Source organism: Sorghum bicolor, chromosome 9 (genome assembly GCF_000003195.3).
Source record: "Sorghum bicolor cultivar BTx623 chromosome 9, Sorghum_bicolor_NCBIv3, whole genome shotgun sequence".
Classification (NCBI taxonomy): domain Eukaryota; kingdom Viridiplantae; phylum Streptophyta; class Magnoliopsida; order Poales; family Poaceae; genus Sorghum; species Sorghum bicolor.
Window position 1 is genome coordinate 45,285,267 of NC_012878.2, and position 70,542 is coordinate 45,355,808.

The window sequence follows — 70,542 nt, forward strand, 5'->3', positions numbered from 1 at the left end:
GCTTGATAATTCCCTTGTTAGATGCTTCGGCCTGCCCATTGGCTTGAGCATAGTAAGGAGAAGAATTCAACACTTTAATTCCCATACCGATTGCAAATTCATCGAACTCCCCTGACGTGAACATGGTGCCTTGATCGGTGGTAATCGTTTGAGGAATCCCAAATCGGTAAATAATATGCTCCTTCACAAAATCAATCATATTAGCCGATGTGACTTTCTTCAAGGGAATAGCCTCGACCCATTTGGTAAAATAGTCAGTAGCAACTAGAATGAATTTATGCCCTTTGCTAGACGGTGGATGAATCTGGCCGATCAGATCGATGGCCCACCCCCGGAACGGCCAAGGTTTTATTATGGGATTCATAGCCGATGCCGGTGCTCTCTGGATATTACCGAACTTTTGACAACCTTGACATCCCTTGAAATATTTAAAACAATCTTCAAGTATGGTTGGCCAAAAATATCCATTCCTTCGAATCATCCACTTCATCTTAAAAGCTGACTGATGCGCTCCACACACTCCTTCATGGATTTCTCCCATCAAACTTCTGGCTTCATCATCACCCAGACATCGGAGAAGAATCCCGTCGATAGTTCGATAATACAATTCATTTTCAAGGATCACATACTTGGTTGCTTGAAATCGAACCCGTCTTTCAACCTTTTTGGACGGATCTTTTAGATAATCAATAATTTCTTCCCTCCAATCACCGGCAGTGACTGCCGATGTTGCATTAATCATTGGCTGGTGCAAGAAACTCCGTCGGCAACATGAATACCATGTTGACGCCTGCCGATGGTCCTTCCCTCTTAGTGTCTGCCGGCTGCCGACTTTCAGAATTCTCTCCTTTATTTAACTCCTCTTGCCTTTCACGTTGCAATCTCCTTTTCTGTGTCTTAGTTAATCCTTGAGGGCACCATGGAGGAAGTGGCCTTTGCCTTGCCGTCGGACGTTGGTCCTCTCTTAACTCCATACGATGCGTATTGGCATCCCTGCAAAATATGAATTCATCGGGAACCCGCGCATCAGCCATTCTTTCAAGCTCCTCTTGGTTTCTGGGAAAATACTGGACACGGTCACCAAGCCGATCGCGAACGCCAAGCCTGCCCCCCAGCCGATCATGAACTGATGCCCTTCCTCTGATCGGCCCATTAAATCGTCGTTCCTCATCATGATAACGCCGATCATTCCTATCGTACCGATCATAACCATTGCATTCAGGGCAGTTTCTGACAGTAGGGAGCTTGATATTTTCTTCCCAACAATGGATGAAGAATGGGCAATTCCAATGATCCCTATGCCGATTCCACTCCTGTCGGCGTCTTTCTTCTTCCCGTTGATAATCTTCCTGCTGGCGCCGATACCGATCTTCCCGTTGTTGCCACCTCTCTCGAGGCCTTCTATGAGTTATGACAATACCAGATCGAGGAATTCTTCCTGAGCTAGTTCCTTCCTGGACCAAGCCCTTACTTCTTGCATCAGCGGTAGTAACTTGATGCCGAGGATCTACCGATGCACCCTTCTCAGCTGTCTCCGACGTCAAAACCTTAGCCTTCCCCTTAGCATCCAACATATTCGTCGGGAAAGGATGTTGGTCTATCTTCATCGGCTTCTGGGTTTTGGAACTGTCAAACTTGATTCTCCCTGACTCTATGGCCGATTGCAGCTGTTGTCTGAATACTTTGCACTCATTGGTATCATGCGAAGTTGCATTATGCCACTTGCAATACCTCATCCTCTTCAACTCCTCTGTCGACGGAATCACGTGGTTAGGTGACAATTTGATTTGACCTTCCTGAAGTAAAAAGTCAAATATCCTGTCGGCCTTGGCGGTATCAAATGCAAACTTCTCTGGTTCCTTCTGCCCAAAAGGACAAGACATCGGCTTCTTGTTTTTTACCCACTCTGCTAAGCCGATTACTGGTTCTTCATCGGAATCTGAGCTTGTTGCCTCGTCAACAAATGAGACTTTCTTATTCCATGCCCTCTTAGGCTCGAAAGGCTTGATGTCTTGATCAGATATCCTCTGCACCAAGTGACTTAAACTTTCGAACTCCTGAGAGGCATACTTATCCCTGATGTGTGGCAACAGACCTTGGAAAGCCAAATCGGCTAGTTGCCGATCATCCAGAACCAGGCTATAGCATTTATTTTTGACTTCTCGTATCCTCTGCACAAATCCCTCAACCGACTCGTCATTACGTTGCCTCAGCTTGACCAAGTCGGTGATTTTCTTCTCATGAACCCCCGAGAAGAAGTATTTGTGGAATTGCTTCTCCAGATCGGCCCAAGTAATTACTGAATTGGGAGGCAATGATATGAACCAAGTAAAGGCCGATCCAGATAATGATGAGGAAAATAGGCGAACTCTCAATTCGTCCCTGTTACCAGCTTCTCCGCATTGGATAATGAACCTGTTGACATGCTCCATGGTTGATGTATCGTCCTGTCCGGAAAATTTTGTGAAATCTGGTACTTTGTACCGATGTGGAAGCGGGATCAAATCATACGCGGGAGGATACGGTGTCCGATAAGAATAAGTGTTGACTTTGGGTTTTATCCCAAATTGTTCCCTCATTACTTCGGCAATCTTATCGGCCCAATACGCATCGGCATCTTGCCGATGAGGCGGCTGCGGATCTGGCATTTGGTGGCGAACTTCCACGTGTCTGTTCGGGACGTGACCTGTATGGAACATCGTATTGGTCGCCTGTCCTCCAATCTGCGGACTACCAAACTGTTGTCCACCGATTGGCTGTCCTCCGAGTTGCTGTCCAAAATTTATTGGCTGGTTGGGAATTCCCTGACCTTGGAACCCGGGATACACCTGTCCTTGCTGGAACCCCGTAGTCTGATAACCTTGCTGGGGCGACTGTGGAAAGGCTTGCTGTCCAAGCCATCCATTACTAGCGTTCATCGGCATAGGTGCTGCCGATGATTGGTAATTGGGTACCGTCGTTGAATTGACATACCCTGACTGGGCCATAGGCCTCTGTTGCATCAGCATTGACTCTGCCGATGCGTTAGGCATCTGGAACATTGGATCTTGAGGATTTCCAGCGTGAGGCCTTGCAGTAGTAGTTGTGGTATACCGAGGACTCTGGTTCACCGGCACATTGGAGGGTGCCGATGTCATAGGAGTTTTGCCCCTCATATCAGCTATCTGTGACGTTCCCGGCGTCAACTCTGGAGGCATACCATAACCCCACCAGCTAGGAGGAAGAGTTAACCCCGACATAGCCGACGCCAACATATCTGTTGTCAGTTTATGCTGCCCAACAGAAATTTGTGGGTTAGTTGCCATCGGCATAGATGGTACACCAGTAGCCCCCGACGTATTTGGAGGAACGGCAGTCTGTGCACTCGCACTCGTCAAAGCAGCCGATGGAGCCGTGACCTCTGGTGCCGTGGGTTGATGATGGGAGGGGCCCACATAATCCGGCGGGATTTGTCCTTCCTTGAAGGTTCTTGCCACGGCGTTGAAAACCGTATTAGATAGTACACCAGCTTGATTAATCAACGCTCGATTGATGGCATTATCAACCATGTCTTGAAGCTTGCCAGGGTTGGCGTCAAAGGTGACCTGCCGTGGTGCCGGTAGTGCATCTTTCTGGACCACTTCGCCGCTCCTGTTTATGCTGAAAGACTTCAGGCATTGCTGCTTGAACTCTTCCATCGCTTGGGCAATAGCTTGCTTCTGCTCATCCTTGAGGTTAGCTTCCGTCACGGGGATGACATTGTCTTGATCGAGGTCAGAGATCGACATGTTGATCTTGATCTTGAATCTGTCCCACTGGGCGTGCCAAAAGATGTGTTGATGCAAAACTGATCTGCAAACACAAAGGGCTAATACCCAATTCAAACGTTAAGACGTGCCAGCCGATTTGACCTTACTATCGGCAAAGGTGATAACTCGAATACTTTAGTCCTGACAACAGCGATGCGCCCGGATGTCACGGCTAAGAGGTACTCACGCGGAACTCGAGAATACGCCGAGCTTAAGTCGACGAATTCCTAAGAACTCGTAATAAGAAGGAAAAAAGGGTGACGAAGTCGTCGAAAAGTAAACGCTGGAATATGAGTAAAACGTATGTTTGATTGATTTCTTGATATTGATTACAAGGCCTTAGGGCTTATATTTATACCCTGCTCAAAGAGCTACGACCAGACACGGTTAGAATTCGAATTCCAAATTACACGGAACCCGTACACAAAACGATACGAATAACATAAGGAAATAATAAAACCACCCTTCGTGACAAACCGAAACTCCTCCACACGACAACTGGCAACTTCCGGACTCCTCTCTTTTGCGTCATCGGCAATCCTCTCGCCATAGTCATCGGCAGACCCTTTTACTCGGTCATCGGTACCATGCTACTGTCTGAGGACTTAGTCACAATCAACTCCTCCCTCATCGGCAACCATCCTTACCAGCACCCCATATCATACTGCCACCCTGTCCTGCCATCCTGGACACGTGCCCAAAAACGGTGTCAACAGAGTCAAGGTAAGTACATAAAAGACATGCTCAAGAAGTTTGGAATGGATGATGCAAAGTCAATTAGAACTCCAATGGGAACAAATGGAAGCTTAGATAATGATACAAGTGAAAATATGGTGGATCAAAAGTTGTATCGGTCTATGATTGGAAGCCTACTCTATGTGACCGCATCAAGACCGGATGTCATGATTAGTGTATGCATGTGTGCAAGATTCCAAGCCTCACCAAGAGAAAGTCATTTAAGGCGACAAAGAGAATATTGAGGTACTTGAAGCATACACAAAATGTTGGTTTGTGGTATCCCAAAGGTGCAAAGTTTGAACTTGTTGGATATTCCGATTCGGACTATGCGGGATGCAAAGTTGAGAGAAGAAGCACATCGGGCACATGTCAACTATTGGGAAGATCACTTGTCTCATGGTCATCCAAGAAACAAAATAGTGTTGCACTATCAACCGCCGAAGCGGAGTACATTGCGGCCGGTAGTTATTGTGCACAAATCCTATGGATGAAGGCAACATTGAAGGACTTTGGAATCAACTTCAAACAAGTGCCATTGCTATGTGACAATGAAAGTGCCGTGAAGCTCACCAACAATCTGGTTCAACACTCAAGAACAAAGCACATAGATGTCCGCCATCATTTCATAAGAGATCACCAACAAAAAGGGGACATTTGCATTGAGAGTATAGGCACCGATGATCAACTTGCCGATATATTCACCAAACCACTTGATGAGAAGAGGTTTTGCAAGCTAAGGAATGAATTGAACATACTTGACTTCTCAAATATGTGTTGATGCACCCCACATATGACATGCCTCTCCTTCAAGCAAAGCAAGGTAAAATTGCTTGACATGTCATTCATCCTATGCTAAGGACTTGTTTAGTGCATCTAGTCATTCCTTACATGTCTTAGGCTCATTCATGAAAATCAAATGAATTTGATGCTTGTATGGTACCACTATTGCTTCTATGCTTGACTTGATCTAGTGGTAGCATATGACATGTTTGTGGGCTTGCAATCCTAGTGTTTGATCTAGAATATGAGCTATAAGTGTTTAACTCAACATGGTACAAGATAACCCTCATTTGGAGGTGTGAAGAAGCTTGTCCTTGGATCAAACCGAGTTAAATATCTTAGGCAAGTAATCTAGATTGGACCAATTTGGGAAAATGATCTCACTTCACATGGTTTCACACTACCCTATTTAAAATTTGAGCTCACCTTTTGTGGTCATTGATGACAAAGGGGGAGAAATTACAAAGGAAATACAAAGATAGGAAGTAACATGATAAGGAAATACAAAGATAGGAAGTAACATAATAAAAGAAGGGGATCAAATTAAAATTTCAAGCACACAAGTAGGGGGAGCAAGCTCATAAACTTGTATGTTGCATTTGAATGTGCATCACATATGTTTGCTTGCATTTGCATTAGCTTTAGAAGCTTTCTCTCTAATACCTTGCTTGTGTGGTGTATGCTAGTTATAGGTTTGCTTGATGAAATGAAGAACTAGCATGCATAGGTAGTATAACTAGACTTTTATTTGTTTCACAAGTGGTACTAGAACCTCGTTTATAATGTTGATCTCACGGGGTGTTCTAGTTTTGTGAATATCTAGTTACTAATGGTGCTAAGGATGGTGTACATTGGCAACTCCGATTGGTATCACGCTTCAAAGGTCCATTCTTTACACCTTAGCATCATTTGGTAGAAATTGACTCCTATATCTCCTATTCAAGCATATGTGCAAGCTTTCAAATCCAAACTCTTAGCACATATGTAGGGGGAGCAATTGCTACCAATTTGGGTTTATGAAACTTGTCCATAACCTTTGCACATGGTAAAATGCTTGGGCAAGTAACATGAATCCAAGAAAATTTTATTGAAAATCTTTGTAAAAAGGGTTGTCATCAATTACCAAAAAGGGGGAGATTGAAAGCCCTAGTTTGGTTTTGGATAATTGATGAAACCCTAGTACTAACCTCCATAATAAGTGTGTGTAGACTTAATGAGGTTGGTACATGCCAAGTGATGGAGCAAGTGATGATCATGGTGATGATGGTGATGACCACAAGATGATCAAGTGCTCAACTTGGAAAAGAAGAAAGAGAAAAACAAAACTCTATGGAGATCAAGGTGAAGGTATTGCTTAGGGTTTTGGTTTTGGTGATCAAGACACCATAGAGGGTGTGATCACATTTAGGATAGATAGCCGTACTATAAAGAGGGGAATTCTTTGGCTAAGCGGTTATCAAGTGCCACTTGGTGTCATTGTTTATGTGCATGCATTTAGAACCTAGTGAGCTAACTTAACTCCTTCGAAGAAAATGTTTGTGAAAATGCTAACACACGTGCACTTGTTGGTTTACACAATGTGGTGTTGGCACACTTTGAGAAGGAGGTGGAGTTTGAAGGGTAGAGAAAGGATGGGTTCCTCTCTCCTTCCCGTCGAGCTTGCTCGGCGGGATTCGGCGCTTTTCGAGAAAATGAAGTGCATATTTTCTATTGCGCCGGTGGGAAATTTGGAGAAGTCGCGGGAAACACTCACCGGACGCTGGCCACTGAAGCACCGGACGCTGTGTCTGAGCGTCCGGTGCAAACAGTGCCTGGCCCAGCTAGGGTAAGGCACCGGACGATAGGCACCGGACGCTGGCTTGAGCGTCCGGTGGTGCGCGTCCGGTGTGCGGGAGTTTTGCGACCCTCTCTGCGCATGGGTTCGGTGAGCACCGGACGCTACCGGTGCTTAGCGTCCGGTGACCCTGTGTGTTTGCGGAGCTCTCTACGCATGAGTCAGGTGTGCACCGGATGCGTCCGGTGCTAACTTGCTCAGCGTCCGGTGCACTGCAGGTTACCATTAGACTCTGACACGCGGCTGACGTTGGAGCACCGGACGCAGGTGTTGAGCGTCCGGTGCCCCTTTAAGAGCGTCCGGTGACCCCGTATTTCGCCCAGTGTAAGAGCCAACGGCTCTATTTGTTTGAGGGGCTATAAATACGTGTTTGGACGGCTTGGGGCTCTCTCTCTTGGCATTCTTGACTACTAGACATCCTTGTGAGCCTAAGCAAACACCTCCCACTCATCTCCTTCATAGATTATACATCTTTGTGAAATTGGGAGTGATTCCAAGTGCATTTGCTTGAGTGATTGCATCTAGTGGCACTTGAGGATCGTTCTAGCTGCGGTTTTCTTGTTACTCTTGGTGGTTGCCGCCACCTAGACGGTTTGGAGCAGCGGAGGAGCTTTGGCAAGAGTTGGTGATTGTTCGTGGCCATCTCCCGGTGATTGTGAGGGGTCTTGTACCTTCCTCGGCGAAGAGCCAAAAGGTAACTCTAGTGGATTGCTCGTGTCATTGAGCTACCTCACTTGTGGGTAGGTTCTTGTGGTGTCCTAGTGAGGACGAGATTCGTGCTACACCTCTTAGCCACCGAACCACCAAGTGTTGGTCGACACAACGGGGACATAGCGTGCTGGCAAGCACGTGAACCTCGGGAGAAAAATCGGTGTCTCAATTGTGTTTGATTGGCATTCTCCCGGTGCTTGATTGTTTATATTGGTGATTGGTTCATCCCCTACACGGCGGTATAAATATCTCATCTTATCTTTACTTACCATAAACTAGTGTAATTAGTTTAGTTGCTTACTTTGACTTGTGTAGCTTAGTTCTCTAGTGTAACTTGTAGAGACTTAGTTCTTGTGTGCATAGAGAGCTTAGCAACTAGAATTGTTGGGTAGGTGGCTTGCAAACACCCCTTTAGAGCTAGAGCAAAAAGCTTCGCTTTGTTATTTACTAACCTTTTGCTCTAGTGAGTTTGTAGAATTTTTAAATAGGCTATTCACCCCCCCTCTAGCCATATTAGGACCTTTCATCTCATCGCCGCCGATGACTGGCGCCCGTCGTCGATGATGGAGCGCCGGCTGTTGGAGCTCGAGAGGGAGGGACTCCTGCGCTCCCACACTTCGTTGCCGCAGCCAGAGTGGATCGCGCCGGCGGTGGACCACCGGGAGCCAAGGCTGCCCAAGGGCTATGTGCTTTCTTTCGCCAAGTTCCATCGCCACGGCTTGGGATCCCCTCCGAGCCGTTTTATGCGGGCGCTTTGCCACCACTACGGCATGGAGCTCCAACACTTCTCGCCGAACGCCATCACCGCCGCGGCGGTTTTCACCGCGGTGTGTGAAGGCTACCTGGGGATGATGCCGCATTGGGACCTGTGGCTCCGCCTATACCGAGGCGAGCTCTTCAATGCCCCCAGCGGAACCGCAGGGGTGAGGAAGCCGGTACGGGCCGGGTGCCTCAACCTGGTGCTGAAGACCAGCAAGTCGGAGAAGTCGCGGGAGTACATCACCGTGGGGTTGACCTCAAACCACGCCGGGTGGGACTCCTAGTGGTTCTACCTACGGAACGACGACGACCTCCTCCCTGCCTACACCGGGCACTTGATCTCGGAGCGCCCGGACCATTGGAGGTACGGCGTTGTCCAGGCCCACCAATCGCGGCTCGACCTCATTCTCGACGCCTTGAAGAAGCTACGTGAGGAGGCCCTGACAGCGGCACTCATCCTTTCTGCCGTACATCATCGACGAGTGCTTCCGTTGATGTCCCGACCGTTGAGGATGGAAGAGATGGGCTCTGGCGCCTCGTCTCGCGTTCTCGAGGCTTGTCGGATGTCCAATAAAGCGCCTGCAGACGACGAGGTGGCCGCCAGAGTCAGAGCGGCCGTTGTAGGCGACTTTAAGCCCGAGCACGTCAATGGCTTCCCTACGAGGCCCGACCAGGGATCGATTGACCTGGTAAGTCCATTTCCCACTTATGGTTTCCATTCTTGGTTTTCTTCGACCTCCTTTAAGACTTATCTTTGCTCGTGTAGGGATCGATTGATGCTCGATCCTCGAAGCCTCCAGTGAAGGTGGATGACGTGGATCGCGACAAGAGGCGCGAGTCCGCGGAGAAGTCGAAGTCTACAAAGAACTTGGAAAAGAAAAAGGAAAAGAAGAAAAATCTCACGCGACAAGCATTGGAGACGCGTCGGGTGAAGTCCAGGCAGAGGGGGGGAGCCTGAGGAAGAATCCCCCGACGAGGATGACGGCGGCGATGGTGACGACGACGACGACGACTCCGAGGGGATGGCATCCCGTCTCGACCGGATCCTCGAGGGCCCGCCTCAGAGGCGTCGACATCCCGCGGATGGGAGTCCCGAAGGGGGGGCCAAGCGGATCTCGTGAGAGTCAAGAGAGGGAGTCATCTCTACACCGCTCCCACACCGACATCCCCCCGACGCCGGTGCAACGTCGGACCGTCCCCCGCCCCCAACCTCCTCCTGCGTCTAAGACGGGGCCGCTGACTCGTGGCCGCGCCGCGGCCTCGAGTAAGGGGGGAAACGGGTCGTGGGAGTACCAGTCCAGGCGCCGGCCAGGCGGGAGACACCGAGCCGAGACTTGCGCCCATTCGTGAGGGGCCCGGAGCCTCGACGCGGGGTGGCTCGAGGCCTGCTGGTCGAGGCGCTGGTAGGCGGGTCACCCTTCCTGTGAGGTAAGACCTTCGACGTTACGATTCTCACCTTCTGATGTCTCCGCATTTTCTCAGGTAACGGCTTCTCTTACGCTTGTTCCTCTCTCTCAGGTTGAAGCGGACGCTCGAACAGGCCCAACCCTCGGTGGCCAAAAGGCTTAAGGTGGGAGCGGCCTCCAAAGATTTAGGTTAGCGGTTCATTCCCGTCGTCATGGGAGTCGTGTTGCTCTTATGTCGATCATCATGGCGATTGAATTTTTTGCTTTTGAGTGCTTACAGGCTCCTCCGATCCTCGGCCATCCACTGGTGTCGAGGGCACCCCGCCTCGTCCATTGGTGGGGGAGTCCACCCCGCCGTCGCCGAAGCGGGTCGAGGTGCCTCGCCCCCAAGAGCAGGTGGTAGCCCCCGAGCCTCCCCGATCTAGGGTCGAGGGGGATCCTATCACAATAAGTGACGGGTCCGGCGGCGACAGGCCTTCGAAGGACACCCGCCCCATGGACGAGGATGTCGAGGCTTCTCCCATCGCAAAGCGGACGCCTTAGCCCGTCAGGCTCCACTCTGTCGAGGAGCAGAGGAAGAGAGGAGAGGAAGAACGCGAGCGGGAGACGCAGCAACAGCTGCAGGAGGGGCAGCAGCTACCGCAGCAGGAAGAAGAAGGAGAGGAGGGGCGGCGGCCAGAAGGAGCCCAGCTCGAGGAGCTGCTGGAGAAGGACCGGCAGCAGGAGCTACGGGAGCTCCAGGAGTAGCAGCAGCAGAGGAGCCAGCAGTTAGAGGAACTGCTCGAGCCACCACCATGCGGTCCGCCCCAGCCAGTGCCGCAAACACCACAAGAGCCTGAGGCCGGGGAGGAGGGTCTGCCGGTCTATGGTCCGCCGACCCCAGCGTGGCTCCGTCCAGGAGCGCCTGCTTGTATCCCAGCGGAGTCAGGTCGGGCGGACAGCGTGGTGGCGCTCGCTTGCATGATGCACACCCCGGTGGACCCTCAGTCCGATATCAAGGGCACGATCTACGGCATCAAGGGGATTGCTCCTGGATTCCTTCGAGAGCGTCGATCGTGGGAGGATCGCATTCCCGCCGAGGAAGACGAAGCCGGGACGTCGGGTGGTGGTGGTGCCAGCGAGACCGGGACTTGGAAGACCGTAGATGACGACGGGCAATTCCCCTCCTCATTGACCTGTTTTTGCGTCATGGGGGGTCGCTCGAGACTGTCGAAGAGCTCATCCGTGGTGTCAAGGCACGCGCGGATGAGGACATGGAAAACTAGTGCCCTGATCGGATCCGCATTCGGTCCTCCACCGACCCGTCCGAGCCTAACATCTTTTTGGATGATCGGAAGGAGGCCGAAAAGTGGGAGCATCTCGAGGAGCTTCGGCTCTGGATGAAGCATGTGGTGGGGCTCTTGTCTGACGTCGTCAACAATGGGCTCGGTCCGGCTTACTTTGTAAGTATCTTTGGGCCTTAACTAATATAGGGCGTTTGGTTTTGTGTCCTTATTGTCCAACCGTTGGCTTGCAGGATCTGAAAGAGACCTCCCGAATAAAGTCGAGCTTTATCCACGCGACAAGGGGCGGCTGGGAGCAACTCCCTCTCCTCAAGGACCAACTCCTGGAGTCGCAGGAGAAGCTCCTCAAGGCTTACAAGGAGCTTTTGGCGCTCGAGGAGGAGAAGAAGGAGAGGGAGGCCGCTCTGGCTGAAGCTCGGGAGGCCTCGAGGAAGGCGGTGGAAGAGGCCACGCTGCTGAGGGAGCGGACCATGACGGTCGAGGAGGCTGCGTCCAAGGCCCGGGAAGAGGCCGTGTTTTATAAGGACGCGGCCGCTAACCTAGACAAGAAGAAGGGCCTCCTCAGGGCTGACCTCGCCTCTGCCCGAGAAACCTTCCAAAAGATGAAGGCGGAGTGCCTGAGGGGTGAGATTGCCCGGAGCGCCGCAGAGGAGGCCAAGAAGAAGACCCTCGAGGATCTCGAGGCGGAGCGGGCTCGATCTCGCAGCCTCTCTGCTGACGTCGATCGTTTGAAGAGAGCGCTGCTGGAGAAAGACGGAGCCATCGCACAGGCAGGCAAGGCGATCGAGGACTTGCGGGTCGCCAATACTGACCTGGTCCGTTCTCATAGGGAGGTCGAGAGGGCCAACACCGACCTAGTTGGCGAGAATACGGCTCTAGAGGAGAAGATTCGTGGTATGATTGTATCATCATGTTTCTTTTCCAAGGCCTGCTTTGTGTTATCTAACTTCTCTGGGTCGGCCTTTGCAGGGCTTAAGGACGAGCTGCTAGTTGCTCAAGTCGAGGCCCGTTCCACCAAAGCTCAGCTCGAGGGGGAGGTCGCTTTGAACGGACGGCTGTGGACTGCGATAAGCGATCTTTCAGCCTCCTGGGAGCTCGAGCCTGTAGACGAGTCGAGGGAGGCGGCTCGAGGCGACGCACTGGTCGATCAGCTATGCTACCTAGGTGCCACGCTGAGGGATCGGGTGCGGGACGCCCTCCATACCGGGGTGAAGCGGGCAATGGCCGTTGTCTGCTTAGGCTTTTCCTACGATATGGAGGTGGTGTCCCTTGGCTTCATCACCGACATTTCCAAGACCGATGCGGAGAACGAGGAGAGGCTCCATGCCTTGATCGACGACGCAGAGGCCCCTGGGGAAAGGCTGGCGAAACTGTTCGAGCCAGAAGTACTTCCTCCCGAGACTGGCTCGGGCGTGAATGAGGGCGGTGAGGGCCGAGACACTGACTGAGGCCTGCAAGCTTATTCTGGATGCTGAGGCCCTTTTTATAGTACTTTTTATATTAAGGAAATACTGTGTTTTTTAAGTGGTTTATAGATCTGTGAACATTTGCGTGTCTTTCCGCTCGAGATTCCTTCGTTTCCTTTTCTGCCTATGTCTGTATTCCCCGTTTGGTCTTTTGTTAAGGCGACCTCGATTGCCTCGAGGGTGAGGAAGCGAGTAGAGTTTCCATAGCCCGGGGGCGTAGGAGTTCTTAGGCTCGTTGTCTCTCAACCCTTAAGGGGCTCGAGGCGCCTCTACTACTCGACCGTGCGAGGTTTACTAATAGGAAAGAAAAAATCGCTCAGTTTTTAGGAACTTGGGGGGGGAATCCCCCTGCTAGCCCCCGAGGGGGTATCGACTATGATGGGTCATAGTTGGTACTCCCTTCTAACGTTAAGACTTTGATCGACAAAAAGGTAAATTACTTGAGAAAAAGATCTTATTTATTCATGCGATCATTCATAAGATCTCGGTACAGAATGTATATGAGGACATAAAGCTCTGAAATTCTAGGGGTAGAATCGACGTAGCTGTTCGATGTTCCACGCGTTGGTGAAGACCGCTCCCTTTTCATCCGCGAGCTTGTATGTCCCCGGCTTCAGGACCTCGGCCACTACGTATGGGCCCTCCCAGGGCAAAGTCAGCTTGTGACGTCCTTGGTTGCTTTGCCGCTGATGTCGGACAAGATCGCCCACGTTCAGATCTCTCTTGCGTACGTGCTTGTCGTGATAGCGTCGAAGCTTCTGCTGGTATCTGGCGGAGTTGAGGAGGGCCATGTCTTGAGCTTCTTCGAGCTGGTCGACTGCGTTCTCTCGAGTCTCCTTGTTTGTCTGCTCGTTGTAGGCTTTGAGTCGAGGGGACCCATACTCGAGGTCTATTGGGAGCACGGCCTTGAAGCCGTAGACCATGAAGAATGGGGTATATTTTGTGGCCCTGCTGGGCATCGTCCTCAAGCTCCATAGGACCGAAGAGAGCTCTTCGACCCATTTCTTGTCGAATTTCTTCAACCGGTTGTAAATTCTTGGTTTGAGCCCCTATAATATCATGCCGTTGGCACGCTCGACCTAGCCGTTAGTTCGAGGGTGAGCCACTGCCGACCAGTTCACACGGATGTAATGCCGGTCGCAGAAGTCCAAGAACTTTTTGTGGTGAACTGAGTGCCGTTGTCGGTGATAATGACATTGGGAATCCCAAACCGATGGATGATGTCGGTGAAGAAAAGGACGGCTTGCTCGGAGCGGATGTTTGTGATGGGTCGAGCCTCGATCCATTTGGAGAATTTATCGATGGCCACTAGCAGATGGGTGTATCCTCCTGCTGCTTTTTTGAGAGGCTCTACTAGGTCGAGTCCCCACACCGCGAATGGCCACATGATGGGGATCATCTGGAGACCGTGGGCGGGAAGATGCGTCTACTTGGCATAAAATTGACACCCATGGCACGAGCGTACGAGCTCGATGGCGTCAGCTACGGCCGTTGGCCAGTAGAAGCCTTGTCGGAAAGCGTTCCCTACGAGGGTCTGCGGAGCAGCGTGGTGGCCACAAGCCCCCGAGTGTAGATCCTCGAGGAGCTTTCGGCCTTCTTCTATGGTAATGCAGCGCTGTAGAATCCCCGTTGGGCTTCGTCGGCATAGTTCGTTGCTTTCACCATAGATTATATATGATTTAGCCCGTCGAGCGATACGGCGGGCCTCGGAACGATCTTCTGGTAACTCGCATCGAATTAGGCAATCGAGGAATGGCGTGCGCCAGTCGAACAGTCGACCGGGCCGCTGTTCCACCTCTATTACCTCGGCTGCCGCTAGCAGCGCTTCGACGGTGTCGGTTTGTTGGAGGGCGGTGGTTTCGATGTCGGCTCCCGAGCCCAAGTCGACGGATGGCTCATTTAGATCTCTCGAGAATGCGTCGGGTGGGACCGTGCCTCGAGTTGACGCGATCTTAGCGAGTTCGTCGGCTGCCTCGTTGTAGCGTCGGGCGATGTAGACGAGCTCGAGGCCGTGGAACTTGTCCTCGAGTCGACGTACCTCATTGCAGTACGCCTCCATTTTCGGGTCGTGGCAGTTGGAGGCCTTCATTACTTGGTCGATGACGAGTTGGGAGTCGCCTCGAACGTCGAGGCGTCGAACTCCTAGCTCGATGGCGATCTTCAGACCGTTGACAAGGGCCTCATATTCCACGACGTTGTTGGACGCGACAAAATGTATTCTGATGACATACCTCATATGAACGCCGAGGGGTGAGATGAATAGCAGGCCCGCCCCAGCTCCTGTCTTCATGAGAGACCCGTCGAAATACATCGTCCATAGTTCTACTTGAACTTGAGCCGGGGGGAGCTGGGAGTCCGTCCACTCCGCGACGAAATCCACCAGAGCTTGAGTCTTGATGGCTTTGCGGGGCGCATAAGTGAGGGTCTCACTCATGAGCTCGATCGACCATTTGGCGATTCTTCCCATGGCCTCCCGACTTTGGATGATCTCACCCAAGGGGAAGGATGAGACCACCGTGATAGGGTGGCTGAGGAAGTAATGTTGCAGCTTGCGTCGGGCGAGGATCACGGCGTAGATTAGCTTCTAGATCTGTGGATACCGCGCCTTGGTCTCTGAGAGTACCTCGCTGACGAAATAGACCGGCCTCTAGACTGGCAGTGCATGCCCCTCTTCTTGCCTCTCGACCACTACTGCCGCACTGATGACCTGGGTCGTCGAGGCAACGTACAGAAGCAGAGGTTCTGCGGGTTGAGGTGGGACCAGGGCTGGGGCGGAGGTCACTGTTTTCTTCAAGTTATCGAGGGCTTCCTCGGCTTCGGGAGTCCAAGAGAAACGCTCAGGTTTTTTCAAGAGCCGATACAGTGGCAACGCCTTTTCTCCTAACCTCGAGATAAAACGACTTAGCGCCGCCAAACATCCAGTGACTTTCTACACTCTTTTGACGTCTCGGATCGGCCCCATTCTTGTGATGACCGAGACTTTCTCGAGGTTGGCCTCGATGCCGCGTTGGGAAACTATGTAACCCAGGAGCATGCCTCGAGGTACGCCAAAGACGCACTTCTCAGGGTTGAGCTTGATCTTGTTGGCACGTAAGCAACTGAAAGCGATCTCGAGGTCCTGAATCAGGTCTCCTCGTTTCTTTGACTTGACGACGATGTCGTCGACGTATGCCTCCACCGTTGATCCTATGTGCTTACCGAACACGTGGAGCATGCATCGCTGGTATGTTGCTCCCGCGTTTCGAAGCCCGAATGGCATGGTCACATAGCAATACATCCCAAAAGGAGTGATAAAAGAGGTCGCGAGCTGGTCGGACTCTTTCATTTTTATTTGATGGTAACCAGAATATGCATCAAGGAAAGAAAGGGTTTCGCATCCCGCAGTAGAATCAACAATTTGATCGATACGTGGTAATGGAAAAGGAACTTTCGGACATGCTTTATTTAAACTTGTATAATCAACACACATCCTCATTTTCCCATTCTTTTTCTTAACTAGTACAGGGTTTTCTAACCAGTCGGGATGGTGAACCTCCTTGATGAATTCGGTCGTCAAAAGCTTGTGGATCTCCTCACCAATGATCTTGCATTTCTCCTCGTCGAAGTGACGCAACCATTGTTTCACTGGCTTGGAACCGGCTCGAATTTCCAAGGAGTGCTCGGCGACTTCCCTCGGTATGCCTGGCATGTCCGAGGGACTCCATGCAAACATGTCGGCATTTGCACGGAGAAAGTCGACGAGCACGGCTTCCTATTTGGGGTCGAGGTCGGCGCTGATCGTCAGCACCTTGCCGTCGGAGTTGTCGGGGTCGAGCGGGATCTTCTTCGTTCCTTCTGCTGGCTCGAAGCTGCCCGCGTGGCGCTTGGGCTCTAGAGCCTCTGCGGCCAGGGCTTCGAGCTTCGAGGCGAGCTCGGCGGAGCTCTCGACCGCTTCCCCATACTTGACGCACTCGACGTCGCATTCGTACGCGTGCTCGTAGGAGGAGCTGACGGTGATGACGCCCTTGGGTCCGGGCATCTTCAGCTTCAGGTAGGTATAGTTGGGGATAGCCATAAACTTGGCGTAGCCCGGGCGCCCGATGATGGCGTGGTACGTGCCTCAGAATCCCACCACCTCGAAGGTGAGGGTCTCCTTTCTGAAATTGGCCACCGTGCCAAAGCAGACCGGCAAGTCGATTCGACCTACCGGCAACGCCTTCTTTCCGGAAGTCTGTCAACCATAGCTCTGGCTTGGTCTCGCCGTTGTATTTAGCAATGCTAGTCAGGGGTCGAAACGGGCTGGGCAGCGGCGTGCTGCGGATTTCTCTGCGGAACACCCGAGGGCCCGGCGGTTCTGGGGCCATCCGGTCCTCGTCGCTGTCGTATCCCCCATCGCGGTGGGCGCTGTAACCGCGCTCTTCTGCGTCCCCATATCGACGGCGACGATTCTCGTCGATGTCGCGTCGTGGGTCGTGTCGTCGTTGGTTGTCGACGGGGTGGTGGAGGACGAGTGTTGTCTTTTTCCCTCGAGGGGGCGGCTGCTGATGGACCGACATGTCCTTTTCGTTCTGGGCCAGCTCCTCACGCTTCTCCGTGGCTGCCCCTTGACGTCGAGAGGCTGAGCTCTCGGTCTGCTGAACTGCCGCCACTTGGAGCAGAGTCTGCACCTCGTCTCGAATGAGTCGCGCTTGGGAGTTCGACGGTTCGGGCATATTGCGTAGCAGCATTGTGGCCGCCACGACGTTCTGACCCGCTCGAGGAAAACGGCTGACGGGCTGCTCAGGCACCCCGTCTCCAACGATCTGTCGATGTACTTCTCGAGCCCGTCTGCGGACACTTCCGCCAGGCGGGTATGGCTGGTCCTGCTCGAGGATCTGCTCCAGCAGGACAAGGCGCTCGCGATCTTCGTTGAGCTTCGCTTTGAGCTCTCGTAACTGCGCCGGTTGCGCGGCTCTGTCTTCTTGCGGAGGGGGGTCGACTTGACCATCGTTTCCAGGCGTCCAGGGGTCCTCCCTTGCTGCAGGGGCTCGACCGCCAGCAACGGCGTCTTACGTTTCGTTGGTGGTTTCTACACCCCCGTCGATGTTGAAGCATTCCCTAGTAGGGTCGTAGCTGTCGGATTCAGAGTCGGAGTCCGGCTCGGCGGCGTAGAAGCATCTACGCCCCTCCTCCAGTAGCCGTTGCCTGAGGGAAGTGATCATGTATCGCCCAGGTCCTAGGCGGCGGAGGCTTCATACCTGAGAGAAATCCGGCAGCTCGGACGTCTGTTGTCGTGCTCCAGCGTCACGTGGGAGGACCATTGGTCTCTCTATGTATGTCTGGGCGTTTGGACATATCGTCCTGGCGAGTGACACTGCGGCGTTGTCCAGACTGAACGGCAGCGCTCTTCTTGGGGCAAACAGCCCGTGTGGAAGTAGCGTCGCGGCAGGCGAGAGTGCGCAAGGCGCGCCGTCTCCCATCGTCGTCGTGCGATCCTCATGGCGTCGGGCCGTCATACCCGCGGTTTCGGGGCGCGGGGCTGTCGGCTCCTGCGTCACCTCCCGCCTGGCACGAACTGGCGATCGTGACGAGGCAGAGGGGTGATGGTGGCGCTGTCCACGCCTCTTCTTAGGCGGGGAAGCGTGGTGGCGAGGCCGTCTCGGAGCCCTCAGTCGTGCTGGTGCGACGCGAGCTCCTCCCGGTCCTTTGACCGAGAGCAGGATCATGTCATAGCCGAAACCGGTAGACATGAACTCGAGGCTCCCGAACCAAATCACCGTGGAGCGCAGAATCGGCGAAAAAAGAGTGGCCATCTGGAAAAAGATGGGAAATCGGTGAAAAACACGCAGGACCCCTACCTGGCGCACCAACTGTCGGTGTTTTCCCCCTGGGGGTCACACCAACGAGTAAAACTTGTGTGCGTGCTCCCTCTTCCAGATGGTGATGCAAGAAAAGACACAGATTTATTCTGGTTCGGGCAAGAGAAGGCCCTATGTCCAGCACGGGGGAGTGTTTATATTATCTTGCACCTAAGTGCTTGTACAGGGGTGAATACAGGCGTGGTATGAACTGAGATGGAGTGAGGTTGCTCAACTACGTATGTCTTGTGTTGTCCTGTGTATCCGCTCCCGGACCTCCCCTTTTATAGTTCCAAGGAGAGGTCTACGGTACATGTATAGGCGCCAAGGGGTTCACGGCGCAATGGCAAAGGCCATTGGTTGGGGGGCTCCCACCCAGGGTTCAAATCCTGGCTGCGGCACCTTATTCTGGATTTATTCCAGGATTTTTCGGCGCTATGCATTAAGTGGTAGGCGACGTGCCCGTCGACAGCGAGGCGCCTGTGGTGACTTCGTGAACTTCAAGATTTGCTGGCTCAGTCCTTCGAAGGTGCTCATAGGGATAGGGTTTGCGTACGTGTGTTCATAGGGGTGAGTGTGCGTACGTGTTGAGTGTCTGCGTTGTACTGTGTAATCTCAAAAAAAATAGGGTACATGTATAGGCGACATAGTAGGGGTCGATAGAGGTATGGCGCGCTGACCTACTCGAGGCCTCCGTACCGGCGTGGCCTCGAGCCGTCTTGTCTTGGTACTTTGATGATGATTACGCGTGCCCTTGAACCCCGCTCCTGTGCGTCGTCCTGGACTGGTTTATCTGTTGCATGCTTGTACGTCGCGGCAGCAACTACGTCGGAGTGGTTGAAGTGTTGTCATTCGTCGCCCGATCCTTCCCCAGGAAGGAAACGTTCTTACTCGAGGGTCAGGTGCCGTATAACGCCTTGCTGGCTAGAGCGCTGACTTTGGGCGTCTCGAGAGGGGTCTTGACTGGACATTCCGACCCACTCCCTGTGTCGTGCCACGTTCTGGCTTGTTTGGTGGAGAAGTCTGCGAAAAGAACGATTGGACGTGTGGTTGTTCCCTATCACGCTTCCCGTGACTGACGGGTTAGGTGAGAACGCGGCAGGCGTATTAAATGCCCTGGTTCTCGTGCCCGCATAAGGCGGCGGGCGGCGTCCTTGCGCTCAAGGCTTTTCGATTCGTACGAGTCTGTTTCCGTATTCGACGGTAGCCGGCGCTCGAGCCCCAGTCGATTCGCAGGACGCTCTTTCCGTGTTCGTGGCTACGGTTGTCGAGGACCGTGCGTATAACTGGGGAGGGACGTCGAGTCGGAGGCCTCGACTTTCGTACGGATGCTCTCGCTATGTACATCAGTTAGGGTACCCCTTACTGATATCATCGACAGATGTATTGTATTTTATATTATTTATGCTCTAAACAATAGATAATTTAATCTATCGATAGCATAAATGCTTAATATTTATCTTTTTTTTAAAAAAAAATGATCGCCGTCTAATTTTACAAGGCCACTACTTGGTACGTACTATGTGTACGAATACATAACTGAATAGTACTAGACACGAAGCATAAGTCCTTAATACAGTACTATTAAGTAAGAAATTAGTATGAATAATAAATAGTACTAGTGTCTAAAGGCAGTTCTAATGCTATATCTATTAATTTTCATAGACACTACATATAAAAATCATTGTCCTAATAAATAGTTGTTATATAATATTTTTTTTATCTAATAACATATATTCTCTCCCCCTTCTCTACAAATCGTATCTCTTTATATTTTAGTTATCGAGTAGACATGATTTCTAACGTAAATATAGTTTATATGATTTTTATTCTCTCTCTTTAATAATTATCTTGCCCCATCAACAAATTATACACATAAAGAAAGTTGTTTAGGATAATGACACGGTCTCCATAGCTTAACTTTAACTCTTTCTTTTTATAAAAATATTTATCAAAAAGTGATATATGCATATTTTTATAAAAATATTTTTCAAGACAAATATATTTATATGGTTTTTATTTTTCCAAACTCAATAACTTAGAAGTTATTCATGATAAATGTAATTCATGTTCGCTTCTCTTTTCAGCCGTGCTTTTTTCTGCCAGCTAGTAGTGTTTTTTTTCTCATAATAAATCAGCCAACAATAATTTTAGTCATGACTTTTCAGACCAACGAACAATTCAACCTTAATGTTGTCCAAAACGATTTTATGGAGGGAGTATGTAATAGTATAATTAATGTTGACAAAAACTATGCTATTTTATTGAGAGTGCCCTAAGGCCATCCGCAATGGTTATCAAATAGCTAGCTAGGAGGAATTTTATTGGCTCTCAATAGCACTTTACAAATAGCTAGCGAGATGACATATAAAAATAATAAAAAATAACACTCTCATTGGCTATCGAGGAGAGAGATCAAATAGTTAGCGACTTTCTAAGGGCACTCTCAATGCAGGACTCTATCACAGAGTCCAAGACAAGTAATTACATATCATTTATGGTATTTTGCTGATGTGGCAGCATATTTATTGAAGAAAGAGGTGAAAAAAAATAAGACTCCAAGTCTTATTTAGACTCTAAGTCCACATTGTTAGAGGTAATAAATAACTTTAGACTCTATGATAAAGTCTGCATTGTGAGTGCCCTAATAGCTAGTGACTCATAAATAACTAATCTAGCACGATCTTCTAAAAATAACTCTTTCACATTACTCTCAACAATAGCTAGTGACTTTCTAATAGCTAGCGATTTCCTAAGTTAGCTATTTGCAAATTATTATTGAGAGTCAATAACATTCTTACATCAATTTAACACAGACGCCCTAAGGCCAGTCTCAATGCATGTTTCATGAGAGTGTCATGCACATTAAATAGGGTGTCACATAAGCAAAATTACTGACTTGGCAGGGTCATTAAATGAAGGAGTTTCATCAGATGAGAGAGAAGTTTCGTTCCCATAAAACTCATCTGGCTCGGTTACCTAGTTTATAGTCTTGGTAACTGTGTCATGAAACTATGTATTGAGACTGGCCTAAGTGCCGCTATAGTAGCCGGGCGCCGCAGTGTGGGGCCGGCCCCCGCGGCACGTGCGCACGTGGAGTTATTCCGGTTCGCGTACGCCGCGGCTTTTGTTATCTGTGCTGTGTCTGGCTTCCATTATTGGCGTTTGAAAAGGGGTCTTCTTTCCGGCAACGTTGGACTTGCTTCCTCTGGCCTTGTTTAGTTTCAAAATATTTTGCAAAATCGACACTATAGCTCTTTCGTTTATATTTGACAAATACTGTCCAATCATAGACTAACTAGACTCAAAAGATTCGTCTCGTCAATTTCGACCAAACTGTGCAATTAGTTTTTATTTTTATCTATATTTAATACTTCATGCATATGTTGAAAAATTTTACAAAATTTTTTGTGAACTAAACAAGGCCGAGAAGAGCTGGGATCCATGAATCCATCCGTGATCCATCCGTGATCCATCCATCCACCGTAGCCGCAGCAGCACTGCCTCCTTCCTGCACGCCTGCCTGCCTTCGCGGAACCTGACGACGATGACGACGGCCTAGTACGTGAATGACTGCTCTTTTGTCTCCCGTGCATCTGTTGTCATGCAGGCACACAGACACAGGCCGCCGGGGCAGGTGGGCAGCAACCGCGTTTTGAGATCATCCGCTCGCCGCCCGGGCCCGGTCAATCTCATTCTCACCCAAAAAATTTGCCTCGGTCTCCCTTGTTCCGTTATTGGATGTAGTCAAGAACGTTGGACGTCTTCAGCAGACGAGTCGGCAGCATCAGAGGGATTTCCCCGGCCCTTTGTTTCACCGCGTTATTTAAGATGAGCATATCCATAAACAACTAGTACTAGCATCTTCTTTTGCGACCGGCAAAGTTGTTAAAAGTAGTGACGGATTAGTATTTTTTTTATTTGAGTAAAATTCATCATCGGTCTCTAAACTTGTTCGATTGTATCATTCCAGTCTCTAAACTTGCAATTGTTCGATTGTGTTATTCTGGTCTCTAAACTTGCAAAACGACCGTTTAGGTACGTAAATTTGTTCGGCTATGTCATTCTGGTCTTTAAACTTAAAATCTCTCATATAGGTTCTCAAACTTCTTCGGTTGTGTCATCTGGTTCCTAAACTTATTTTTAAGTCTCATCTGGATCAAAACAGGACGAATCTAAAAATTTTATATCGAAAAATAACTCATAACTTTTATATATGAACTCAAATGAAGATAAACTTTATATTAAACTTGTAGCCAACAACGTGATCTATAACTTTATAGTTGAAAAACTTTTAAATTAAAATCATTTAGGATCCCAAAATATTTTTTTGTAAGTTTACAGATTTTGAAATTTGAAATTTAAAATTGAAAATTAAATTTTGTGATAGTAAACGATATGAAATTAAAAACTTTTCAACTACAAAGTTGTACATTGCATTGAGGGCTACAACTTTGATATAAAGTTTGTCTTCATTCTATTTCACATGAAAAAGTTATAAATTATTTTTTGACATAGAGTTTTTGGATCACTTTATTTTAACCCAGATAAGACTCAAAACCAAGTTTATAAACTGAGTTGACACAAATGAATAAATTTAAGAACCGGTTCATTTCTTGATTCTACGATAGACTGATTCCGATAGAGGAGCAGGTGAGAATCGCTTTTGAAGTGATTTTAGTAGTGATTGAACAATAAACAGCTGATAGTCTTTATACTCCCTTGTCCCTTCGCTCCCAAAAGAATGCAATTATGATGCCCGTGATAGTCAATTGAGCTTAAATTTAACTAAATTTATATTAAATAATATTATATATAATTTATGTCTCTAAATAACTTTTTTATGAAAATTTATTCTATAACTAATTTAATGGTACTTGTTTTGTATAAAAAGTGTCTGTAATTTTTTAATATGTAAATTTAGTCAAAGTTCAGATTGTTTGACTCATTGAAATCCAAAAATATTATTCTGTGAACAGAGATCGTAGTGTAAATAATGGACAACTCGTCAATCCCAGTTGCATTTTAAGTGTCTAAAAAGTTGTACGAACGCGGGATGAGAACACACAATAATTGTCCTAGCCAATACCGAGAAAACGTAACAGTGCTGCAAGAAGCAGGACCCGGTCGGTGCGTCGTTCCCTCTAACAAATTCCCTAGTAATAAATAAGGAAAAAGAAACACTAGCCTCTCCAAACTAAATAGGAAGCAGCATATAACGTAATTAGCAATCTGCTGGGCCTGCACGCAGGCAAGAGAAATATATACTCCCTGGTTGGTTTGTTGAGTGATCTCACGCAAGGTGCATGCCGAGGGTTGTTGTGTGACCGACTAATAAGGCTTCCGTGCGAGCCAATCACGCTGCGCCTGCACACACTTAGCTTGGACTTAGCAGCCACTAATTGCGGGGAAAAGTTATAATAATTTGGTAAGGAAGTCTCGATGGGATCAAGCATCATGCACGCAACCACGTACAGTCGTCAATAGAAAATTAACAAGTTGGGTAGAATGAAATAATAGCTAACTAGCAGCTATAGAGCCCTTTAATTTAATTTTGAGCTCCATCTAATAAAGCAACAAGACCTAGGCAAAGAAAGACGACAAGGGACTACGCTAGCTACAGTAATACGTATATATGCTGATTTATTTTGAAAAAATATATTGTTATTTTGTTAAAATGGTATGGCTGATAAGTTCATGTGAACAAGGCTGCATGGATGACTTTTTTTCCTATACAATGCATGCATATTAATACATATGAAGCTTTAATTTCAATTTCAATTGGTGCGTGAATTGTGGGGGAACAGATGCCATGTCGCTCTCCACTCCCATCTTTACAGCTCTTATGAAGAGGAGGCACTTGCACCAAGAAAACTAATAAAGAGAAAGCAGGAGGCAACAAACAACGTGGGCATCTCATCTCACCGTACCACGTGGGCCGCTCATGCTCATGGCTGCCTTTATTAACACTTTCACCAATCCACGTTAACGTGTAGTCCAAAATGTAATTATATACATACTCTCCCTGTAACCATTTTTTTGTTCATGTCTCATAATATAAAGTATATTCTCTCACAAACATTAATACAGTAGTACTAGTATTGAAAGAGAGAGAGAATTAAATATATTTTTAGTCTTTAAACTAAAAATGGTTACGTCTTATATACTGAGACGGAGGGAGTATGTGGCATCAAAACCAAGCTATAGCTATATATAAATAATATATTTTTTGTTCTTAAAGTGATCTACTCCATCTGTCCTATAATACAGGGCGCTCTATAAAATTTGAGACAACTCAAGGAAACACTCAAAACACATTTACCCATAGATTATTCTAATTATAGAGTTTCTCCTCAAATCGTGGCTTCCTTTTTAACAAACCTTTACCAAATCAAAACATAGTCATTATATAGAATGCATTATTTCAATACAAATTTTAGAAGTCACAATGCACTCTATTTCAGGACGAAGGAGTAGTGTTATTCATATGTCTAGCTCATTTTCAGGATACCTGTTGGTAATAAGTCCTTTTATTAATCAAGGTTTATTGCTAACATGATGGTAATTTGCAAGTTGATCATGAAAATCCATATCAATATATAATATTTATATTTTAATATACACTACTGGAAACTAGAATATCACCGTGGCGTGAAGTTTATTTAATAACTATCATAGTCAGTTGGTGTTTTGTGGTGGAGGTCCTCCATTACCATGTTTTCTTGCTGTTTGTTTATGTCTTTGGGATTATGTAGGTAATCATAGGATTACCTGTGAGTATTTTGTGACCGTGTTCTAGTTTTTCTTTTGATTTTTTCTCTTAATGAAAAATGGGTTAAAACCCCGATTGAGAAAAAACAAAAAGAATTACTTATTACTCCATTAATGAAAATACGTGCTCCGTCGGCCCACAGAAGAACTCAATCTTTATTTTGAGTAGTCAAACGATTTGAATGATCATAATTTTATTAAAAAATACTAAATAATTATAAATATATTTTCGTGCTAGATATAGTCGGAAAACCGTGTTCTAGTTTTTCTTTTGATTTTTTCTCTTAATAAAAAATGGGTTAAAATCCCGATTGTGAAAAACAAAAAGAATTACTTATTACTCCATTAATGAAAATACGTGCTCCGTCCGCCCACCGAAGAAACTCAATCTTTACTTTTTTTTAGTAGTCAAACGATTTGAATGATCATAATTTTATTAAAAAAATACTAAATAATTATAAATATATTTTCATGCTAGATATAGTCGGAGAAATAAATGTTAATACTAATTACTATAAACTTGGTAAAAATTAAGCAAAAATAACGAATGCATGGAATTCTGCCAGTAGTAGTGTTAGCAGGGCGTTAGTTGGGCACTTTTGTCGCAGCTCGGTATCACCGACAGTCCATACATCATCTTCCATCATTCGATCTCGATGGAGGAGGAGGCAGACAGGCAGTAACAAGCAATTAGGAGCAAGCATATGCCGGCACATGACAAGGCATGGGAAGTATTGATGTTGGGCCTTGTTTAATTCTTTTTTTTTTTTTACAAAATAGACATCGTAATACTTTCGTTTGTATTTGACAAATACTATTATTCAATTATGGACTAACTAGACTCAAAAGACTTGTCTCGCAAATTACATACAAACTGTACAAATAGTTATTATTTTTATCTATATGTAATAACTCATACATGTGCCACAAGATTTGATGTGACGGAAAATATGAAAAATTTTGCAAATTTTTTTTAAACTAAAACAAGACCCAAGTAGTTGGTGGCGCGTGGAGCGGCACTCTGCAGTTGCAGGCAAGACAATGCACGCACCTGAATCTGCCAAACCAGGCCTGGGCACACGAGAATTTCAGTTTCTGTGCGGCAGGACATAATAGTATCGTCGTCGTCGTGGTCACCATCAGTTTGGTGAGTTGTGCTCCTACTGTTCGGTAGCTGATAGTACAGTCTTTGACTTTATATTAATTATAGTATTAACATAACATGGGTTGGGTTGGGTTGTCGTCCTGGCATCCTGCACACCACACCACAAGCGTCCAAGCCGGAGGAAATTCAGGAAGCTATCAGCTTCAGCTGTACCACTACAGTAGACGGAGACATGCATGGCAAAGGTTAGGCCTCGCTTGCTACGGTTATAGTTCGTTCGTGCTTCGATCTTCATCAAATGTTAGGCGGCAAGGACGACAGACGCAAGAGGTTAGGCCTCGCTTGCTGACTGACCGTATAGCATACCATGTATGCGCACACACACACACTACTCTACATCGATGTCTTGCCCACATCGTCGATCGCTGGTCATCGCTAGCTAGCAAGGATGGACTTTTTGAGAAATATAACTAATACTATTGTACTGTATGTAATTGTTATAGGTGCTATATTAACTTGTTTGTTTGAATTTATCAGTTAAATTTATCAAATATTTAATAATATTTTTCTCTTATAACAAATCAGCAAATAATACCTTCCGTGCGCGCAACAAAGAAAGCACACAAGTGACAAGCCGTGCACTGCACATCTGCCATGCACGACAACGCGGCAGGCAGGCATCATCATTCACCAACCACAACCAGTCAAGTCACACGGAAACAGGAAACGAAACCGACTCGGCACGGCAGCAATCGGCAGCTGCGCATGACACACGTTGCGTTGCACGACAGGCAGGCAACCCATATGCGCGCGTGCAGCGTGCTCCTCCTCCTCCTCCTCCTACACGCACGTTTGCTTGGTCACTCACGGCGGCGCGGGCCATGACAGCACAGCCAGCTCATGCCGGTGCTCCCCACCTGTCTCTTTGCCGTCCATCCGAGGAATGGGGAGTTTCGGCCGCAGAGCACGAAGGAAACAACCCCCGCATGGCGCACGGGCATGGCCGGGGGAACGGAAACAACTGTGCCCGCAAGGTGCTCGTCCAAATGCGCCAAAGGGGGGGGCAAGACCGTTGTTCCGGCAGCGCGCGGGGGGCCTCACCTCAGGTTTGTAAACCTTCTTGTCTTCAATCAGTTTGTTTATGCTAATGTCATGTCATGTCATAATGGCGCCCCGCCCTCCTCCTCTTTGGTACGTAAAACCTTGCAAAAACTTGGACCTCCTCCCCTTCTAATGTGGTATATGGCAGAGCTGCTGCTAATGTTTCAAAACTGACGTCCCCACAACACTTCTAACAGACTGTACACTTTTCAATGTAGTGTACTTCGTTAACATTGTCCAAACAAAGCAGAGCACAAAGTTAGGTCCCATGGCTTATTAGTTACTCACTCCGTCCACAAAAGAATGCAACTATGAGTTATGGGCAGGTCAAACCAGTTTAACTTTGACCAAGTTTGTAGTGAATAATATTAACATTTATGTCTCCAACTAGATATACTATGAAAATATATTTCATAATCAATTTAACGATACTTATTTTGTCTCATAAATCTTAGTATATTTTTATATAATTTTAGTCCAACTTTAAATTGTTTGACTTCTTGAAAAGCGAGAATTGCATTCTTTTGTGGGTGGAGGGAGTACCCTTGAGTCTCTTGCAGGTACGGTCCTAGGTGTCCGAATATTTTGCCCCCAATGACATGTGGATTCTTACATGTTTCACTAAAATCGGCAATGATACCCGTCACTCTTCTTTTTTTTTTTCTTTTGCATATACCATGTTGTTCAAAGTTTATCCGTGTTGCTATCCCGTCCAAATAGACCTGCAAAACTATTTTTATCTACATATATCAAGTCAGAATTCTGGTACTACCAACATATTTTTAAGATGTTAGGAATGGAAATCATATGCTGAGTATTGTTTCAACAATTGTTCCATGATCGTATTCCACTATAAATTAATGGAAGCAAAAAGAACAAAACTTTGAAGGCTTGTCATTGTCCAAAATGACATCTCTTTTTGTCACCCGAGGTAGTATGTAGTGTTCTCTTAAAATTCCAATTCTAGGATAGTATTGCACAAGTATATATATGTAGATCTAAGTTACCCTACCCTTTATTAACATTCACAACTCACCCCTTCCCAAAACTAAAACAGACACGCACACACTAGTTAGTATTTACATCATGAACCTACTACTCATTATTTTGAACAACTTGCTGATCATGGAGTTTATGCACGAACTGTGCTGCTGTGTTGTGTCCTGAGGGCTTGTACGATGGTATGCTCCTCTTTTTCATGTTTCCTGTACACTGTAGCTTTCCTTTGCATTTACAAGATTGGGCCTTCCACCTGCTCCTTTTTGCTTCGACTCTTCACAACGGTATCCAGGCCTGTAGGTACATTTGCAAGAAATTTTTGTTTCACATTACGTTATCCTCAGAGAAGCATAAGTGTCAGTTCTCAAGATTAATTCGGCTGTTACTGACCTTAATTAACCCAGTTTCTGTACCACAGAAAATCATGTCGTTTGCAGTGAACAAGCTCGTTATCTTGCTTCCTGCAGATAGCCTTCCTACTTTCTGCTGCTTCTCTCTCAACCATATCTATCATAAATTCAGAAGCAGAATCAGGACTCGTGAATCCTGTATTTTGTGGTCCAAGGAATAGCTTCTATTTTAGTTGCCTCAGTTGTGTTGTTGCTAGACCCTTTGAGGTCTTGTTGTTCGCTGTATTACCCAATCTAGGTTTCTTCTTTTTAATATAAGGAAGTGAGCCTAGCTCAACTGGTTGGGTGAGAGGTGTGGTCATGCACCCAACCACCCAGGTTCAAGTCCACTCTTGGACTGAATTTGGGTGCCTATTTCTCTTCTTAATGATTAATGAAAAACCACCTAGTCCTCCTAGGTTGAATCTCGTTTTTTAATATAATCGACAGCTCTCTTTCTTGATTGGTTTAAAAGAACACACACGCTACAGCTTATATACTTTGATTAAATAAAAAAAACTATAGATGCTCGTCTCGAAACATAGAGTTTTGGTTCCTGGTTCTTGATAGTGAGTCCTAAATGTTACTTCCATTAGGTATCAGGCATGCAATTGCAATGGACCGGCCAACAACTTTCAGTGAGTTCAGACTGAAAAATTTTGTCATCAGATACAGATCTTCTGGTAGTATATTGTGCTCAAGCACTGGAATTATCCTGTCTTTTTCTTTTTCCATAAATTAGTGTAGCTCAGATGGAAAAAAGGAAAGAAATTCATGTCACCTGAATGATACTAGGGCTTCTACTGCAGTTCAAGTAGATGAAATCTTCCACTACTTCCATGGCCTCTACACTTGTTCCCTTTGGTATTGGCATGGTCATATTAGGTTTGCATCGTTTCTTCCAATCCTGGAAACAGTTCAAAAAATTTCACATTTCTTTTCATCTCATAGCTTAAAGAGGTCAAGTTTGATCATTTCATTTTACCTTTAAGGCTGATCCTTCGACCTGACCACCGGCACAGTACATCCAATCTCTGTATACAACAATGGAGCTAATGGATTGTTTGCTAATCATCCAGCTTCTTCTAGGTGCCCTTATCTCAATGTTGGATTCAACTGACACGTCTAGTTCCTGTGACAATCGTTCTTATTAGAGACATATATGTGTTGTAAACGTTTCTGACTTGTAACACAAGCCATTCTCTTTAGACATAGTGATCGAAGATACTATTACGTGCTTTTGTAACAAAAAAAACTAACCTGTATACTTGAGTCTTTGCATCCAAGGTAAGCTTTTCCCTGATATACAGCTAGAGATTTGACATGCTTGCTCCTGTAAAATGTTTGGCTGCTTCTTGATGCACTAGAGAACTGTGACAGAAGCAAAGTAAAAACACCATTATTGTTATGTGTTCCATTTGTTGAGACAATCACCAAGTGCATAGTAAATCAGTAAGTACCTTGAAAACGTTGTTCTGTGCAAGTACAAGAACTTTGTCACCACAAATATCAAGCTTTTGTACAGCCTCTCTTATCTGAATCATCTCCACACACTCTAGCTTGCGCTGTGCCATTTCCCATACCTGCAAATGATATTTTAATTTAACAACCCACAATTAATTTTCTTTTGTGGTTTTAGCACTGCAGTTAGTTGGTTACCCGAATAGATTTGTCTGCTGATCCACTCAGGAGGTTCTCCCCAGTTTCTGATAGTGCAAAACAAGTCACCGCCTTCTTGTGCTCTTTTACCTCCCTGATGATTACTGCTCTCTGGCCTTTTATGTCCCATGCCTGCAGAGAACACCTGAGTATTAGGAATTTTTTTTAGTTATGTAAAGACTACTGCATTAACTGAAGCAATGAACTTGCTGTATCAGTACAGAGTTTCTACCTTTTTCCTAGTCCCTTGAGTCTTTCTAAAATGAGTGCAGATTTGGTGTGCAGGGGGCTGGCGCCCTCCTTAGCTAAAATACCATGTTGTAATGTTTCAAAAATCATCACAACAATCATGTATGTAGTACACATAAAGTTAAGTATAGACGCAACAATTCAGTTTGAAATTCATCCTAGATGCCAAGAAACAAAATAGACAAGCAATCAATCTGGCACTGTTCATCATGTGCTGACAGTGACACTTCTGTGTTTTTTAATCTCAGTATCAAAGATCAATTTCAATCTGAATTGTTGCGGCTGCACTTAACTTTAGGTGTACTACATACATAATTTTTGAAACATTTTAACATGGTATTTTTGTCCTTTGGCTAACGAGGGCGCCAGCCCCCCTTGCCGCCATATGATTTTCCTTCTAAAAAAGGGTTCCTTCTAAGTAACTTCTTTTACTCAAGAGATTTTGAGCTAATTTTGTAGGTATGGGAAATTTGAAACTATGGTTATGATTTTAATTCAGACATATAGAATATATCATTACCCTGATGGTGCCATTAGAATAACCAGCAAAAAGCTGCCCTCTGAAGAATGCTATAGCAGTTGCTGCGCCATTGCCTGGTTGTCCAATTTCTAGAATTTGTGTATGTACACATGATACACGCTGCACTGACAATATCAGATAATTATTTCTTATGTTTAAGAAACATTTCTCACAAAGGAATAGCTAGAAATGTTGTTATAATAATTATCTCAGCATAGCTTCTGAAATTAATAATAGCAATCTTAAAGAACTTTTGATTAGATATAATCTTAGGCTCTTAGCTCCCAGTATAAGAAGATCTACTTGATGGTCTGTTCTTGCTGTTACTTAGGATGGCATGCCTTGTTTTCTGGAACAGGGGTAGTATGAAACAAACTAGGAAAGTGAAGGAGCTCAAATCCAACAATACTCACTGGTTTGCTGGAAAGAAAATAATCTGTAACTTGAAGTAACTCCTCAGCCATCCATGTGAATGATGAAAGCCTCCTAAGAGATTCTCGGGAACCCTCTGACAAGCTCATCAACATTTGCTTTCCTGTTATTAAAAAATGGTAACTTGTATAAATTATAATGCTTGGAGCTTTCCTTCATCTTTAGATTGGATGTTTATGTTCCAAAAGTCTTTAAGATGTGCAAAATACCTATTGAATTGTACTAAATACCAAAACCATTTAATTGTAACTGGATAGAAGATAGTGATGATGTACTATTTACCTTTTCCAGAGGTGTAATTATAGAGACACATGCATGCTAGAACCCTTTCGTCAAGCTCATTTCCTGGATGAAGGTGACTTGCTATGTCATGCAACAAGATCTCACAAGCAGAATATCTTATGGCATTTTCACCAAGGGCAGCCAGCTCGCTTCCGAGCCATGCACTGCATATGAGGCAATCCTGTGAGGTTCCCTTCACCTTGCTTTGCATTCCTTTGGCTAAAGCGCTGATAAACGGTACTCCTATTTTAATAATCGCTCGTGCAGATTTATTGCTCCATGTGCTTATTTCTGTATCCTGCATCATGTGTCACCATTGTTATTATTATGTACCTTACCATTAAGCTATGTTTTTTTTCTATATTTTCCAAATGAAAGAATGTTTTCATACTTAACCTGCAGGCAAGAATCAAGCCAGTCGATGTTCCTGATTGTATTTCTTTGTGATGTTGATGTGAGACCGGCTTTCTTTGTGAGCCATGCTGCAGTGTACGATTCTCCTGACCAGGAATAAGTCCCTCCAAGGTTTGACAGAAAACATGCTGATAGTGCCTGTACTCTACTATTTTCTTGAGATGATAGAGAGTCCAACAGGACTTCCATTGCTTCGTCTTGGAACACACTCCTGCCATCTGATCTCTCCTGCCAAAAGGAATATGAAACCTGCTGTTTCAGATATTGTGAGGTTACTTGCAATGTTAATAATAATATTAAATAGTTAATAATAATAACAACAATGAATGCCTTTATGTTGTGTTTTTGAAGCATTGGTGAAACCATGAAAAACATATAGGTATGTGGGTCAAACAAAAATTTTTTTTGCTTTTCTGTTTACAAAATTTATTTGTGGTTTATACAGTAAATGCTTATTCTGATTAGGGGTATCTGGGTAGCAAACAGTGTATGTACCATCATATCCAATTGCAGGAGAAGGCTAGCTGCTAAAACCCGATGTTCAGGTTCAGTTTGATGGAGGCTGACCATCAGTGTGTGCATAATTGCAATGCCACCTTGCCGTCGTATTTCTTCAAGCAGAGAGTTTGCTGAGGACCTGGAAGTTTGCACAATTCAATAAGTTATTCAGATGAGTATATAACGGAGTAGTTCTTTACAGGATGTGCACCATACCTGGGAATCTGTAGAATCTCATGGAAGTATTCAAGTGCAGCACACTTGGCACGGTGCTCTTTCCGTCTCAGAAGGTGAAGGAATGGGTCCACTGGAGTAGCCTGTGATAAGAACTTCTTGCAGTTACCATTGAGACGTACACATCTGATGAGAATAGCTGCCAGGGCTACACCTTCCTCCAAGTTGTGGTTCTTTGCAACATCTACAAGCTTAGACAGAATAGGAGGAGAGCTGAGGGAAGCCAAGTGGACATTGTTTGTTACATAGTCGAATGCTGTCACTAAGATCTCAATGAGAGCTATTGATGCTGATGTCGGTGTCAGTGGAAGCATTGCAGGCCATTTTTGGGTGCCTGAGTTACAAGCAACATGTAGAAGCGAGGGCAACAGATCCAAGTTTTTTATCTCTAAAGGTGTAGGATCCAACAGATATATCAGAATGGCTGCTTCATGTACATCTCTCTTCAATGCAATGGCTAAGTTAGATAAATGGAAGTCCTTCCTCTTGATGCCTCTCATCATATTTCTATCTTCAGATATCATGAGCAGCAGAACATAGACTGATGCCCTGACCACTTTGTCCTTTTTTGATGTGGAAATGCTGTCAAGCAGCTGGTCAAGGATATCTTGCCTAACTGATGAATTGTGTCTTGCCTCAGAAGTGTTGTTCAGTAATTGCCATATAGTTGTGACCTCAGAGCCAGCATCTAGGCAGCTTTCTAGTCCATCTGAAATCAATAGTCTTGATACTGCCTTCTCGAACCTCTCAAGAAAATCTACCTGACTGTCCTTTCCCCAGCGCGAGCTGACATCACTCCAATCATCACTGGTTGTGGAAGTCTTGAATTTCCTGCTCATGCTTCCTCTGGAGACTAGATCGGACAGGGAACTTTTCTTGATGAATTTGGTTGAGAAGGTGCTGAAGCATCTGAGATCGTACCTCGGCGAGCACTGCGGAAACATGGCATCCTTGGCAGAATAGTTGGATGTGGAGTATGAGTCAGCATTCTTCAGCTCCAGGACCGAATTTGATAGATTATTCAGTGAGCCATGAGATCTGTTTGATTGCAAGCAGTTTGATTTCATCTCATGGTCATCTACCTTGTACATTGGAGATTCTGGAGCGTATATCATTGCATTTTCAGGAGATGTGCACCACGTCAGATTCTTGTTGTGGTTTGATCTAAGCAAAGATGGTACCAAAAACAATGAAATTTGAGGTTAGGCAGCTCAGGAAACAGTACCACAGACAATGTCGTGCTAGGCACTTTTGCGAAAGAAAAAAGTGCCACAAACAATGTCAAATGGAGTACCTTTCATGGAGTTTAGCTGCCAAGAAATCTGCATCTATGGGCATGATCTTTGCTGACCTGCCTTTGTCATATGGAGCTGCCTGCTTCAGACGAATTAAAGGCCATTTAAATCTAAGGATTGAAGCCCACCACATATACAGAGTCCAGGCAACAATTTCGGTAATTTTTTTTAACAACATATCCAGTTTTTAGTTCTCCATTAACACAAATCTTTGGTCTCTGTAGGCATGTATCTCTAATCATTCGGACTTTCGACTTTGTGATGATAATTCACATGGATGAATGGTGTAAAACACTAAAACTGTACTGCTGATAAATGTGGTACAAGAAAAGTGAAGTTCATCTACTGAAAATGGTATTTTATCCCTTCACCAGTATAATTTGCAATGAAGCTTTGAATGCTAGAGTCGAGTATGTTTTACCTCACTATCACTTTCTTCACTAGAATCAAGATGTGAGTAGAAGGAAACAGGCGAATCAGACTGGGACTCCTGGAGCATCTCATGGAGGCACCTGCTATCAGAACTCCCTTTGGTATCTTCCTGGAAATCTTGATCTGCAATGCTGAGAAAGTCCTTCAGCTCGGCAAACCCATGAACACCAGATTTTGATGCAGAGACCGTGCTAATTCCTTCACGATCAACTGAATGGTTCGTTCTGTCCTGCAACAATGCCAGATTCACTATCAGTTCTCAAATGCAGGTCAGATCAACTCTTGTATGCACACACAACAACATTTGCAGACATGTATACAGCATATGATACTTACCTCCGAAGAATTCAACCATCTCGAAATGGAAGGGCTTCCAGATCTTCCTGCCTGAAGACACCTGCTCATGGAAGTATATATCTTCAGAGTTCTGAGAGTGAGACAACTGTGCCTTTCTTTTCTATATACCTACAGAAGCACTACTGCGTAGACAGGTATATTGACAATGCAGCAACTACACTGACAGCATGATTTCACCTATTGGCTATTTAAACTATTTATAGCTGTAGACATTAGACAATGCAGCAGTACTGAAGATGATCTCTCTAGATGGTGGTATCATTCTGCAGGCATGCATTTGCAGTGGACCAGGATGATTTTGTGTACATGCTTGTCTCAAGCCGGAAGTGGAGAATCTTTGTCCCCAGCTTTTTGCTCCAGGGATATTAGCCCAGGGAATGTGAAGATAGCATTGGGCAAAAAGGTGTGTGGCATTTTGCCTTTAGATCCCCTTTTGGAAAAGAGAGAGCTCTGATCTTTCCGTTTTTTGCTTAAATTGACTCTGGAAAGTGCTGTCTTTTACTTCACATGTATTTTGTGAAAGATTTTTTTTTTGTTTCAGAAAATAAGAATTAATTATTCAAGTAAAAGGCACCTATTGTGTTGGTTTGGATTAAGGAATTAGTGTAGCATTTTGCTCATAATTTGAGAATTTGCATACTTTAAGATTTCCTTATGCTGTTTCAATATTTTCTCTTTTATCAGCAAATTACAGCGATGGCATTTATGTATAAAACCTCTCCTTCATTTTTCTTTGCATGAAAAGAAGCCATTGGGGGAAATAGCATGGAGAAAAGGGTCTAAAAGAAAAGGTCAAAGTAATCATGGAGAAAAAGGCATGCATATAGCCAAAAAAAAAACCAACAGAGAAAAAAACTTTAGCAGCCCAGCACATCATAATCCTATCAGCCTGTCGTGAAAAGTTATCTTTTTTTTTGAATTTCCACAGTGACCGCATCAGCGTGTCATGCAGCGTCACTCCCAGGTAATAAGGATATGTATACGTATGCCGTTATAACTGCCGCGGTAAACTATAGTTCCCTGTTTTCTTGGACTGACTGACTCACCCGCCATTTTGCGCGCCGTCGGCGGCGACGACCTTGTAGTACATGAGCCAGTCCTTGTAACGCCTGGCCGCGCGGCGCGCCGCGTCGTCTTCGCCGGCGCCGCCGGCGCCGGCCCTGGCGAGCACGCCCTCGTCGAACAGCCCCTCCCAGAGCGCGCGCGGCACGAGCCCGGTGGTGGCGCCGTCGTCGCGGGCGGTGGTGGCGGCCACCGCGGCGGGGCACACGGCGACGGCCTGCAGGAGGTCCATGGCCATCTGCCACGCGTCCCCCTGGGCGCACCGCACGAGCGCGAGGCAGAAGTAGGCGCACGCGGCGACGCGGCGGTTGTCCAGCCCCGCCGTCTGGCCGTGCTCCGGCAGCAGCGCGGGCGCCTGCAGCGCCTCCTCGACGCCCGCAAGGCAGACGGCGGCCGCCGCCGCGCCGTCGCCGTCGACGACGACTGATGACGATGACGGGAGGAGCGCGTCGATGGAGCCGTGGAGCGCGGCGAGGACGGCCTCGTCGTCGTCTTCGTCGTTGTTCTCCTCCTCCTGGCCGCCGCCGGAGAGGTTGTCACGGCAACGGTGGCGCAGGGGAGGCGTGAGCAGAGCGAGGCAGCGGCGGCGCGTGGCGTGCAGCGCGGCGGGGTCGGCGAGGAGCGCTCGCAGGTGGTGGTGGAGGAAGGCGATGAGGGAGTCCATGCAAGTGCGCGGCGGCACCGCCGCTGGTGCCGTCGGCATTGCGGTGTTTTTGTGTCGCCCGCAATGCTGCCGGTGCTCAGCAACAAGCTCTTTCTCGTCGTCACCACCGCCAGGAACAGGATGTGGTGGCGTGAGTGAAGCCTCGTTTGCAGTGGTTCATGGCAATCTTGGTTTGGTATGGGGAGCAACTGGTCCCTGTCCGTCCCCTCTTGATTTCATGGAGGCAAGCTAGGAGTAGTGTGGATTGCAGAGAGAGAGAGAGAGAGAGAGAGAGATTTCCATTGGGAGGTTATAAATCTTCCCGTGAGTGCGTGAGCGTTGTGAAGAATTTAATAATAATATAAAGTATATGAGGCATTGAATGAGAAGTGGGGGTTACACTCACACTGTTAATTATGCTAATTGTCTTCGATTAGAGGCGTATTTGAGCTCCACAAACTCTACTTTATAAACTCCACCGTAGAGCATCTCTATAAAAACCTAAAGTTTGTGAAACACCTTTTTTTGTGCTCTCATAACTCCACTATTTTTTCTTGAACAGAGTGTATGGAACTAAAATTGTTTGTCTAGAAAACATGGAGCAGTGCTAAAAAAATATGGAGCGAAGCAGTCCTAAATACGCCCAGAAGCCATGCACTATAGCTACACAAGTATTCCTTTCGTTTATGTATACATACGTAATTCTTTATAGATTATTATGGCTAACAAGTAACAACAGTTAATCAAACTACATGCGTGCTTAAGGCAGAAAACTTGTATAGATGAATCCACGTTGTTTCACAGGTTCTTTAGCACTACGTTTATTAGTGCATAGCAATTGATGTTATATACTCCCTCCGTCCTAAATTATAAGTCATTCCAAGAATCTTGAAGAATCAAAGTTTTTTAAATTTGATCAAATTTATATAGCAAAATAATAATATTTTTGGTACCAACTAAGTATCATTAGATTCTTTGTTAGTTATATTTTCATAGTGTACCTATTTTATGACATAAATTTTTATATTTCTCTCTATATTTTTTGTCAAACTTGAAAATGCTTTGACTCTCCAAGATTCTTAGAATGACTTATAATTTGGAACAGATGGCGTACTATTGGTTATATATATATATATATATATATATAATGCCATTTTCATTGAATATACACTCTTGCTTGTTATATTTTCCTTATCGAAATGGAGGTTGTCAATATCATATCCACTGCATAGACCCTGACTAAATGTGCAGATGTATATATGCTTAGGCCTTGTTTAGTTCCGAAAAATTTTGCAAAATCGACACTGTAGCACTTTCGTTTGTATTTGATAAATATTGTCCAATCATGGACTAACTAGGCTCAAAAGATTCGTTTCGTCGATTTCGACCAAACTGTGCAATTACTTTTTATTTTCGTCTATATTTAATACTTCATGCATGCGTTTAAAGATTCGATGTGACAGGGAATGTGAAAAATTTTGCAAAATTTTCTGGGAACTAAACAAGGCCTTAGAGCACACCAAAGTCGAGATCGTTTTTGAATTAATTAATTTGAATTAGGCGAGGGTTCAAATCCATTGTCACTTATCCAAACAATCAAATAGAGAAAATTTTCTTAGATAATAGAGTATTTAATTTAACAGTTATATGTGTGTGATCTACTGTCAAGATAAGGTTCTTTATACTTTGGCTCGGATTTTGTGGCTACTACTGCTAACTGAAGCCTGTCCCGACTACAAGATCCAATAGTTAGTCCAAAGCTGCAAATATGCTGAAGTAGGTCGCAACAAGAAGACTACAGATGAGACATTCCACATCTTTACCACGCAGTTAGTTATTACAAAAATACAAACACAGTCTGTTAAACTAGAAAAAGAAGTCGAGATCGCCAACTTGTGCTGTCAGATCGACTTGTGTATCCAGTCCAGTGTGATCAGAATCACATTGAATTTCTGAAATCGAACTCACACTCTTCATGGACGCGGAGTACGTACATACATGCATGCGTGATACATCGTCGTCGTTGCAGTATTTAACAGCTCACCGGGAAAGGGACGGCACAAGCAGACAATCTGGGCCGTCGAAATGACGCTCCATCGAATAGGTCCGTGAAATCGTATTCTTTACCACTTGTTCACGCAAAAAAAAAAAAAGAATCAAACCCTTAAAAGTAGAGAGACTAGCCTTCAAATGAAAATAGAGGCTCTGTTATGAGAGCCACTGCTAAAGTTGCTCTTAGGCCAATTTCAATAGAGTTTGATTAGAGTTTCATAAACATTAAACATACTGATGTGACATCGCATTAATGAAAAAAGAGTTGATAAGAGTTTCGTGTCAGTAGAGAGTTTCATGGGGGATGAAACTCTTCTACACTGTTTCTAAATATATGGATATATTGAAAACTGGACGATGAAACCTCCACTAAAGATGACCTTATGCTCGGCCCAAAGTACGTATTTATGCTATGCTGGTTTCATATACCCAAAGTCCTTCAACATTCTGGTCAAATGAATTCTCAAAAAAAAAAGGATGATTATTAAACCAGAACCCAAAAGGTCATGTCACTATAAATCTATGCAACGCAAAGAGGTCAGATCAGAAAAAGGCTTGTTGTATAGTACAAAATGACCCCAGGGGCACTACATACGGTTTGCAATTGTTAATGACCAATGGGGATAAAGAGGAAGAATTCAAGCAAGCTAAGGTCCATAGCTAGCTAGGAGAGCCTATCTAGGACTAGGATGGTTTTACACCTTCACTTTGCCGTGGTGTCTTGTTGCAGCTTGTCTACGAGTGCATGCATGCCATGGCCATCACCAGGCTCCAATCTTGGACGCATGCTATGCACACAAAAAGGGTAGTACGTGATCAAGCGAGCTTGTTGAGCCACTGAATTATTGCTGGTGCTCTCTCTGGTCTCTGCAAGCTACGTACGGTCCAAAGCTGGGAGAGGGGTTGTTAATGTATATCCTAACAACCTGCATGCAGGCTGGTGCGTACTATATATGTATGTGTGCTGATGGGGATGTACACGGACACGGTACACTATATCTGTTTTGTGCTCTGTGAAGATCTTGAGAGGCCACCAACTCTGTTGCATCATCCTATATGCATGTATTTCTTCCTCTCTCTTTTCCCCCCAAAGTCAGTGCCATTAATTACTAACCGTTCTTCAGTAGTGAAAAGACCTAGATGCTGTTGTTCTTCTTGGCTAGCTTCACCCCTGTAAAAAAAAAAACTAGACTGCTGATCACATAATAAAATCCTTGATAAGGTATACTCCTTCCGTCCATGAAGAGTCAATTTCTAGAGCTCTTCTAAATTAAATTTTTTAAACTTTTTTAGAAAAAATTGCTAAGATTTATGGTATCAAATTAGTATCATTAGATTCATCATAGAATATATTTTTATATGATACACATTTTATGTCATAGATGTTGTTACTCTTTTTTTCTATAAATTTAGTCAAATTTTAAAAAATCTGACTGCCACGGATTCTAGAAATTGATTCTTTCATAGACGGAGGAAGTATTTTGCATTGCCTTAGAGCATTAATTAAGGAGCCAACAACGAGGTGATTGTCTGATTGATGATATATTGCACGTACTACGTATACAGAAGATCAAGGCAAGGGAGGATCGGAAGGGGTAGGGTGTGGTGGCTGGCCAGCATGCATCTTGTTGGCCTGGCACGGCGGCATGCGTCACGAGCGTGGTGTCCAATCGCATAGAGAGCAACAAGAGGCCAAAGAACAGGATTAGTTTTACACGGCGCAACATTCCAAAGGGTCACAAGACCCAACCAACCGATCGATCGACGCCCACCTTGCATTGCACGGATCGAACGAAGCATGCATCGATCTTTCACACATAATAATAAAATTAGTGCAGACAACAACTCTGGAAGATGCATATGGATGTCGTACCTTACTACCGGTAAACAATCATGCATATATGCAACGGTACATATGTGCTTCCAGAGGCACTGTTTTACATATATTCCACGGTACGGTGTTAATTATAAAATCACCAAAACTCAAGTCCTCCATGGCAGTGGCAACTTGGCAACATGCATGCAGAGAGTTGTGAGTTTGTGACATGCTAATGCATGCTACGACGATGCACTTCAGTCAGAAGCACATGCCTTACCTCCATGGCTGAGATGGTTCCATACATGCATGAGTGGATGCAGCAGGCAGGCAGGTGAATGGTGGAGCTGCCTGCCCGGTGGCATCTGGGGTGCAGAACAGCACACATGACATGGAGCTGTCTGCTGACGAGGAGGATAGATCATTCTCACACACACTCTGTCCGTGTGGCTGTGCATGTGTGAATGGTTCACGGCCGGTGATTGGCTCATAAATCATGACTAAAAAGTACTATTTGCTAATTGTTGCGAGGGAAACATTGTTGAATGACTAGCTTGTTCGCTTGAGCTTATCTACAGACACAACAAAGATGGAACCATGCATGTGTGTGTATGTACAGTGAATTACAGCAGGGAGAAGAATGCATGCTACTCCTGCATTTAGCAGTTTACGTGTCAGTGTCGTACCATGTCTGCGCTGGAGAGAGATGCCCAGAGACAGGGCGGCGCCGCGGCACTATACCAGAGCTAGCCCGGTGCTACCTGGCAGTCAAATCCCCACCATCTCCATTGTAGGAGTAGTAGTAAAACACAGCAGCAAGAATCATCAATCATGCATGTACATACAGCCATACAGGAAAAAAAAAAAAGACAGTCTTCCTGATACTGTTACCTGAAACTGAGGCCTTGTTTAGTTCATCCCAAAAACCAAAATCTTTTCAAGATTCCCCGTCATATCGAATCTTACGGCACATGCATAGAGTATTAAATATAGACGAAAATAAAAACTAATTGCACAGTTTACCTGTAAATCACGAGATGGATCTTTTAAGCCTAGTTACTTCATGATTGGATAATATTTGTAAAATAAAAACGAAAGTGCTACAGTTCCGAAAACTTTTCAGTTTTCGAAACTAAACAAGGCCTGAACAACATACATACAGTACTCCTATGCCTCAAGATTGTTTCTAGGCGCATGAGACCTAAGGAAACGACCAAAGGCTCCCTCCCGTCATTCATTCAGAGATCATAAAGGCTCGTGACAGCGTCAGTTTCAGGGAAGCCGCAGTACAGTGTCCTGTGCAGTGAAGAAGATCAGAAGATGGCAAAAGCACGGAGGAGACTTGCAGAGCATTTGTTGTTGCCTCCCGCATTGCAATGATTCATCAACACAGTGTGAGTGCAGGGTTCCGAGGACAGCCATGCATCATGCATGGCCATGGAGGGAGGTCTTCATGGGCTATGCCTCTGCTTCTTCAAACCCTCTTGTGATCCTGTCCTGAAAGCTCCAACGGCTCGAGTTCCCTGGCTGCAACGGCACTCGAATATATCAGGGGGAAAAAAAAATGGAACGGAATGCACCGAATCATAATTAATTAATGAATGGCTGCTTCGGGTCACTCCCGACTACAAGTCATCAGGCCGGTACCTGGTCTAGTACGTGGCCTGAGAACCACAAGAACATGGGACCTTCACATCCTGTCTAGCAAAATTTTTTGGCACCGGTCAACGAAAACTGGAAGAAACATAACATAGGATGGGACCCTAATCTTCTCGTACCTCGCTCGTCGTTTTATCTTTCTGTTTTCTCCTCCCTTGGGTCGCTGTAAAAAGCTCATTCTTATCTTACTGAAAAATACGTGCTCAGCGCCTTCTAAATAATAGCACACATACAAACGATAAAAACCAAAACGCACTCAACGTGCAAGAGCAGTGCGCTACACAAATAGAGATCTACGGTGTAAGGCGAGCGCGACAGAAAAACATCACAATAGCTTGATAGGCAAGGACGACACGAATGCTGCATCCATTCTGCAGATGCATACATACAAAGCTCGATTGGATTGAATTCAACGTCCGGCCACAGGACGCAACAAAATGAGGACCCGTATTTCCCGTGTCTCCAACCTCTCTCTGTCTCTCTCTCTCTCACGCTCTCGCCAACAACACACCAACAATGATCAAGTCTGTTGTCAAAAAAAAAAAAAAAAAGATCAAGTCCACACCAGCACAACTCCAACAAACCTGTTATTTTTCTTTTTTTGCATAATAATTCCTCATCATACAGTCATTTCTCAAAATCTCAAGGGCCAGTCAATTTTCAAAAACTACTTTGCATCAAACGCACACACCGTATCTTGGCGCAGCAAAATGCTGTGAGTAATAGAAAGGCAAAAGTGTGAAAGCTACCAAATGCACCAGTATACAACACAAGAAGCAACCGCTGCAAACTGATCTTATTTTACTAGCCTGGAGATGGTGATTGATGACCTACTTCAACAAACAGCCGAGCGCTTCAATTCCCCTATTTCAACTTTGAAAGGATCTCCTCGGAAGGAACCTCCAGTGTAGCTCCAGCATGAACACTCTCAGGCTTCACAACTGCAAAACAGAATTGTACAGATCAACAACAATCATAATAGACCAGGCAGCTTTAAAAACAAGTACAAAAAAAAAGAACAAGTAAAAATAAAAAATTATCGATGTAAACATGAAACTGAAAAAGATTTTTTACATCAAATGTGGGCAATCTTCATGGCACATCCCAGATAATAAAATATAACAATAGCTAGTTTTAAGGATCAGCGTACTAATATACTATTATGTGATATAAGGTTACCATACTTTACTTCAGTAAACACAGCATAAACTGGTACCAATTGAAAGTGTTCTGTGTTTGGGTAAAAAATATTGAAAGACTGTTTTTGCAAACGATGAAGCTGTCAGAGACATAGTTCTCAGGACAGGCCACTGCTGCTATGATGCTGATACGAGAAAGAGACCAGATTTTCATTATTAGTCCTCTCCAAAGAAATGGAGGGGATGAGGTCTAGCGGTCCACCTGGGAGCACATGCAACAAGCAGTAGTAATGTCTAACGGATTGCTTGTTTGCTAAAGACAAAAAAGGGTTAAGGAATACAATGAATCCATCAACAGATCTTGGATTCTTCATCTTCCACTTAGTGCACTCTTGCATATTCATAAAAAGGTGGCATGCTCCAAACTGTCATCCACACATTGGTGACAATAAATTTACAATACCCCATTTGTCACGAGACTAAATAGTACACTTCAAAAAAAAAAAAGATTTTGTGTTTCAGTAGACAAAAACTTGATCTGATTTTACTCTTTCCAATAAATTGTTCCAGACACTAAAAGATTGGGAGTTCATACTTATACAACTTACAAGAATGGGAAGAGTCAATTTAAAACCCCAAAGTATTGCATGAGTGAATGCCTCCCTAGAGTAATTGTTTCGTCCATTTAATCCTCTAATGTTGTGATATTGGGTCACTTTAGTGAAAATGGATTTTTCCTATAAAAATAAACGCCCGAAGTTCATAAAACATCAAAGGTTTGAAATACATAGAGCATCATTTAAAATATGCAGGCATATTCCAAGCACTGAATGCCTTTCCAAGGGCAAGGAAACAAGTTAAGTAACATATTCTATCTTGAGCAGTTATGAAATGTTGTAGTATAGCAAGGATTTATCCTAATCAAGGAATAAAATAATCAATTCATTATACAAATCATGCCCAGAATAACTGTAATAGTTCTGACAGTCTGACACTCTGGTCTTCAGTTAAGAGCTCAATTTTCATCTAGTATCTACTCAGTATAACTCTTGCAGCCTTGCTATACTATGCTTTCGATTAATCAACTCTAAAATTTTGTTCGAGACAAATGCCATTGGTAAGTTGACAGCCACTAAATAGTTCTTTTCATTTGCCAAACGAAAAAACTGTGGCTTCCTCTTTCCCTCTATAGGATAAAATCTTCCAATATAACGATTGCGCCAAAATTAAAATACATATACACGTCCATGCAGCAAGATAAGAAGGGATATATATATACAAAATCTGGATTGTGTCCTACAGGACGAAACAAATCTAATGTTATTGACTTACTGTGTGGGCATTCGAGTAGTGACCTTCTCTGAAACATTAAAAAGGGCATTTCAATCAAGTACATGACAAAATGCCCTAGACAATGCTGAATGACTTGTACTTTTAAATCATAGATGCCAAATAGATGACATGTTTTAACTCACAAAAAGGGTCCACAAGAATCCTTTCTAGGGAGACTTTCAGCAAGCTATTTGTTACATTTTTGCATTCAAAGCCCAAGGGATATATGTTCCCACTGGTAATATGTTGGTGAATTAGTTTATGCAAGGAGTCTTCATGGCACTTGTCTACTTAATTCAGATCAGCAATTGGGAGTCAAAACTTACATCATTCATCTGTCCCTAGTATTCCACCAACATAAAGCTTAAACAACAGTTCAAGGGCGAGCTATGAGCATCTTAGAAATGAGCTCATGCCCTGCCAGGTGCATGATAACTGCACTTGTTCGCACACAGTGTGAGAAGCTGCTGGACTCTAATTGGAAAACATGTGGAGAACTTGGAGCATACAGAACACAGTAAGATGCTGTTGGTCATTGAGAACACTCAGTAGTTGCATGGTATACCTACAGAAGTAACTCACTGAATTCCTTAATGATGGCTTCCAGTGCCAAATTCATGTTTTGATGTAATTAATCAAATACATAACAGATCATGTTGGAGCACCTTAATCCCTGCTCTTCTTTTTCAGAATGACATGAGTCAAGCCTTTTTTTAGAAAAGCAAAGGCACAACTCTCTCTTACATCTTTGAGTCTATTGTGCGATTGTGTAATTTTGCGCTCCATGGCTCTAACTAAGGCTTTAACGATGCCAAATTACTTAGGCCTAAGATTGTGGGGCTAGTGTTTACTGTTCAGATAAAGCTAAAAGCTGTGGAGTTGTAGACATGGCAAATGTTGTGTAAGCAACATGTTACATAGGTTTTTGAGTCAACCATTGTATCCATCATACTGAAATTTACCAGCCAGAAGTGAAGCAATAAATCAGAATATGCATAGGCAGGCCAATCTAGTATGAAGGCCCTCATTTCTCATGAGCAATGTACTGTGCTAATGTAAATGCATGTGATACATAGAGAAACTGTCAGAGCTCTTTGTAACTACTCAAGTACTCCCTTAAGTGATATGTCATCAAATGTTGCATTTGAAGTCCTAGATAGTTAATAATCCATGGAGTTAGACTATTGTTTTATGTATATGGTGAAAATTGCAATAGACACAACAAAATTTGTGTACAATATTACCAACTAAGTCTGTTTGTGTTCAAATACATTTAGCACTTGCTAATCCCACAGGCCTCCTCAAGATTCATCACATCTCCTATGGTAAAGTGCCAGTGGCCCTTCAAAAATAGCAGGTCCAATAGGCACTCTTCTTTTTAGTAATTTCGCACCTCTCAGCCATAACAATTTAGAAATCTCAGGACTGCTACAGTAATCATCTGCAGATATAAGAGATGCTATAATTCATCGAGATAAATTTAGTAGATTATATGTTATGTACTAACTAGTTTAAAGATCATGGACTAACTTGTTAGTGGTTACCCTCCTGCTCTTGCCTCTATTTATTTACATCTAATTTGCACCTACTCAAAACCCTACCTCATAGCACGAAAATGAGCTAAATGTTTCTGCATAAGGCTGGTTAGGCCGCACAAACGGGCTGGTCAGACCGTACAATTCGTAATGGATGGGTGACCAATGCAGTACCAACTACCAATTTTTTACGAACCAATTAGAAGCCCTAGATCACGAACAGGAGACGCTAGAGAGGGGTGACTGGCAAGCAGCATCGAATCGTACCGAAAGATCCGGAAGGCGCGCGTGTGGCCTGGACTATCATATGGGTGATGAAGTGCGCCGCCTCGCGGGCGTCGGCGAGGGCACGCGCTGCCTCGTCGGAGCCCGGGGCTAGACCACGGTGGTCCTCGAAGCGGCGCCGGATCTCCACCGCAGACTCCTTCAGCATCAGCTGGTCGCCCGCGAACGTCCGCCGCGCCGCCCGCAGCACCGCCCGGTAGGCAGCCAGACCTTCCGCCGCCGCCGCCGCCATTTCCAGCGAGCAGAGAGGTCGACTGGGCGACTGGCCCTCTGACGTCGTGATGGTCCAAGAGTTGGCTGATAGCCGGATACCCTGGTTGCCTGATAAAGAAGGAAGGAAGGCCTTTCCTGGCAACTTTAAACATTTTTGAAGGAAAACTGAATCTTTACCGTCAAAAGAAAAAAAAAACACTTAAGGCCTTGTTTGGTGGATTCATATGTGGCAACGTGTCATATGCAACCCAGCTTCGTGTGCAACCTATGCAACCATCAATTAAGGCCACATGATCTAGATCCAACGTCTGAGAGTTTTTTTCACTTAAACCCCTCATATCAAAAATCCACATGTGTTGAGGTGGGTTGGAGTGGAACTAACTAAATTCCACCTCAATCCACTCCAACACATGTGGATTAAGGTGAATCTGACAACATCCGAACAAGGCCTAAGACTCGTTTGGATCCTTGAAATTAAATTGATTCTAATAATTACAATTTAGACATAGATTAATTAAGCTAGTATAGTTGTATATGAAATACATTTATATATTTATTGTTAGACATACAAGGACATACTTACACTTGCATTGAATGTGCTATAAGTTAGAGAATAGAATTGTAGAACAATGATCTATAAAATCCATTTCCATTTCTCACCCCTATGAATTTGAGATAGACTTATTTGTGAGGTTGGGAAAGTTAATATTAAATTTTAAGCCAAATAGTCTAATTCATTATGTAGATTTCAATTCCTTCGAAGGAATCCAAACAACCCTTTAGATATTTACCATTAAAAGAATTGGTTTTAGATATTTACCATTAAAAGAATCGGTTTTAGATATTACCATTAAAAGAATCGGTTTTAGATATGGAGGACGCTTAAACATTCATGCTTCGATGTAACTGAAACATTTTTTAGGTCTTCCTTAAAAACTACATGCCTCCTTTCTCATGGAGAACTGGAGATTGGAGCATTTGGATCAACTAGAATGATCATATTTTTTCTGGGCAATACCTCCACTGATTTTTTTAGATATTGTTTTATCCCTTATCTAAAAAATCAATGGAAGCATGAAAGAAAATCTTTAGAAAGCATTTGGCCTGGTTATACATGGACCAAAGAAATATTCCTCTCATTCCAAATTATAAATCGCTTTGATTTTTTTTTGGTACATTCCATTTTGCTACACATTTAAATATAATAACATGTCCAGATCAAACAATTCTGGTTTAAAATAAGTATAAATATGTATATTTCATAATAAATCAAATGATACTTATCCGATATCATATTAGTATGTTTTTAAAAATGTCAGAGAAGATTGTTCGAGTTAGCACTGTAGCTACAAGTACATTCTTGATGGGATGGAGTCATCAGTATATATAAACAGTAGGGAACGAGCCCAGTGTTTCCTAAAAAAACGATTAACGGAGCACAACCAGAAGCATCAAAGTGCCACAAGTATCCCACAGTTACATTTGCCTTTGAAAGAATTTTACAGTAAAGTGCGGGCATCCGTAGCTACATCGGAGGTGTGAGGTGTGCTGCATCTGCAACAACGTGAACCATGGCCACGTACACCGCCACTTCAATCGGTTGGTCACCAGCCATCTCTTCATGTAAACAAGGCTTTTATGCTCTGGCGCTATGTTCGCTTGAGCTTATGTACTTTCAGCCATGGCTTATCAACCAAGCGAATAGTATCAATTGCATAAACACATATAATTTTGTGAATTATAAACATATATGATTTTACTGTTATAACACAGCACTACTGTCCAGTTATTGGTTGTCAAATCACAACCAGACGGACTAGAGAAACCGTGCTCTTCCTTTTGCTCGAAACAATTTCCTATGTTGCACCTGCATCATCCAACAAAGACGCAAGAAAACAAAACATGTGTGAGACACATTCAGAAGGAGACCAAAACTAAGTTCAGTGTGAAATGATCAATATAAATGACCACATATGAGTTGATCACACAAACAAATTGTCTAACGATATAAACAAACTGTTAGATCAAATGAAGTGCTCAGGTTTTAAATGTTTCACTGACTTCCATTAACTAACAACATCACCTAGAAGCTAGAAGCTTAATATGTTGAAGAAAGGCAGGCAGCCTAGCTCAACATTATGCTACTAGAATAAGGCATTCAAATCAAACTGAGTTGCACTCAACTGCTCCCCCCCCCCCCCCCCCCCTCCTCCTCCTCCTCCTAAGAGTCAAAATGTCATACTTAAAACAACAGGTAGTTGTCTTCTGTACATGTCCTGGCTATACTTTGAGGCTAAGAGGAAACTTGAAAAAAAATTGCTCGGATTTACAAATCAGAACATAGAGCAAAAAAATCCCCTCACTGGCAACCCAGAAAAAAGAGTGGCAGGGCATCAGTCTATGGCTCTTGCGGTTGGTTTGGGCCCTCCTAGCTGGGGGTAGTTGCAGTGGTTGCTAGCCCAGAAAGTTGTGATTGGCCAAGGTTATGGTGCTTCCCTATAGGGTGAAGGCGGGTTTGAGAGGTTTTCTCAGCCTGTTTTGTTTAGGCTCTTCTTGGGGAGGCTGTCCATAGGGTTGAGTATTTTTTTTAATTGTGTTCAGGAAAAACTGAATAGTACCTGCAAATATGAGTGATATTCTTCCATGGACGAAAATGGGAGATCAAACTAATCACATATGCACATTTCATGCCTCAGACAGGCTCCTAAGCTCGTCGCAGTGAGGTGTAGGGTAGTCCTTGGCCCATTGGCGCCGTTGGAGTTCCACATGGCAATATCTTCCAAGTAAACTCTTATAGTCCTTCAAAACATGCTGTTCAAGATTCTCTCTAGACTGACTCCCCAGTGGAAACCGCTGATCAAAATCTTGTTTGCTGACAAAGTACTCCACCCCTTGGTTTTGAGTGACCCTTGAAATGGGAAAGTAATATGTCTTTTGAAGGGAGTACTCAGACCGACGCGCTGGAATAAATGCAAGCGAAACAATGAACAGTACCACCACAAGGTGAATTAACACTGTTACATTTATGCCGGAACTACCCTGCATTGAATGTTCCCTTCTCTGTTGCTGTTGCCTGCCTGTTCCCCTAGCCCTGTAGGTATTCTGAGCATGGAACAGATTATCATGGGTGCCATAAAAGAAGGACCTGAATATTTCATCAGGATCAAAATCTTCTTCGTAGTTATAGAAGCCACTTCTTGCTGGCCTCCTCCGCCTAGCAGCTCCCCGCCTCATGACATTGGGATATTGCTCATTGAATTCATGGTCCTCAATGGTGCCTGTCTGATCATAAGTCCTTCGTGACTGATCATTGCTTAGGCACTTGAAAGCCTTGCTTACCAACTTGAAAGCATCCTCTGACCCAGGAGCCTTGTTCTTGTCAGGATGAACCTTCAGTGATAACCTCCTGTAGGCCTTCCTAATTTCCTCCACAGAGCATCTTCTCTCTACACCAAGAACTGCATAGTAATCCTTCTTTTTCCTGATATCCTGAACCACTCTAATATTCTCCTCAGTGTAAGCCTGATCAACATTTAAAGGACCAACAGATTCTTTTGGTGTTTTGGGGTCTACACGAGCTTGGCCTCTTCCAGTCTTGTCTTTGCAAGTAGCACTGTTCAGGATGCCAACCTTCTCAACTGGGCTCAACAAATCATCAAGTGGAAGACTCGGGTCCAATCTTTGAGCAATTTTAACTAATTTTTCTGCACGCTGCCTATCCCCAGATGCAAATGCAGATTTTGCAAGCTTGACAGACCTCAAGGCCTCATCTTTGTTCCCATCCATGAGTCCAATCAGCTGTGGGTAAAATAGGCCAAAACCTCAAACTGATGACCTACGAAACAAAAATACTGGATTAACAAAACAAAACAAAACAAAACAAACTACCATCTAATAAAACTGGCTAACGAACACCAATCGCCATGAGATAAAATGATATCTACAAAAACATTACAGGAATTTCGCAGGAATTAGTTCAATTTCATAGGAAAAACGCAGGGAACAGGACAATTTCCGGCGTTCCAAAGGGGGCCTAAATATTAGATGGATCCTCTATAGCCGCATGAGTTATGCACATCCTAATAAAACAGAATGATCACCTTATCAATTCAGAACTACACCAACATCATAGGATAAACCAGCCGAGAAAGACCGCATGCCCTCATCGGCCTTCCGCATCATCTAAACAGGACATCAACATGCAAGAAACAGGGCGATACCATCCCTAAACAATCCTCTCCTAAACCTCGATGTGTCGCGACACCTCGAAGTCACCGAGAAGAACCGGCCGCGCGTCGACCGAATCTGAGAGGAAACTTGCATATTTGAAAGCTGGGGATGATTTGAGACCGATGGATCAGGGAGCTCACCGGATAAGAGCGAGGGGAGGAAGATCACACCCCCGCCACCGGAGAGGGGAAGGAAGCCTTCGGAGGAGAGGAGACGGCACGGCGAAAGGCGCTGCACTTTTCTGCTAAGACCCTCAGATTTTCTATATTTTAATTAAATAAAATCGGGAGAGCGGCTGGTGCTGCTGCTACTTCTGGACTGGGCCCGCAAAGGCCCATCCCCAGCCCGGTAGGGATCCACGAACCGCCACTAGATTCCACGGCGGGGCGCGAATCCCAAAGCGAGCAATCCACAATTCCCAGCACCAGCACCCTCGCGCCGGCATCCGCCGAAGCTCCTCGACGCGAGCCCTCCTCGCTCCTCGCCGCCGTCGAGTCGTCGCAGGTGAGGCAACGCGAACCCCTCTCCGCCCCGGCCGGGAGCCGCAGTCCCCCGGTCGAAATCTAGTGTGCAATTCTGTTCCCGTAGCAGGTGCTGCTTCTGCAATTATTTTTTCTCGTCCCGGGCGTTTCGGCGCCCAGAATTCGATTTGTTCCTGGCCAGGATTACTCGGTTTTAGTAGTTGTGGACTTGTTCCCGTGATGCCGCACCAGTTCGGCAGTTTATCCGTAACAGTTTGCTTGGAATTGTTCCCTACTGCTGGCTGATTCAGTATCCTTGTTGCAGCAACGATGACCCGGCGGAACGGCTGTACGATCTACGTGGGCAATCTCCCCGGCGACATCCGCGAGAGGGAAGTAGATGATCTCTTCTACAAGGTGAGTCCCTATATACTGCAGGGCTTATCGTCGAAAGCTAGATCGGTGGGGATGTTGTTGTGGTGTCAGTCAAGCCTGCGAGTATGATATGGGGAGATTAGAGGAGTGTTGGTATGATATGGGGAGATTAGATGAGTGTTGGGAATAGTTGCCTTTAGAAGTGGCTCAATATTGCTGAAGTGGAAGAGATGCCTATGATGTAGTGTAGGGTTTGCTCATATTGATATTTGAAGCGCAATAGAATCTTGCTCTGAGTTTTATAATTGTGCGTTGGACCATGTACTTGTTTTTTTATTTTGTTTTCGCTGTGTAATCACCACCTATTTTGGCAATGATTTAAAGTTCTGTTCGTTGTGGACTTCACCACTGCTAACTGTGTTTTGCCTTCTAACACCATCTAGTCCAATGGATGGAGCTCTGGGAGGGAAGGCAATGTGGATTGTGAATGGTCAATTTTTGTTTGTATCTCTACTTTGGTTGATTCACTTTCATCTAGATGTTAATTTTATGTTTTACCTTCTGCTTCTACAGTATGGACGTATCGTGGAAATTGACTTGAAGATTCCACCAAGGCCTCCTGGTTTTGCTTTTGTTGAGGTAAGTAGGCTGGTGTCCGTTCGATATGAGGATATTTTGTACTCATTAGATTTACAATCATAATTTGTGCTTGGTTCAATATTTTTTTTTTATCACAAACCTTGTGTTGTCAGTGGTGATATTTTAGGAGGTTTTATACCTTCTTTTAAGATAACTAAAAAGAATATTGCCTGAAACGCTTATTGTTCCAACATGTCTAATGTACACAACAATGATAACCGTGGAATAGATCAGTAATGGTAAGTACTCTATTAAATGTTAAGCAAGGATTACTAAATTATTCTCTAAAACCTATAACACAGACAGGCTAAGATGATGGAAGACTAACAACACAGTGATGCATTTTGCAGTTTGAGGATCCACATGATGCTGAAGATGCAATATATGGCCGTGATGGATACAACTTTGATGGCCATAGGTTGCGGGTAGGTGGATCTTGAGAGAGCTCCTGGTTACAGAGATGATAGCTATCTGAATTCTTCTAATGTTATTTATACTTTATATCCAGGTGGAATTAGCTCATGGTGGACGAGGCCCATCTTCTTTTGATCGATCTAGCAGCTATAGCAGTGCTGGGCAACGCGGTGCCTCTAAACGTTCTGATTACCGTGGTTTGTATTTTTTTATTCCCAAATTTCAAAGCTTCAGCAACTTGAAATCTCTCTCTGATCTTACTGTATTGGTTCATTGATTATGCAGTTATGGTTACTGGATTACCTTCTTCAGCATCATGGCAAGATCTCAAGGTTTGCTAAAGATCTGAGGTCATTAGCTATTGTTTTTGCCTTGTAATCCTTAATTTTACTTTCATTCAGGATCATATGCGGCGAGCTGGTGATGTCTGTTTCACTGATGTGTATCGTGAGGCTGGAGGTTAGTTTTGACACGTTCTGATGTTATCAATTTATTACACATTAGGCTCACCTTTTGGATAGCATGACTGTCATTCAAACTGTACCATGTCATATTTTAGAAGGAATGCCTATTAATGCTCGTACATAATTTTATGTTTATGACTGCAGCAACTATTGGAATAGCTGATTATACTAACTATGAAGATATGAAACATGCGGTATGTTTTAAAGTGTTCTCTTCATCTTCCCTTTAAAATAGAGGTTATGCACTGTCATCGGAAACTTTTTTAGTTTTTTTTTTTTTTTTCATATGGTTGATCACTGGAAAATGACAAATTTCATGATATGTGTAATCTTTGTACCTTTCCATGCATACTTGCATATTTCCATGAAGATATGTACTGACAACTAGTTACTTTTAGATAAGGAAGCTAGATGATTCTGAGTTCCGTAATGCTTTTTCAAGGACATATATCCGGGTATGGTCATTTTTGTCCTGATGATTTTGATTAGCAGTACCCAGATGCTGTATCGACACATTTGTTTCACCTTCTCAACTGAAAATTAGCATGCTCTCATCAATTGTCTTACTATAGGTGAGGGAGTATGATGCTAGGCGCAGCCGTTCTCGCTCCAGAGGCAGAAGCCGTAGCCGCTCTAAGTCAAGAAGCAGAAGTCATAGCCGCTCATACTCAAGAAGTAGAAGCCGCAGTTATAGCAAGAGTAGGAGCCCAAGGTATATTTTTTCAATTGTCTTCATGCTCAAATGTTGACTAGGGCACATCTAAGATATTAACATTCATTTTTTTTTGTTGATTCAGATCTAGATCTGCTTCTCAGTCAAAATCACCTGTTAAAGCAAGGTATGAACAGTTAAATTTGGTATTGATTATTGAATGATTGAATGGTTTGAAATTTGGGAAATTTCTGTTTTCAAGAAACTAATGGTAACTCAAGATATTGGTATCTAACAATTGCAGGGGAAAAATATCAGTAGCCTAGGTTTTTTTAGATTTGTTTTGAAATTTTCCTTTCTGTTATTGTACTTTATGGCTTAAATTATGTTTGTTGATGCTGTATTTTTCATTACATGAATTTGGGTTTTCACTGCATCTGATTATTAACATGTAACATTGTGTGTGACTGTATTTCTTCATTGTTGAAGATTTGCTCTTTTCTTCACTAGATTGGGGCATTGTGAGGATCTGGGGATTGCATTGGTAGGATAATGGAATATTGAGAACATGATGATGGTTTGGAACGTTGGATAGTCAGCTGGATTGTGATGCACTGTATGACAAGTGGACTGCAACCAGCAATAGGAGCAAGATAGGGCTGGCACCAAAACATATATGGACTGGAATTTGTGGTATAATCGAATACTGTTGACTTCAGCATTTCCATTCTGAAATATAAAACCTTGGTCTTAATGATGAGGTTGTGCCCTTATCCTCAGCTTTAACATTGAGGATTTTTTTTTTTAAAAAAAGGTTGCACATCAGAAAAAGAAAGCTCTGGCCCTGTTGGACCATTTCAATCCATGTTGGCTGTATCGTTGTTTGCTGAATGTAATTTTCTCTTATGAGAAATTGCAATTTCTAAATAGATTTTGAGCTTCCTTGTATATCCTTGAAAACAACTGAATGATGGAGGCATGAGTATATATATGTATGGGTTCTACGATATTTGGGTTAAATCATATTTTCATGCAGCATTATGGACTAACATTTTTTATACATTTTGCAGATCACCATCCAGATCCCCTCCTGTTTCTGTAAGTTTTTGAAATAAATAACGCATTTTTATCCAATACTTTTTTATGTGACCAGTTGAGTGTTGTACAGCCCCCACGTGACAAGTCTATAAGCAGGAGTCCTGCCAGGAGCAAAAGTCTGCCCCGATCTTGTTCTCCGGTATGTTTTCAACGGCACCAAACCTTCATACTATTAGTCACTTGTTGGTATTCTAATGCTAAAGCATATATTATATGTGTTTTGTCTGGTTGATTGCAGGCAAAACCTGAATGAATCAGATTCTGCACTTGAAACATTCAGAAATGCAGAGCTCAAGCTAAAAGATTGCTGTACGGATTATGAGCACTGTGCTAGTAGCATTGCTATTCCTTCTATATTTTTACAAATACTCTGTTCTTTGAGGAGGTCACTGTATGCTCTACTTTGTACTTGACATGGTGCAAACGTTGTTGAATTTTAAACTTAGCAGAACGATGGCTTTGATTAGCTCCATTCATTGGTCGAGCTCCATCCATTCCTTCCAAATCTTAACTGAACATAGCAAAACATTGTTGTATGGAGTCATTGTTATTCTTTGATGCACTCCCTTGTGGAAAAACAAAATTGGAATTCTACCACATGTGATGCCCCTTAAAGAAGCAACTATAGCTTATGATTAGTTGCAATTGTTTGCTTTTGTTCAATCAACAGATATGAAGAATAGAAAGGGTTGGGATTTAAGCCTTTCTTTTTGTTGTATGCTAAACTTTTTCTCGATATTTGATAATCTTGTTAGTACGGAGGAAGTATCATTCTGCATCATTTGTGCAATCATTGGTGGTTAGGTCTATTTCTGCCTTTTTGGTCATTACATGTGTTTTACCTGCCTTTAGGTTGTGTTACCTACTGCACCGAGCGTAGTGAGTGATCTTTTGTGTTTCTCTGCAATACTGTTACCGTGGAACAAAATCGAAGGGTTTTTTTTTTTTTCGTTGAGTTGGATCTGTGGTGTGGTGAGTTTCTTTAGTTCGGCAAAGGACCATGTGCTTGGATGTTAACGGCCATCACCACTACTGTGGAGTTGGGAGCTGGCGATGCATTTTCCGCATGTGCTATCGTCCTCTTGCCACTCGCTGCTTGGACTTCTTGGAGTGGACATGATCACACCGTGCGCCTGCCCGCAGGAGCATTCGGCTATAGCTATAGGATGCGTGTCTGAAAACATTGAGCCTGCTGTAGGATGTTTTTCAACGATAAGTACTCTACCGTGAACAGAACTTTGGGCCTGCTTGAATGTTGGTTTTAGCAGTACCATGATTCTGAAACTACCACAATAATTTACCAGTACATCCGAACAGTAAGGACATGTTTGGGACACAAGAAAATCTTCCATTTTTTCTATATTTTTTTTATGAGATCCATATACGGTTCTGTGAATATTTTGCGTTCCAAAGGGCCTTAAAGGGTTTTTACAAGCTAAGTTGTTTTTTTAGTGCTTTGTGTCCAAACATGTCCTAGATGTTAAAGGTGACACAGATTAAAAACACTAGTACTTAGCATATTAGAAAAGGCAGGACTACAAGAGCTTTAGAAGAAAGAAGGGATTCATCGCCCTTTCATTTCATGCTTTTTATTTGGGAAGAATTCGAATCTACTCCCTTAGTCCCAAATTATAAGGCATTCTAAGAAATTTGGAGAGTCAAGCATTTTAAATTTATATAATAAGATAATAATATTTATAATATTAACTAAGTATCGTTAGGTTCTTCATTAGTTATATTTTCATATTATATTTATTTGATGTCACAAATCTTTAGGAGTGCTCCCTCCATAGTCCTAAAGAAAGTCATTTAGAACAACGACACGGTCTCCAAAATTCAACTTTGACTCCTTGTTTTAATAAGAATATTTATCAAAAAGTGGCATATGTATATTTTATGAAAGTATTTTTCAAAACAAATCCATTCATATGGTTTCATATTTCCAAACTCAACAACTTAAAAGTTATTCATGATTTATATCCCTAATGTTTAACCAAAACCTTATCTAAAACGACTTTCTTCGTGGGCATGGAGGGGGTATATTTTTTCTATAATTTTGGTCAAACTTGAGATGCTTTGACTTTCTAAGATTCTTAGAATGCCTTATAGTTTAAGGTGGAGGGAGTACTTTATAGGCTAGACTATTGGCTTAGAATTTAACACTTCCTAATTTTTTAAAGTTTAGATATAACGGTATCTTTCAGCTATATTTCTCATGCTATACGTACCTCTCCCCTATGCAACCTATAGCACGCTTTTGGCTCGCTCCTCTGCAACAAAAATGCACCATATACGTACCTCTCCCCTATGGCCAACAGTAGTATACAAGTATATTCTATATGTGACCATATATTAACTTAATTGATTTGTACCTAAATTTTGATTATTAGAATTAATTTTAATCCTAATGATCCAAATGGGATCTTAGGCTCCGTTTGGTTACTTTTGGTAAAGTTTATCGCCTGTCACATCGAATGTTTAGACACATGCATGGAATACTAAATGTAGACTATTTATGAAACTAAAAACACAACACAGATAGAGAATAATTTGTGAGCCAAATCTTTTGAGCCTAATTAGTCTATGATTATACACTAATTTTCAAATAAGACAAAAATGCTTTAGTGTCTATTAAACTTTAACACCCTAACCAAACACTCCCTTAGTTTTGGTATATAGGACTGCGCTAATTAGTCCTAGGGTACTGATTATTATTGAGTACCCGAGCCTCTAGATCTGCCTCCTAATTCCCACGGCCCACACTTGCCCCAGGACCCTCGGCTCTCTTATGAGCTCTTTTATTTTTGTTGCAACCTATTTTCTTTTCCATTTTTTGTGGCTATTTTTCTTTTCTACTTTTTGCAATCAATTCCCAATTCTTTCCCATTTTTCTTGCAGTCGATTTTTTTTCCCTTTTTGATGTCTCGAGGAGTTGGTTTTTCTTGCGATTGATCTTTTTTCCGTGTAGCCTTTGAAACGTCCATGATTTCAGGCTATATTTTTTTTGTGCATTTTTTTTGACAACCTGATTTGAGGACAGTTTGAAATTTATTGAGCATGAGAACGAATTTTTTCCATCACGACCAGACCGAATTTCATTTTCATTACTAAAGAGCAACGAGATTACAGAAGTTTGAAAATCCAAAGCAAAAACTCCTCCAACCAGCAGCAAGGAACATATATTGAGCACATACATCAAGATGCAAATTTCAGACTTTGCATCAAAGTAATAGTTTAATGATCCTAAGTCACTTTAGGCAAAAACAATGTCTTGTAGGAATGTAAAAATAATATCTATATATACATCATTGGTAAGAAACGTAATTCTAATTTGTTCTCCATCCATCCAAGTTCGTCCTTTTTTTATAAAGTTCCAAGATGGTATAATTCTCCTGGACCCACGCGTGCAATTTGCCCCTTTTAGATGTCCATGAGACCATAAAAACAACATGTTGAATAGATATTGAGGTTCTAACAACTCATAGGCCAAACTATATTAATTTTTTTAATCAGAAATAATATAATTTGAGGAAAAAAATAAAAACTACTACATCCCTCTTTCTTCTCTAACCCCTCTCTCAAGGCTGCAAATTGCTTCGCCTCTCAAAAGAAGCAAAAGAACAGAAAAAAAATAAAAACGAACTTCCATGGTTAATAACAAAGTAAGTCATAACAGAGTATTTTTCTAATTTGTAACGTGGCCTCACAAAATGAAAGTATCATCGACCATAGAGTCTAAATTATTTATGATCAAAGCATTTCAGTGAGCTCTTATCTTAAGTTAGTCTTGTTCATTATTTACTCACGGGTTCATCGTTTGTCATTATGGTGGATACTCTAGTAGAGGGCTCTGATAGAGACAGATAACCCTCATCATCGCTAGAGTGTACTCGATAGCGTAGATGTGGTGTCTAGGCTGGATGCTACCTAACGACAGGTGGTGATAGGCCTATCCGTCCTTCATACTCCCCTATGTCCGAGTTTGACGTTGGCTCTAGGCCGGAATCTACTAGTAGGCTAGTTGCAACTCGGTGCCCAAAGCAAGTTTATAGTGGCAAAACTATCTTAACTTAGGATCTCTATCCTTAGAAAACCTCGCTACCCATGCTATTCTTCTTGTTACATTAGGTGAACTTGACAAGAGACTTATACACATCCATTTCTTGTGGAAATACGATACCCTGAATACTTCCAGTGAAATGCTACAACGATAGTTCCACGCTTTACGGATTTTTTCTATATACGTTAAGAAATACCAATAGTTTGCAACGACGGCCCCTCTGGCGTCGTGTCCTTGAAGGCGTCGTGAAGCATTCCAGCCCTGTTAGTTGGGTCATTTTCGATCAAGTCGGAGCAAATGGTGGTGTGATGGGTCGGCTTAGTGTGGTTTCCCTAAGCAAGTAGTGGCTGGGTGGTTAGTTTTTTGGCGGTTGTGCTGAAGTTCTACGGGATGAGGGGTGCTCTCTCCCAGTTGTGTGGTTTTTTGGCCTAGTTTTCACTAAAAAAACTGGTCCGATACTTTGTGTTATGTTTCTTTGTCTAATATAAATCGCGGCAATCTTGAAAAAAAAGAAGGCCAAAGCTGTGAGTGCTATATATTTTTTTCAATCCAATACATCTCTATTTTTTTCCTAAAGGTTAACATACTGATGAATATAATTTTTGCTGCAACATTCACTTGAGATGCTTATAGTAAAGAAAGTCGGTCAACAATGTGTGCTGCATTGGCTGACAGTTATGTACAATGTAGAACAACATTAAATATGTCTTCAAATAAATTTATTATAAAATATATTTTATAACTAATCTAATAATATTTATTTTGTATTTTGAATATTAATATTTTTATATAAACTTAGTCAAAGTTTAGACAATTTTTTTAAAACAATACTAGGCCGGCCAGGCCGGCCCAGCCGCTGCCGAGGTCCAACGGGAGGGATTTTTTTTGGATTTAACAATAAATAGCCGCCGCCGCCCAATTGCAACGGCAACTCATTTCAATTCGTCTCCCCCCCTCCCCCAAATCCGGGATCCCCCAATCCTCGCCAATCGCTCCGCATTGATCGCCGCCCGCCCGCTCGCCACCCGCTCGCCACGCATCGATCCCCGCACCCTCGCAGCGCATCGACCCCCGCCCGTCCGCATGCTGACGAAGACGGTACAGCAGAGCACTACCGGCAGGCTGCTCCGCCGCGCGCTGGAGGCAGCCCTCCCACCTCCCACCCAGAGGCAGACGACGACGAGTCGAGGCTTGGCGGATGCGGTGGTTGGTCGAGTGTTCAAAGAGCTTCAGCCGCGACGCGACGCCACCCTCATGCTGACGGAGGCCGAGGCAGAGCGAGAGTAGTTCGGCCACGACCGCCGAACGGTATTTCGATCCTTGCATCAGGCGTTTCAACCCATATTTAGAGCTGTTCGTATTCCGACGCGTGGTGACGAAGCCGTGGGATAAGGTGTGGAAGAAGACCCCTCTAGTTCTCCACGATGTGGATCTAGTACATGTTTTCGACTCCCCTCCCTATCTATGATCACGTCGAGAATGTGACAAAGATTCTCACGAATCGCCTGGGGCCCGTCGGCTGCCTCCAGGTGGATTCATCGCTGTTCCCACCTCTAGAGGTGCTGGGGAGGTGGATGGATTTGCTGTCCCTGAGAGGGGTGAAGGAGCTCGTGATGCTGGATGTTACTAGAGCAAGTATTATAAGTCCTACTCAACAGGCTCTAACGTGATCCACGCCATCAAAATCCTATGTGGTAGAAGGAGAAATAAAAAAAGAGAAGGAAGCCGACGTTTGCCTTACCGTCGAGCGTAGCGCATGTACCGAGATTGCATGCACCATGCGTGGACTAATAAAATATTGTTTCATCCCTACTATCCTGCTAGTATTAAATGTTAACCGCTCACCTCCTAGCCTGCCTTACTGTATGTGATGGTTTTGCTGTCTCGCATATAGCCCGCTTGCAGCCCATAATCGCCGTTGCTATTAACCTTGCTCTTAGCGCATCAGCCGCCGTCGCCCCCCTTGGAGTTCACGCTGAGGCGTATGCGGAGCCCCGTTCTCAGGCCTTGTTTAGTTCAAAAAAAGGTACACTTTCGTTTTTATTTGATAATTATTATCTAATTATGGTCTAATTAGACTTAAAAGATTCATCTCACGATTTACAGATAAATTGTGCAATTAGTTTTTGTTTTCGTCTATATTTAGTGTTTCATGCATGTGCCGCAAGATTCGATGTGACGAGGAATCTTAAAAAGTTTTTGGTTTTTGGTATTAACTAAACAAGGCCTTAGTACTCTTACCCTTGGATTTGTCCAGGTGACTTTTGGCAGCTGTTTTGGCTTTTCCGAGCTAGGTCGTGTTTAGTTTCTAAAGGAAAAATTTCGCGATACTGTAGCACTTTCGTTTGTTTGGGGTAATTATTGTCCAACCATGGACTAACTAGGCTCAAAAGATTTGTGTCGTAAATTTCCGACTAAACTGTGTAATTAGTTTTTATTTTCATTTATATTAAATACTCCATGCATGCGTGTAAAGATTTAATGTGACGGAGAATCTTAAAAAATTATGAAAGTAAACAAGGCCTAGAGAAGGTTTGCTTGGTATGTTGCATATGCTCCGGCTACAGATTTGTCCGACGTTGTTGAAAAGCTTGGCAAGCTTACGAGCCTCAAGAATTTTGGAGTGGACCTTGGGGCTGCGGGAGCCGGCGCCAGCCCCAGCGCAGGCGGAGGAGGTCTTGAGATTGTGTCCGGGTCATTATCTTGCTTGGAATTGATGGGGTGCAAAGCTTCTAGTCTGACTGTCCGTCGTGCTCCAAGGCCTTGGTTAGGTCAAAAAGTTTTTGGATTTTGACACTGTATCATATTCGTTTTTATTTAACAAACATTATACAGTTATGGAGTAACTAGCTTAAAAGATTTGTCTCGCGATTTACAGGCAAACTGTGAAATTAGTTTGTGTTTTCATCTATATTTAGTTTGTGTTTAGTTCACCAAAACCAAAAACTTTTCAAGATTCCCCGTCACATGGAATCTTACGGCACATGTATGGAGCATTAAATATAGATGAAAACAAAAACTAATTGCACAGTTCACTTGTAAATCATGAGACAAATCTTTTAAGCCTAGTTACTCCATGAAGACAATGTTTGTCAAATAAAAATAAAAGTGCTACATTGTCAAAATCTAAAAGATTTTGAATCTAAACAAGGCCCAAGTTTGGAATTGCTAGTCACCGGAGTTATAAATCCCAGGGTAAGGGTGGCCGAGGATGGAGAATGCCAGTCCTCCATACGGATCAAGATAATGGAAGCCCAGTCCCTAGAGATCAACAGCCTCGTCTTGTGGGAGCCGAGAATCTCAGTCCTAGGCCGCTCTCTTGGTTAAGGATTTTTCTTTTTGTCACATCACGTGTTAATTAAATCAATCTGCTATTGTCTCTTGGTTACAGAGGGAAGACGATTGCTGCACGGACGAGGAGGTGGAGCTGCAGCCTGTGCCGGATTCAGTGACGTTATGAAGTAAAGTCACAATGTAACTTTGCTTCAATCTCCACTCTCCAACTATCATCTAACGGCTGTATAAATTTCTAACTGTCATGAATAAAACTGGCAGCCAACAAAATAATATTGCTAAAAACAATACAAATAACTCTATACATTTTTGCAGACGAAAAAAAGGAAGACCAGAACACATGAAATTCAATACAAATAACTCTATACTATTCTAGCTGCCTTTTGTTTATATTTATCAAACACCCTTAACACATGAAATTCAATTCTGGGCCTCACTACTGTACTTAAACTTGAAGCTAAGTTGTTTAAGTTTGAACGCAACCAGTTTTATTAGATATGTGTTGTATAACAATTAACCATCCTTTATCTAGATGTAGTATCGAACGCTAAAGAACGCATACAAGGAACAAGTTTGGGAGAGGAGAGTGAAAGGAGGCGGCTAGGGTTTGTTGACAGGAGTTGAAGAGAGAGCCCCTCTTGCCCTCATGATCATGGCATTATATAGGCAAGCGAAGTTTTACAAGCGACCCCCCATGGGGTGCATTTTACATGCCACTCCAATGGCTTGAGTTGGGCCTCTTCTAGGGGACTTGGCCCATGTGAATATGACATGTCCCAATAGTTAGCCCCTCATCTACTTGGTTATGGCTGGTACTACATGACCTAGTAGATGCTAATACTAAAAGAGGCACAATACAACTCGAATCTTGGTTGCGAGGATTGCCCTTCACGAACCATGCATGCACGCCTCACTAAAAACTCCATCCCAAAAACCCTGTGGGAAAAAAGGGCATGGAAAAAAGAGCATGTGCATGACTCTAACCAATACATGTTCTAAGTCCTGAGGCGACTACCCTTGAGTGCCTTGTTCTCGCAGATATCTTTAACTTTGGGCTTTGCCTTCTTTATGCACTTCGTTGACATGGTTTGTTGGCCTTGCTTAGTGCATAGGCCTTCATCCTCAATGCCTTCTCCAATATATTCTCGATGTGAAGGTCCTCGGCACTAAAGTCCTATTGGCATGAAGTTTTTTTATCTTTGAGCCTTCTTGGTGTGGAGGTCTTCATCTTCAAGGCCTTCTTGGTGCGGAGATCCATTGCCTTACTCGTAACCATCGGATAAAGAGTCTTCATGTCGAAGTTGTTGGTCCTCTAATATGCTCCCTTAGCCCGTCTTGGTTGGTGCTCATGATGAAGGTGTGGTCGATGTAGTCGTAGTAGTGGAAGCATATGTTTCCGCATGTCCCAAAATAAAAGTTGTTCATTTTGATGAGCTCTACAACTTTCATTTTGATCACTTTTCAAGATTCCAAATAGATTTTGAATTAGGGATTCAAATTGGAAAAGGGGGCAATTTCTAGAAATCTGTATTTTCAAAATTACTTTGAATTTTGTATTGAAACTTCAAAAACTCAAAACACCAAAGTTGTACATCTTGTCATGATCTACAACTTTGCTTTTGAACTCATTCCCAAATTTTGCTTAGTTTTTAAGTTACACAAAAGGGGTAAAAACTAGGGTTGAAATTAGGGATTTTTCTTCGCTATCTCCTGACAACCCTCCTTATCTAGGGATTAGACAACCATCACAAGGATCACTTCACAACATAAGCATATTTTAATTCCCTAAGCACAATCAACAAAATTAAACTTGTTTTAAGTTAATGCATCAGGATGTGCTCAACAAATATGCGATGCAATGCTTATGATGACATGGTCCAGTTTTAGTATCCTTAACATCAGGGATGTTACAAAATGTGAGAATTGTATTCTTTTGTGGATGGAGGGAGTAGCAAATATGTTCGTGTGTTGTAATGGGAGACAAAATATTAAATATTCATAATAAATGATAGACCTCTTGATTTTCCACATGTCGGTCTTAATCAGGTTCGTACTTTTATTTAGATTAGATTAGACAATAAATTGTGAAGGATTCCAGTTTATGAGTTAGACCATTAGTTTAGTCGGTCAACTCAGCGAAATAAAAAACAATTAAAAATCAAGTGGAGGCTAGCAGAGAAATAGTATGGAAAAAGAAAAATGTAGATATAGATGTGAACTAAAATGTAGAAATGTATTTGTGTTGTTTTTAGAAACATTATTTTGTGGCTACTAGTTTATTCTTGAGAGTGATTTGCTGCTGATCATTTCTGCTTCACCTGCAAACTGTTATAATCTTTTGTGCTACTGTACTGTGTGTGTGGCCTACAGTGTGGGGCTAGCGGCCTAGAAATCTGTACAACTGTTACATGCTAGTTGGAGAGTGGAGATCAAGGCACTTTCCTTCGTAAAGTTACTGAAATCCGGTTCCTTCTCTGGCACATGCTTCTCAACAGCTAGAGAGCTGGCGGTGCAGAATTTGCTTTGGTGACCAAGGTTCTGGCCACCGCTCCGCACCTCGTCTCCATCAGTCTTTACCCTCACGAGAGCATGGAGGACTCGGCCTTTGCACACTACCCATTTCTTGGCTCCTCGCGACTCTTCACCGTTGTCGGGATCCAATCATGCCAGTCAGTACCATCGGTCAATTCTAGGCCTCACTACAGTACTTAAAATTTAAGCTAAGCCGTTTAAGTTTGAACGCAACCAGTTTTATTAGATATCTGTTGTATGACAATTAACCATCCTTTATCTAGATGGAGTATCGAACGCAAAAGAAAGCATACAAGGAACATGTTTGGAAGAGGAGAGTGAAAGAAGGTGGCTAGGGTTTGTTGACAGGAATTGAAAGAGAGAGCCCCTCTTGCCCTCATGATCATTGCATTATATAGGCAAGCGGAGATTTACATGCGACCCCCCATGGGGGTGCATTTTACATGCCACTCTAATGGCTTGAGTTGGGCCTCTTCTAGGGGACTTTGTCCATGTGAATATGACATGTCCCAATAGTTAGCCCCTCATCTACTTGGTTATGGTTGGTACTACATGACCTAGTAGATGCTAATACTAGAAGAGGCACAATACAACTCGAATCTTGGTTGCGAGGATTGCCCTTCACAAACCATGCATGTACGCCTCACTAAAAACTCCACCCCCAAAACCCTGTGGGAATAAAGGGCATGTGCATGACTCTAACCAATACATGTTCTAAGTCTTGAGGCGACTACCCCTGAGTGCCTTGTTTTCGCAGATATCAACTTTGGGCTTTGTCTTCTTTATGCACTTCGTTGACATGGTTTGTTGGCCTTGCTTGGTGCATAGGCCTTCATCCTCAATTCCTTCTCTAATCTATATATCCTATAAAGACAAACCCCACTAAACTAATTCTCTTGCACCTCCTTGCGCCACATCATCATCCACTTATCCTGTTGCTGCATGTAATTAAGTGCCCACTCACAAATGATTTCAGTAGTGGATGCAGGTGCCTACACATGACCATGCCTGCATACTGCTAGCAATTATTCTCTCACATGATCTCCTCTCTTCTTCTTCTGAAACTGAGTACTAAAACTATATATAGATGACTCAATAGACTACAGTAAAATCATATCTATATTCCCCCTTCATACCCGCAGCAACGCGCGGGGAATCCTCCTAGTATCTTCTCGATGTGAAGGTCCTCGGCACTAAAGCCCTATTGGCATGAAGTTTTTTTTATCTTTGAGACTTCTTGGTGTGAAGGTCTTCATCTTCAAGGTCTTCTTAGTGCGGAGGTCTTCATCTTCAAACCTCCTCAGCAAGGAGGTCTTCTCTCAGACCTCCTCAGTGAGGGAGTCTTTGTCCTCGAGGCCTTCTCATGAGCATCGGATAAAGAGTCTTCATGTTCGAAGTTGTTGGTCCTCTTATGTGCTCCCTAGCCCCTCTTGGTTGGTGCTCATGATGAAGGTGTGGTCGATAGAGTCGTAGTAGTGGAAGTAGATGTTTGCTGATGTAGATGCTGAGTAAGGCGAAGGCCCACCAAAGAAGGTGTTGTAGAACTTGGTGGTGAAGGAGGCATGGGGGCAAGGTGCCATCGATGTTGATGTTGAATGAGTTGATGAAAACTCTTAAACCATTATAGTGGGCGAGGATGACGGTGAAGCCGCTCCTATCAAATACTCTCCTATAGAGGTGCTTGGTGGAGTAGATATTGGTGTGGATGATGAAGGTGTTGGTGAAGACCCCTCGTGCCGATGTATCAGCGGAGGCAGGTCACCCTAGTTTGCCATGACTATAGGCGAAGGCCCTCTTGCATAGGTGTTTAGTAGAGGCAAGGTTGGTGAAGTCACCAAAGGTGATGGCGAAGGCCCTCCTACAAAGCTGTTTGGTGAAGGCCCTCTTGGAAAAAGTTGTTTTGATGGAGATGATGTTGATGAAGTCACTGAAGATGGTGGCAAAGCCTCTCATGTGAAGGTTTCGGAGAAGGCAATGGCGATGTAGATGCTAACGCCATATGTCGAAGGCCAGAGAAGTCGCGGGAAAATACACCTAAGCTGATCTCCTACATTTTTAGGGACTTAGGTTGGGCATTAAAGCTCTGTCGAATATTGATTTGCTTGCAAGTCTTTCGACACTCAGAAAGGCACTGGCTTTCTACTTGTTGCAAAATATAGTTAGTCATTTATATGATACGTGAGGGTAGCACGAAAGCCTCAGCTTCGTGACCTGGTGCCTGTGTAGGTTCAGGACTTCTTCGAGGATTTTGATGCATAGTCCTGGTGCTCATGTATTTTTGGGACTTCTTCTAGGATTTTCATGCTTTGCAATACACTTATGCAATGTAAGTATGCGATACCAATGATAAGACCAAATACATCTACATGAAAATATTTGAAGGAGTAAATGTATCATGGGCCCCACAAAATGATGGTTGAGCTTGAGCAAAAGTTATATTTTTACATACGAAGAATGATGCCCTCGAATGAGGAATATAGTTTCTGATGGCAAGCGAAGGCTGCCATTTTAAGAACCTGCATCCTGCGAAGGTTAGCTTAAATAACATTTATAAGACCTAACAAATAATTTGAACGATATAACCTACAAAAAGTAGAAGTGTTAGTGTTAGAGGGTTTGAAGGTTTATTAGATGTCGAAGGTTGGTCGCTGATGGGGATCGCTGACTAGAAGGCTACTGACAAATGAAAAACGTTGAATGACGAAGGCTGATAACTGGTAAAGGTTGCTGAATGATGAAGGATGCTAAATGATGAAGGCTGTCAACTGATGAAGGCTGCTGAATGACAAAGGCTGCCAACTAATGAAGGTTGCTAAATGATGAAGGCTGTCAAATGATGAAGGTTGCTGATAGACGAAGGTTGTTAAATGACAAAGATTGTTAAATGACGAAGGTTGTTCACTGATGAAGGCCAACAATTGATGAAGGCTATTACCGACAAAGGACAACAACTAACGAAGGTTGTTTGCAGACGAAGGCTGCTAAATGATGAAGACTGCTAACTAACGAAGGTTGTTGACTAACGAAGGCTGCCGACAGACGAAGGCTGCCGACAGACGAAGGTTGCTGAATGGTGAAGGTAGGCCAATTATTAACGAAGGTTGTTGACAATGAAGGACAACAACTGAAGAAGGGTGTTTGCAGACGAAGGCTATTTACTGACGAAGGCCAATAATGACGAAGGCTAATCGCAGACGAAGGCCAACAACTGATGAAGGCTGTTTGTAGACAAAGGTTGTTTACTGATGAAGGCCAATAATTGACGAAGGCTAAAATTTGCAAATGAAGGCCATTGAGAACCAATGATAGGTGAATACCACTGACTTACTGACGAAGACTACTGACTGGCGAAGGTTGTCGAGTTATGAAGACCAATAACTGATGAAGGTTGTTCACTAACTGGGGCTAGTAACTAGCGAAGATTGTTTACTGACTATAGCCAAGAAGGAGACTGGCAACAGTTGGCTAACAATAATAACTCACGATAGATGAGTACCACTGATTTACCGATTAAGAAAAGCCATTGACTGACAAAGATTGCTGAGTGACGAAGGCTGAATTTTATGGAGGCTATACTATCTAACATAAACTAAATATCTTAGAATTTTAAAGAACGCGCATACAACAAAGAAAATATACTCTATAAGAGGATTAGCTTGGAGAGGGAAAAAGATACTTATGGTGGTGCTGGTGATCTGCATGTTAGTAAAAATATATTCGAAAGAAAAAAATTTGAAGTTAGCCAGTTAAGCCAAGCATCTATAGCCCCTTAGGCGATGCTTTTACTGTGGCGGAGGCCATCACAACTTTCTTGGTCACATTGGTGATAAGTTGTATGTGAAGTTATTGTAAAATATTGCCTTTACAGGCGAAGGTTAGATCAAAATTATGACAAAGTAAATCAAAAGAGGACAAATTACAAGGCATTACGAGCAGATGAGAACTTGTAAGTTAGTGAGAAATACTCACGCGTGTTGGCTTGGTTCTTGCAAGTGGATAATATCAGTGTTTCTATGAAATGTTAGTATTTGTACACATAGGATCACAGTGAAATATTTAACAAAAATAATGAAGGTGAAGAGACATAAATTTGAGAAATGTAACAAATTTTTGTAATGGCCGCAGTTTTGGCCACCGGTTAACCTTCGCTAAAAAATTAGAGTGCTACCTGAAGGCGTTCGAAGATAACACGTTCAAACTTTGACACAGTATTTTCTATAAATATTAGAGTGGGCAAGACAAGAATGAGCGAGATACTTATCTCCATCGGCTATGATGATAGGGGTTTTACATGGTCATCCGAAGGCTTGATAAAATAAACCCATGCCAAAGGTACTGCCTCCGCACTTCGCTAGGTCTATTGAGGCTGGTTCACTACTGCTATTTCACAGGTCAGAAGCCTCTGCTGATAGCTCGGCATGCCCAAGGCCTTGCCTTGGCCTTCCCTAGGACTAGGCGCATGGCGCTGCTTGCCGAAGGCACCTGGCTTATGCTCGTCAACCTGGTAAAAGGAGAAGGTGATTGACGAATCCCAGTGACTGATGGAGGCTGTTTTCTGATGAAGACTGCTAAACTTTGCTCTTCCGCATGTGGCAGGCCTTCCTCCAGTGCGGCCTGGAGGACCTGGCTTTTGGACAACCTGCGCATGTGAAGAACACAAAAGCTCGCAAGGCCTTGTGGTTTGCATACGGAGGTCTTAAGTTCCAGCCCTGCTCTGCTCTGAACCAATTTGCTGGAGCATATATTAGTTTTATACAATCGAAGGCATTGACCGCTAAAAATTGATTGTTTTTCCTTTCTTTCTTTTTTTTGTAAAAAATTGGTACAGCCGAATGCTTTGGCTAGGAAAGTTATATATATTTTTTTTTAAAAAAAAGGATGATACGGCCGAAGGCTTGGTTCACCTTGGGTATGTTATACCACAAATAGCAAAAGCAAAAATAGAGCATGCATGTTTGACATGTAAGTGTGCAGAGGCTGACATGAAGAAGATATTGAAGTGGTTCACTCCAGACTCTAGAGCCTTGAGACTCAAAGGTCCCATGCACCAAGACACGACTTGGATTTGCAGAAGGTTGCAAGGTAGTAGGCGAGTTGCCCTATTCTCCAAAGGTTATAACAAAACTGATCATCTTCAATAACAAACATCAAAATGGTGAAGTGGCTAACGGACGATCTTTAGGAATGCCCAAGACTGCACACCACAAGGCTTTCGGAGGCCTATCAGGTGACAAGTATGTCGGAGGCCCATAGAAGGAGTGCGAAGGCT

At 43.9% G+C, this 70,542-nt stretch overlaps 4 protein-coding genes and 1 long non-coding RNA gene across 10 annotated transcripts; 2 read left to right on the top strand and 3 right to left on the bottom strand.

Annotated features, from left to right (window-relative positions):
- Positions 28,456-37,435, bottom strand: LOC8077901 (putative E3 ubiquitin-protein ligase LIN-1). Of its 2 annotated transcripts, XM_021447922.1 has the most exons (17): positions 36,365-37,430; positions 35,298-35,358; positions 34,951-35,190; positions 34,529-34,611; positions 33,217-34,398; positions 32,998-33,139; positions 32,485-32,751; positions 32,089-32,386; positions 31,788-31,909; positions 31,375-31,494; positions 30,606-30,737; positions 30,407-30,529; positions 30,207-30,317; positions 29,932-30,078; positions 29,728-29,853; positions 28,948-29,064; positions 28,456-28,851 (listed from the first exon to the last, which is right to left on the bottom strand). In XM_021447922.1, the coding sequence occupies exons 1-17, from the start codon at positions 37,081-37,083 to the stop codon at positions 28,834-28,836; spliced, it is 4,008 nt and encodes a 1,335-aa protein (XP_021303597.1). In that variant the 5' UTR covers positions 37,084-37,430; the 3' UTR covers positions 28,456-28,833. The 2 variants fall into 2 exon arrangements, with proteins under 2 accessions (XP_021303597.1, XP_021303598.1); XM_021447923.1 differs by lacking the exons at positions 28,456-28,851; positions 28,948-29,064; positions 29,728-29,853; ... (1 more) ...; positions 30,207-30,317; positions 30,407-30,529 and adding an exon at positions 30,838-30,910 and having other exon boundaries at positions 30,602-30,737; positions 36,365-37,435.
- On the top strand, positions 34,549-35,918 carry LOC110430343. 2 transcript variants are annotated; one of them, XR_002447794.1, is made up of 4 exons: positions 34,549-34,687; positions 34,754-34,883; positions 34,974-35,452; positions 35,588-35,918. It is a non-coding gene; the product is annotated as an uncharacterized LOC110430343 (long non-coding RNA). The 2 variants fall into 2 exon arrangements; XR_002447793.1 differs by having other exon boundaries at positions 34,974-35,918.
- Positions 43,123-47,171, bottom strand: LOC8077902 (mitochondrial zinc maintenance protein 1, mitochondrial). The gene is made up of 2 exons (XM_002440929.2): positions 46,824-47,171; positions 43,123-43,491 (listed from the first exon to the last, which is right to left on the bottom strand). Exons 1-2 carry the CDS (start codon positions 47,071-47,073, stop codon positions 43,415-43,417), a joined length of 327 nt encoding a protein of 108 aa, XP_002440974.1. The 5' UTR covers positions 47,074-47,171; the 3' UTR covers positions 43,123-43,414.
- Positions 48,320-51,569, bottom strand: LOC8077903 (chaperone protein dnaJ 49). 2 transcript variants are annotated; one of them, XM_021448417.1, is made up of 4 exons: positions 51,425-51,535; positions 51,155-51,359; positions 49,673-50,889; positions 48,320-48,921 (listed from the first exon to the last, which is right to left on the bottom strand). In XM_021448417.1, exon 3 carries the CDS (start codon positions 50,838-50,840, stop codon positions 49,740-49,742), a length of 1,101 nt encoding a protein of 366 aa, XP_021304092.1. In that variant the 5' UTR covers positions 50,841-50,889; positions 51,155-51,359; positions 51,425-51,535; the 3' UTR covers positions 48,320-48,921; positions 49,673-49,739. The 2 variants fall into 2 exon arrangements, with proteins under 2 accessions (XP_021304092.1, XP_002440975.1); XM_002440930.2 differs by lacking the exon at positions 51,155-51,359 and having other exon boundaries at positions 51,425-51,569.
- LOC110430546 (serine/arginine-rich-splicing factor SR34-like) lies at positions 51,649-55,984 on the top strand. Of its 3 annotated transcripts, XR_002447893.1 has the most exons (15): positions 51,649-51,788; positions 52,071-52,162; positions 52,694-52,759; positions 53,110-53,184; positions 53,268-53,370; positions 53,459-53,505; positions 53,575-53,632; positions 53,782-53,831; positions 54,036-54,092; positions 54,210-54,349; positions 54,435-54,476; positions 54,800-54,982; positions 55,360-55,387; positions 55,458-55,526; positions 55,626-55,984. XR_002447893.1 is itself a non-coding variant. In XM_021448310.1 (14 exons), exons 2-14 carry the CDS (start codon positions 52,076-52,078, stop codon positions 55,638-55,640), a joined length of 837 nt encoding a protein of 278 aa, XP_021303985.1. In that variant the 5' UTR covers positions 51,650-51,788; positions 52,071-52,075; the 3' UTR covers positions 55,641-55,984. The 3 variants fall into 3 exon arrangements, 2 of the variants coding, with proteins under 2 accessions (XP_021303985.1, XP_021303986.1); XM_021448310.1 differs by lacking the exon at positions 54,800-54,982 and having other exon boundaries at positions 51,650-51,788; XM_021448311.1 differs by lacking the exons at positions 51,649-51,788; positions 54,800-54,982 and adding an exon at positions 52,564-52,610 and having other exon boundaries at positions 52,070-52,162.

Excerpts from the sequence above, each read along its gene's own strand:
- LOC8077901 (XM_021447922.1), bottom strand. The coding sequence starts at position 37,083 with ATGCCGACGGCACCAGCGGCGGTGCCGCCGCGCACTTGCATGGACTCC. Across the intron at positions 30,738-31,374 it reads ATTCTAATGGCACCATCAGG|GCATGGGACATAAAAGGCCA; the intron begins GTAATGATATAT and ends TGTTCTCTGCAG. Across the intron at positions 29,854-29,931 it reads TCGAAGGATCAGCCTTAAAG|GATTGGAAGAAACGATGCAA; the intron begins GTAAAATGAAAT and ends AACTGTTTCCAG.
- LOC8077902 (XM_002440929.2), bottom strand. The coding sequence starts at position 47,073 with ATGGCGGCGGCGGCGGCGGAAGGTCTGGCTGCCTACCGGGCGGTGCTG. Across the intron at positions 43,492-46,823 it reads CGCGCCTTCCGGATCTTTCG|TTGTGAAGCCTGAGAGTGTT; the intron begins GTACGATTCGAT and ends TCTGTTTTGCAG.
- LOC8077903 (XM_002440930.2), bottom strand. The coding sequence starts at position 50,840 with ATGGATGGGAACAAAGATGAGGCCTTGAGGTCTGTCAAGCTTGCAAAA.
- LOC110430546 (XM_021448310.1), top strand. The coding sequence starts at position 52,076 with ATGACCCGGCGGAACGGCTGTACGATCTACGTGGGCAATCTCCCCGGC. Across the intron at positions 53,185-53,267 it reads TTGATGGCCATAGGTTGCGG|GTGGAATTAGCTCATGGTGG; the intron begins GTAGGTGGATCT and ends CTTTATATCCAG. Across the intron at positions 55,388-55,457 it reads CCAGATCCCCTCCTGTTTCT|CCCCCACGTGACAAGTCTAT; the intron begins GTAAGTTTTTGA and ends AGTGTTGTACAG.